The following is a 72,089-nucleotide window of genomic DNA, read 5'->3' as shown; positions in this document are numbered from 1 at the left end:
TGTTTTTCAAGCTACATATGCCTTATTGAATACGTATGCGAGTACCATCCCTAGTGGGATCAGAATTATATACCTGTAACTTTCACATGCACAGTTTTCTCTGTCTTTTGCTTTTTTTCTTTTGTTTGTGAATTCAACAGATTTGCCATTTGAATTTTTCATTTACTTCTTTACCCTAAGTTCATTATTGATTGGTGTCATACTAAAAAGGGTGATTTACTAGGAACTATTTAGTAGATTCTTATTGGTTGTCCAATCTCCTGGAGCATAAATTATATGAGGAAGTGATGTCTAGTGTATCTTGTGATTTGAGCAATTATTTATTAACACAGATTTAGATTCTTTGCCAATTTACAATGAATATCCAATATCAAGTATTTTAATGAAAAGCTGATTCAGTAAAGCTAGAAAGTGCGTTGTAACTTCGCACCAAATTAATATGCTTATACCTTATAGAGTGATTACAAGTCTAATTATGATATGGATTATGATCTGTACTTCTTGCTATTACCTTATCTATATTGTCACGTGCTATTACCTTATCTATATTGTCACGACCATAGATGGCCAAACAAATCAATATATGTTAATCACAGATATTTATGACATCAATTCCTTAAAGATAGTCATGTTGGTTTGGGATAATGAGCCTCATACATAGAGCAGGTAAGAATACTAGGGATTGAAAAATCTAGCTAGATTTTTAACATCAACTTTTGCATTGACCATGACTCGATGATGAGTTCTCGGGCAAACGTCGTTTCAATTTTAAGTAGATGAAGAGCCAGCCTCAGTGAACTGATAATGTAAATGAAAAGTCGTGGGCTTCTTAGGAGATCAAAATCTCAATATATTTCTGGGAAATCTGAGAGTATTAACTTATTTTATGAAAGTCTACAGAGGTATTTGTTTTGAATGAAAGGGAAGCACATAGTCAAATGCTTTCATGTTTCAGGATGATTTTCCTCCTATAAATTCAATTTTTTATCATTGATATTGATCCCCTCCTATTTAGCATCACATATGTTGTATGTAGTACCCAGATGATACTAGGTTTGATATTTCATATATCTTGCTTTTTACAATGATCCTGTGCATCTTCGAAAAGAAATCATTTTGGAATATCTCTCCATACTCGAACCAATTTAGGTGGATTTTCTTTGATGTGTACATCTGAATAAAAGTAAAGTGAAGGACATGATGTTAAGTTATTCAAAAAAAAGCACACAATTAATGCTCAGAGAGCAAGTCAATCGATTGTGTGCTAATACATTATAAAATATTTTGCATTAAGGTACAGGGCAACAAAAAATCCTTTGGCCTGAAGGATATTATTAGTCACTTAAGACATAAGTGTACATAATAGGATGATGAAAAATCTTTCTTTTTCTATCACAAAGTTGCAGTTTAGTTCCCTTGTTACACCTATGCATGTTAGACCACACTTACTATATGATAAGGCAGATGTCAGCATTTGAAATTGAAGAAATTCTTAAAACTTTAAAGTTTAAACCATTTGGGAGCATTTTCAAATTTCAACATATATTGTATACAACCATTTAAAGTGACTTGTCTGCTAGACTACGTTCATCGAGGGCTTAGTAACTTCCACTTGATGTTCCTCCTGACCTTCCATGGATTCTAAACTCTTTTGATGAAACATTGAAAACTCCATTCTCATTCTTGATGTTCCTCCTGACCTTCCATGGTTTCTAAACTCTTTTGATGAAACATTGAAATTCTGTTCTCACCCTACTCTTCCTTTTCAATCCTGAATTCAAGCATTCTGTTAGATGGGCGTGCTTAGATATAATTATTACTCATTCATGAGTTACTGTCCTGCTCAATAATGTTAAAATTTGCTGACTTGCTCCAGCTTTTGAGCTCTGTTAACAACATCCGCTACTTGTTCACACAGGAGTTCCATATGGTACACTTACGAATCAATATGAAGTATCTCAAATAAAAATATGCATTATTCATTTTTTCTCATCTTTCTTTCTTTCCTCATTGTTAAATTCTGGTTAAAATTTATCAGTCCAAAAGGTATCCATATCAAATGACTTGGTCAATTGTGTAATGGCCAAAAACTATTAAATCAATTGTATTTGGGCTGGTTATCTAACATTCATCTATCAGCATGGGTTACTCATTGCACTTGTTTAGGTTGAAATGCGATCCCATGCATTTTGCAATTGGTTTTCACATCTAGGTTTGTGGATTCTTTTTCTTAGCTAGGGATTTCTCTGCTTTTGACCTATAGATGGCATTATATTGTTATTAGTATTTGACACATGGTGCACATGGTTTATTCAAGAGAAGAGAACATTTGGTGGATGTCTTGATCCCACTTATCATTTTTTTTGGGATACTTTTAATAAATATGCTCCCTGTATAATCTCTTATTGCTAGTCTTCTCTCCTTTGCAGTTATTTTATGCTGAATATAAAAGCATATATTTATTCTAAAACTAGTATTTAGCTTGTGCAAGGGGAACAAAATAGATTGCCATGGCCCACAACTCATGACTCTTGGTTCTCAGATGGAGAAAAAAGTTAGTGTCCATAGTCAAACTCAGGGAGTAGAGGTGTTTTTCATATAATACTAGTGAAATATAGAATATTTCTCTAGTAGGGGTGGAGACCCATGGGCCCCATCCCCTGGTGTTTTTCTTATAATACTAGAGAAATATGAATGAAAAACAAAACACTGTCAGTCTTCTACAGTTTGACTTGATGCACAGATCAATGGTTATGTTCTTCTTTAATGACACCTTAGAGAAATCCTTGAAATCATATAGAATATGCTCAAAGTAATTTTTACACATAGGATGAATATATTGCTTGATATAAGGTTAACACAAATAAGTAATCATCAAAATTCAAAAGTATCGTGGAAGGTCCAAGCACATCCTCAGATCACTCCTTAGCAAATTGATCTTCAATGATTTAGATGTGCTTTACTTCTTTGTGTAGATGACCCTTAAAGTTAGCTATCTGTATTGGCTGATTACCAATCATATAGAGAGGGTAATGAGAACAGAAGAGCAGAGAACAAGTTGGATCATCATTTCTTCCCTTAAAGGTCCAATCTCCAAAACAGTTTCCTGAACTCATTAACTTGTTGGAGCCAATCATATCATCTCCAATCCGAGGATGCCCATCTTGGCTTAATTGTAAATAACTTAGAATATTCTCTGCCATTTAAAACCTTCTTAGGGCCTGTTTGGTTGGGGTAATTTAGCATGGGAAAATAAATCCCATGTCAGATTACTATGTTTGGTAAGAAAAGTGGATGAGAGAGATAGCAAGATAAATGGTGAATTCCAAATCTATTTTTTTGAGAGAGAAGGTAAAACAAATACCACCAGGAGGCTGGTATTTGTTTTCCCACGCTGGATTATCGAGTGGAGATAATATGAAAATGTCATTTCTTGATGGAAATGCCTTTACTTATATTATATAATTAATATTAATTATATTAATATATTATAAATATACTAATATATTATTTAATAATATTTATAAATACTAATATATTTAGTGTGTATATATTAATAAATATTAATTATTAAAAATAACTTACAAATATTTATTAATTAACAATAAATCTAACATAGAATTTATGAATAATTAATATATTTATTTATATACCAAAACATACTAAAATTTATTTATAATAAGAAATCTATTTTCTAATATATGTATAATTAATTTAAAAATATTTATTAGGTCATGCAAATATATTTTAATATTCGAAACAGCTAATATTAACAGCATTTCTGTAAGTGGGCCATAAATAGCCAACAAATGGATTGAGAAAATAAATGTTATTACCTGAATTATTTGTTCAAGGGTATTGTTGAGAATTTGGCAATATTCTTATATAAAATTACCTCCAACCGGACATAGTAATCTTTTTTCAATACTGTTTTTCAAAGTAATTTTTCCACCAAGCAAACATGGTAAAATTTATTTTCCCCCGCAATCATTTCTTTAGATAACTAATTTTCAGAAATCGTCATATTACCTATAATCTAATGTACTCCAACCAAACGAACCCTTATAGAAAATCATTTTAAAGGTGTCTTTGGCAAAATCCTACAAGGTCAAGTAGGATAGACGAAGAAAACCTTGCCAGGATGAGAAAATGAAGAAGTCGGAGAACAGAGAGAGGAACCAATGGGGATTGTGGTTGGATCATGGAAGGATGAAGAAGTAAGACCTTTAGAGCTCTTTTTTTTCATCCTACGAGGATCTAGTGCTGCAATCTTGCTGTTCTCTCCTTCCCTCTTTTGCTCTCCCTTTGATGCCTTTCTTTGGTTTATCCTGCCAGATCCGGCGAGATCCATTGGGATTTTCCCAAACTAGCCCCAAGTGACCACTGTATCTTTTTCAGTTTTGTTAGATAGGTCCTATCATAAACATCCTATGGTGGCTCTTTGTGTCTCGCCCATGGGCTTTTTGTCAGTATTTCACTAACATTTTGTGAAAATATTTTTAAAGAGGAAAAGATATATAAAATGCCTTCAATTAAATTAATGATATTTCATCAATGAGATATATTTAACTATTTAAATCACTTGTCTAATTTCTATCATTGGTTAATTGACCAAAAAATGTGCTAGCTATCATTTTCTGGATCTGTTGTTATGTATCAAAACTTCTTCAGTCCAATCTTAACCTTAAAGCATGCTCAATATGGACCTTAAACATGGTCCGATAGATAGAGAACAAGATTGCAATATTATATCAATAACCGTTAGCTTAAAGTATAATCTGCAGAAGTTAAACGTGTATCTATTATATCTATATGCTTGAGTAAATGAGCAAATTTGATTCATATTTTCTAATCGCTAATCTCTATCTCGCAGGCTGTGCACATGCTAGCAACTATATAAAATAGAGATCTATAGTGACCTGCAATATGGTGCTTTGTGACTTAGAGAACTAGTGAAGTAGTTGGTCATCTTCCCATGTTACCAGTAATGGCAATAAAAACTTTTCTGCTGTATGATTAGTAGACCTTGAAGCTTAACTAATACTGACATAACACAAATATTTATTTCTAATTTCATAGAATGGGGAATCCTCATTTTGTCAGGAGACATGCTATAAATTTTCTATCCATCTTGTGCCTGTATGGGTGTTGGCTCCATGCCTCCTTGTGTAGCTAGTCTCCATCCACCCAGGACCTCGAAAAGGTATATTTGTCAGTCATGCATCTTTGTTAGAAATCTGATACAGTTTTATAGAAGTTATTGTTCCTTAATGAAAGAAGAAACAGCATCAATACTCAATGAGCATTTCTGCAGGACTTTCTCAACTATCCTTTAATTCGATTAAAATTTTACTTTATTCTTATTAAAGGTACAATGATTGGATGAAGATATTTCTCGATACTAATATTAAAAAGTAGACAGTTATGCATCGATGGAAAAATTTCTCATTATTTTGTTGTGAATAATAATTGCTGGTAAAAAAAAATTGCAGTCTTCAAGGAATGAATAATGAAAAAGATTTTTTAATTTGTAAAATGTGTGGAGTGAGCATATTGACTGCTGTTGCATATTCATACTCTAACCTACAATGAGAATCATGTTCAGGAATTTTGAAAATCTGGATCTAAGCATGATGTGATTTATCGTGTTATAGTTCTGCATTATGATAAGATACTCTTTTCCTCTCATTTTATTTTAAATTTTCTATGTTGCATTGGAGAGTGATGTAAAAATGATCTTGGTAGAGGAAATCGAATTTGCTGATGACATAGTATTTGTGGTTGGAGAAACTACCTTTGTGATTCAGTAGTGCATATGCATGTCTAATACACGAGGCCCTCAAATGGCACAGCTTGGTAACTCAGAAATGTAACACATGTCGATACATGGACATATAGTGCTGCATCATGATAAGATATTCTTTTCCTCATTTTTTTTAAATGTTCTATGTTGCATTGGAGAGTTATGTAAAAGATCTTGGTAGAGCGCGCCAAATTTGCTGACGGCATAGTATTTGTGGTTGGAAAAATTACCTTTGTCATTTAGTAGTGCGTATGCATGTCTAATACACATGGGTCCCTTAAATGGCACAACTTTGTAACTCAAATGTAACACATGTTATAAGAGTTCATGTCTGTGAATTTGACAGAAAAATACATATTTTTTAAATGGCAAAATGGATTATCAATGACCATAAAGCTGCAATGGTCTGAACTCACCTACCACAAGTTTAAATTAGTAAACCTTTCACTTATAAATAATCAAACAACTCCTTTGCAAAGGAAAATATGATTAAACTCATAGCTTATGATGCATGCTAAATTACAAACTTCCCGATACTTATTTTTCAAGAAATTCACTTCATATTTCTTATGAATCTGCAACATTCATACCTAAGTAGACATACGTGCCTAGATACATGAAGTTGCAAGCATTAATATGGTTACCACTAATCTTATATGAAGAGCTAAAAGTGAGAGTTATACAAAATGTCTTGATATGTTTAACATATAGTCCCCCGAAAATTCCCTTTACAAACACCCTGAGCCCTAATAAATGCATACAAGTCTTAGCAAACAGAACTAAAGGATTAGTGAAAATTCTGTATGTTGAATAAATTGGGACAAAAATCCTAATGACAAAGAATCTTTATTTGTAGTATCTCCATGGTGGTGCTATCTGAGGCACACTTGAAACTGGTTGGTGGTGGCAACCAAAGTGTTGGAGATCTGACCATGGTTGGAGAAAACTTCACTTGAGCAAATTGGACACAACTAACCAAAGTTGTTGGACTGGATGAACCAACAAACTCAGCTGCTTCAGAAAGAGCAAACTGAAGCTTTGAAAACCTAACGAAAAGCAAGCAAACCTGCAAACTGGCTAAATATGTTCTGACCATTTTTATTAGAATATGCTACCTGCTTGCTGTGTTCAATTTCTGCATCGCAAGTTAGTAGATGCTGCTCATAATAGTTTTCTATCTTATTATCATATCCTTTAATCTCTCTTTATACTGAACCGTATTTTATGATTCTAAGGTGATTGTGGAGAAGGCGGACAGAAGTGATATTCCAAATATTGACAAGAAAAAGTAAGCATTGCTAAGTTAATTGCAGCTTGGGTTTTTTCCCTTCATGTCTTTATAGTCTGAACTTGACTTCTTTCTTTGTATAGAAATTGCCGAATTCATTCGTTTTATGGGTTTCCTTATACTTAATTATTTTCTTTTCTAAATTGTTCATCATATGAGAAGAAAAAAGCATCATTGTTTATTTAGTAGCAATTAGCTCTCCTATTCCGTGCATGTATTCAGTGTGTTAAGCCAGACATTTTCTTTCTAGCAAATCGCTATTGGAATTACTCAAGTTATATAGAAATCTCTAAAAGATAAACAGTGTATCCTTTGCTCGCTAGAACTTTGCCTTGTAACTCTGTTCATTTTGATGTAAGTCTTTAGTATCAGTCATCTATATTAAAAAACAAGGAACTTATCCCTCTGTTATTAATCTTGTTAATCATGAAATTGATTGTTTACATGCTCAATAATTGCAAATGCAGGTATTTGGTTCCAGCTGACTTGACTGTTGGGCAGTTTGTCTATGTCATTCGCAAGAGAATTAAATTAAGTGCAGAGAGGGCCATCTTCATATTCGTTGACAATGTGCTTCCGCCTACAGGTAATTCTGCATACACATGAGCAGCATGAAAATCGCTCAGTTCAATATTCACACCGAGCAGTAAAGCTGATGTTTGTTTTGAATGTTTTAGGAGCCATAATGTCTACAATTTATGATGAGAAGAAAGATGAAGATGGGTTTCTCTATGTCACATACAGTGGAGAGAACACATTTGGGCTTGAGATTCTCGTCTAGACTCTAGACATGAATAATGAGAAAAACAAAGAAAATATGAAATGGTGATCTAGACTTCATTCTCGCTATATGCGCCTTCCACTTATTCCCATGATTTCAGCTTTTTTTTTTTTACTTTCTCCATGTAAGCATTCAATGCCCATGAAAGACTCACTTGCCAGTTATAAATTGTACAGTCCATACTGTATTTAGCTTTCATGGGATTAAAACTATTCTAGACATCCGTGCAATGATTTATATAAACTACTCCAATTGAAGTTGTTATTCAAGTTTTCTTTTCTTCTCTTTTGCCTTGAAAAAATTACCTTGTGCTGCTTGAATAATCTTTTGAGAGGGCGTAATTGATGCAACGCTGAATTACAAATTATTTTTGTTGTTTCCCGTTGTCATGGTCAAATGTTTGTTGGAATTGATGGTTAAACTTACAGTAAAAGCAAGGCATGCATTTTTGTGTTTTTGGTGTTAATTAAGTTTGACGAAGTTTAAAAGGTTTTGATGGAGGGGATCGTTTTCTTCCTCTATTCAATTTCTGCTAAATCAATGAACTGGAAGTGTTTTGGACTTTGGAATGCCCGGAGTTGTTTTGTTTTCAGAAATGAGTTTTGTTCTTCAGCTTTGGTTGTGAGACGGGCTGCCTGGGACTTTGGCGTATGTCTTCTTCCTTGATGTCTCCCTCAACTAATGACCCTACCTTCTCTTTGGTACCCCCTCAATCCCTCGAGTAATAACCCTACCTTATTAGATATTTTGAAGGGCGTGTTTGTGGCTGCTTCTGTTTGATACGTGGAGTGATGGTGCTGAAAGGCAGAGTTGCTTGCTGCTTGGGAGGGTATGAATTATGTTATACCTGCCGAGATGATTCTTCGACGGTGATTTCATGGTTCAAGTCGTCAGTTCATGTGGCTTTCTTGTTTGCAGGATGTTTTTTTAAGAATATATCGAGAGGATTCGCAGCTTCATGCATCTTCAGCGGAGCTAATCAACCAACTGGCCGACAGGCTTGCTGGTTGCCCTAACTCCGATAGCAGGATGTTCTGTGGATCTGAGTGTTTCCTCTTGAATTTCTTATGTAGACATGAAGCTTCAGTCACCCTTTTTGTAAGATTGCCCTTTGTAACTACCATTAGAAAAAAATGAACTCGAAATGGTTCTGTTTGTTTGCTTGCTTTTCTAGGATAAATATAAGCTACAATTGTAGAGCTATTGAGAAGAGGATTTACTCTGTCGGCAGCAGCTGAGAACTCTCTCAAGCGTTCTGTGGCTTCGAAAGCAGCTGATGTGACGTGGGCTTGGACTCATCAAGATTGCTCTCTTTGGGTAAAACATCAGTCGCTTGACCCAAGTCAATCAAGAAGCGATTACAGACATAAACATGTCAATTCTAAACTACAGAAGAAAAAGCTCTTCCCAATACAAATAACCTCGCCATTAGCCAGTTACGTATTGCCAAAACATTTACCAACTTTTAGGTTGGTGGTTTCAGTTTTTAAGACTTACGTGAATCAAAAGTTTTATCTTGGTAAAGATATTAAATTGCATATGTTTTGGCAATTCGATTACAAGATACGCACAAAATGCCATTCCTTATTGTCTCTACTGATACATGAAATAGGCCATCTCCTAGTGGTCACACGCTCTTCTTGGTCTACATAAAAATTTGAATCCCTAATGCCACAATAACAGTATTCCCTATGCAAGGTGGCAGCCATTTTTGTTACAGCAGTCTCATTTGTGGATTCACTTCTGGAGTCTCCACAGCATTCCACTTACAAGAGTAGTCACATTTCTGGGTCTATTATGTGTGTCTCCGGCCGGGCGACGCGGACCGGTCCACGCGCCGGGGGCGCAGCGGGTTTTCGAAGATCGCGAACCGAGTCAAAATCCCGAGCGAGCCGACCTCGAGGACAAGGACGCTGCTCCTCTGGCGTATTGGCACCGAGATAAAAGTCGGTCGCTTTCGCGGCGTCGTTGGACCGCCAGAAATCCGTTAAGGTCTCCGGAGGACGCACCCTCGCAATACACGTGGCATGGAGGTCACGTTGATGGGTACCAACAAGTGGGCGCCCATCTCCTGTCTCCGACCGTCACGGAGGCAGGGACGGACGCCGTCACCGTCCAAAAGGGCCAAGGCTCCTGGATGGGCCCCACGTGGCCGCCCTTCTGTCGCCTCCTCGTCGCGTGGGGCCCTTTGCACAGCATCAGGCATTTATTCGTGTTGGTCGGCTTGAATACTCCACCTTTGACTAGAAAATTACATGATATAAAGCAAAAAAGATCTGTCCATGGGCTTGTTTACTTTTTACTCTCATAAATATTTTAGTTTTTCAAATAAAAAATATAAAAGAATGAAGAAAGAATCATGATTGTTAAAAAGATTTTAAAGTTTCTTAATTTCGCAATATAAAATTATATGTAAAATTTTGCTGAATAATTTCATATACTGCACTCTACTTATGATAAGTTCAAAACAAATTTTAACAAAAAGAGGAAAACCTAATTATTCCTTTTAATTTTCTTTTTTTAAAATTTAGTCTATTCAAATTGAGTACGATGAAATTTTTGGTTTAATTGGTGCTCCAGTTTAACCCTTCTTGCTTTGCAAGTTGATATTTAGTTGCTCGATTTCATGTTCAGATGTGTTGTATTTATTGTGTAAAATATAGTCATACATGATCTGATTGATAGCATTTTTTTCCTATGACACTTTATATTTTCTATGATTAATAGATTATAAAATTATAAAATCAATTATCTATTTATATAGATCCACTTTCCTTAATTTTGCAAGGCACGCTCTAGGTGTAGAGCACATCCATCTGGAGGACGACTCGGCCTCGGTGATAGAGGGTATCTGCGGGCGACTTTCAGAGTCGGATGGGCAGTCCATGCTTCTTGACATACGGCGGATGGCAGAGGATTGCGGTTCCTTCAAAGCCACACATGTGTACCGAAAGGCCAACTCAGCTGCTGATTGGGTGGCCTCCTATGCAGCGTATCACTCCGAAGAATTTCATTGGGTGAACCAAGCAGATGTTCCTTTCTCGCTTAGTCTACTTCTGTCGTCTAATTTTCTTGGCTGTACTCGTATACATTCGGTGTGAGAAGTCGGTGTATTAAAAAGAAAGAGAAGAAGACTAGCCATCGTCATGAATAAGTGATGCTCCAATGGTCATGATCCACTTTCACTTGAAGAAGCTTTGTATTTGAATTTTTGGTGGTGCATCTTCATATATTTGGATACTAGTTGTTTATTTTGAGTACGTCTTCCGTCTCTCTTATTTCTCTCTCTCAAGAGAAAAAAAAAAAAGAAGAAAAAGCCGTAGTCATTTTAGTTTTTGATTTATATAGTTCAATTCTTGTCCCTAAAATAATCTTTTATTTGCTTTATATATAATTACCTAACATGGAAACTTGTATAATTAGACTGAAATTTGATCGCAGAGTCAAGCTTTTCTAAAAATTTCCTCAATATGAGGACACCTTAAGATCTAATCGAGGATTTTTCCTCTTAGTAACTCATAATAGTTATAGTTATGATGCTTGATTAAAGGGTTACTATTTGAAATTCACTTTACACAACCATAATTTTTCTTGATCTTCATCTTCTCTCCTATATTGGTTAAATCACTTGATCTAATTGATATCACTTGCATATATGTTAACCTATAAATGAAATTGAGTCGTGTTATGGTACCTATATGGCTATATATAAATTTCTCCGTAAGTTTACTTTCACAACCCCTATCTTTTTCTCTAAATAAAAAAGCAAGATTACTTTGAGTAAGTAACCTACTACATCCAAGTGGGATATTTTAAGATACTTGCATGCATTTTAATTTACATTAAATAACCAAGTAGGGTAAACTTATGCAAGTAATCTTACTTTAATTTGGCAAGTTTATTTTTGGTACATTACTTGATATTAACCGATTGGGCCGCTCTAGCTTGTCAAGAGTCAACATTAAGAGGGTTCCTTGGGTACCAAGTTTGGGCGTCCCGTAGCTCCAGTCTAGCAGCCAAATGTGACACTTTGGGTTCACTCCGGCTTCTTTGTCTCCATTATTCCTCCGTTGGGGTACGTTCCCACTCTCTCTCTCTCTCTCTCTCTCTCTCTCTCTCATCACCTACGCATCCGCATGTTCTCCTATCGAGAATGCACCACCCTTCCACCTCATGAATCCCTGCATTTAATTCCTTTCTTTCTCTACAAATACTCCTGCCCTACAATGAACTCAACCAAGAAAAGTAGTCCTACAAAAATTCCACTATGTCCTTCCCCCACCTCTTCATCCTCCTGCTTCACCTTTCTCTTCGGCCATGCAACGGCCGCCATCTCCTCTTCATGGATTCCAGTAACTTATCTCATCACCCTCGCAAGGTTGGTGCAAGGACCCAAATTTAGTGTAACAAGGTCCTCATTATTATATTATTCTCTTCAAGTCTTTATGTTTCTGGTTTAAACATTGTCATGATGAAGGTTGATCGTGTGGAGCCACCCAAGTCGTCGTTAGGAAGAGACCAATCTTTCAAGTTCTTTCCAGTGAACAGATGCATCGTTCACAAGATTCGGGGTCATGCAACTGTTGCAGAAAGGCCAAAGGATTTACGAGCCACTTCGGAGGATGTCCACTGCAAAAGAGGAACACCATCGGGCCTCGATCAAATCCAATCTCATGACACAGATCCATTGCATGTGCCACACGAGAACCAGGGAGAACATCTGGGGTTTAACATCGACTATGAGCCACCAAGAACACATCCTCCATCTCACAACTGAAGCCAACCATTTCTGTCCTCACTGGTAGCCCTGTCTTCCTCTTTTTTTTTCTCTAGATCTGGTCCTCTATAACTATGTAAAGAGGGGTGAAGTAGTCGTATACTTCACTTCTACAGACATGGAAAATGTCTAGAATGTACCCATATATTATAGGCTTGTATTCAATAATATATATATATATATATATATATATATATATATATATGTCTGTGTGTGCGTGTGTTGCTTGGGGTTTGTTCTCATACTACTGTACATGAGATTATGCTTCGAATGACAGAAAGTAGATATTTTCATTTCTGTCGTCTTTGTCAGTGTTCTATTAGAGACCATATTTCTTCGACAGTGTTCTATTGCAGACTATGTCTTTTCTTCCCACATCATTCTAACGCATATATTTATGATTTATGGAACCATAGCAGAAAAACAAAAGAAGGCAGAACTGTTAATGTGTAATTCTTTTTTCGTTAGTCGTGATCGGATGAGTTAAGAGTTGAGGCTCTAAAGCCACCAAACAAATAACAAATAGATTAGCTATCTTGTTTTCCTTTTGAGAAGGGTGTGTTTGTGTGTGTGTCAAGGAGTTGTGGTAGATATAGAGAATTAATGCCTAGGAAACGGTATAAGCAAGACCACAATTTGTGGCCCCTATTTTACGACATGTCCTCATCGAGGGTGGCAAGAGTAAATGCTCGTTGTATGCTCTCATGCATCCATACCTTCGAGTTCCCATGCAGCAAGTATTGGATTGCGGAGTGCTAGACCTACAAATTATGCACGCAGGAGGCCAAATACCCATATCTTCTAAGACGGTATCCACATTTAGTTCACTCAGTGCCTACGTCTTTAATGTGGAACGTCATGGTTTACTTCATATATTAGGAATGTAAGTTCAGCAAACCTAATGGTGAGCATATATAGATCCATCACTATAGAAAAACTCATTTTTTCGGCACTTTTTATAACCTTTACCGATGCTTATAAGCGTTGGCTAAAGTTTCATCGACGCTAATAAAAGCATCGACGATACCGGAGTGGCAAAAATTTTTGCCGATGCTTTCAAAGCGTCGGCGAATACCAAATGGATACGAACCTCATGGTTTTTGCCGACGCTTTAAAGCGTCGACAAATCTATTTTTGCTGACGTTTTCATGTAGCGTCGGCATAACCCTAGCTTTCATCGACACTTTAGAGCGTCGGCATAGGTCTCCCTATTTTTGCCGACACTTTCATATAGCGTCGGCATAACCCTAACTTTCACCGACGCTTTAAAGCGTCGGTAAAAGCGTACCGGGCATGTGCCACAACGTTTTTTAACGATGCTTCAAAGGGTTGGAATTTATAATTTTTTTTACAAAAATTAAAAATACAAATGCATATCATAAAACACACATTATAACAATATGAATATGTATTACATTTACATTGACACAAATATTCAGATCATTCGAAATATTGATATTGTCATATCTGATTAAATCTATATAAAAAGTTTAGAATTACAATGTACTGTAAAAAATATAAGAAATATATATATATATATATATATATATATATATATATATATATATCAAACTCCATAAAAAACAATCTACAAAGTATCAAAGACGAGATTCAGCTCCATCATCATCATCATCTCTACAAGTGTTTGAAGTATCAAGAATCTAAAAAAAAAGAGAGAAACCTTAAAAGTTAGGAATAATGTGATACATTAACTCATGCATCATAATTGATAATATGTAAAGTATTCAAATATATATAGTTATTTATCTGAGAACGAAGAAATCATTGTAACAAAGATGAAATATTCTCAAGCTGAGACTGCAAATTTTTTTGGTTCTGCTTCAGCTCTTCAATAGTTGCTTGAAGTTGACGAACTTCTACAGTGTTACTACCTTCTCTGGCATTTTTTGTATACATGCCCACTACAAACAACTAAGTGGGGGTAACTCCGATGCCGGAACCCCTCACTCGACCATAACGCTCTAGGCCCATCAATTCAGCGAGCACTTGAGCTTCGATATGACTAGTCGCGTCGGATGATGATGACTCTCCGATGCGCTCTGAAATAAGATTTGTTGCTCTGTCCTATATCTCTCAAAAGAAAAAGTCAAACTAATGTATGCCAATAAGAGAACAAAAAAAAATCGTTGCACAAGTTAAAGATGAATACATACAACTATATCTCTTGGCTCCTCATGAACAAAGCTGCCATCTCGGTAGGTGTGAGTCATCTTAAAAAACTCCACCTTACCAGGCTCTCTCCCATTATCATTTATCTACAACAAAAAGTAAATTTCAAAAGTATACATGCTATATGATAGAACAATTTAAGATAAATTTTAAAAGTTTCAAAAAAACTTACGAATTCAGCTCTACGCCTCGCATAACTCATTGAGCCTGAAGTGTTAGGAATAGTTTGTGATGTTCAAGCAGCTCTACCAATATTGAAATATATCTCCCCAAAAAACAGTAAACAATATAATATATACAATGTATAAATTTATAATCTGTAATAATAGTAAATACAATCTAAGGTATTGAAAAAATATACACAACTTGAGCTTTTTCGAAAAACCAGCAGTGGACAAGCTCCCTCCACTGATGAGAGATTACATCTGGAGGACAAACACGGGCCACCTCCTCTTTAGTCATGCCCTCATGCTTTCAGTCCATCTTTAGCTTCGCCTTATATTCTTTCCATTTGCAGTTGATGGACTTCAGCACCCAATCATGACTATTTGCAGGAAGGACAAACTTTTTCTACACCAAAGTCAAAAATGTTATAACAATGTTAAATCAAAAAATGAAATTGTAATAGTAAGCAAATTCAATTCTTTACCTCAACAACTCTAAGAAGCTCAACCTTATACGAAGGAAGCATTTCTTTTCATTTTGTATAGTTGAGCGGACACAACTGACCCTTCCGCGCAACCGATCCTAGAAAAGTCGATAAAATACTTGCAGCTTTCTTGATGGGTTGCCCCAGTTTGTTGCAATAAATGACGATCTTCTCATCCTCACGTAGGGTCCACACGTCCCATGCTCGAGTGGGCCCTCATGTTCTCCTTACTCTCCCCAGTTCATCTATAAAATAAGAATTCCATTAAAGGCAAATAATTTAAAATAATTAGATTGTAAGAGAAATTAATATATAAACTGTAAATCAAATTATTTTGGATGTTTACATCATCCGTGTCTGAACAATCTGCAGGTGGCGCATGCTCAGACTGGGACTCGTACTGAGTATGGGACTCGTGCTGAGTATGGGTCGTACTGCTAGGGCTCATCGGGCTCCTGGGGCTTGTCGGGCTACTGGGACGGAATGATCAAAAGAAGATCCGAAGGATGTGTGCTGAAACTCAATATCTCTGAAACGTTTTTCTTGTGGCATGTTGTTACCTAATATGCACAAAAAGTAATCAATATTAGTTTAATAATAAAAGTATAGAAATAATTTAAGAATTGCTAATTAATTTAATGTATAGAAGTAATGTTTTTCTTACCATTAAAAAACTATATTGTCTTATTCAACATTCGTCCTAACCAAACTAGTAGAATTCAGTTCATCAATTGGCGCAACATTAAAAGGCATACACTGAGTATAAGTCTTATCATTCTCCTCTTCTAACCCTTTTTCTATATCATATAAGTTCCTAGGTTTAGTCTTAATAACAATAGACCAATCTTTATCTTTCGAGTCTTGTGCAAAGAATACTTGTTAAGCTTGAGATGAAAAAACGAATGGGTCATCTTTCAATGGCACACCAGTGTGTATCAACCTTGAAAAATTTACTAGTGTGAAGCTATTTATATCTTGCCTCAAATCTCTAGATGAGTTTATATCCACCCAATCACATCGAAATAATACTATCTTAAAGTTTCCATAATAATCTAACTCATAAACATCTGTTAGGGCACCATAATAAGTTTTTCCGTCCGTCTCAACCATAACCCACTGTTTTAGATTTTTCTAAATTTCTCATGCTTTTTAGTATGACATTTAAAACCATTTATAACAAACCCATCATATCTATTGATAAAATTTTTCGAACCTCGAGCAAGAACTATTAATTCATTGGAGCAATTTCTCTCCATTATCGTCGGTACCTAAAAAAAATCATAGAAGTAATGATTAATTTTTCAAAGTTCCGATCGTAGAATATACTCAATCACCTAATATATTCAACGTCTAACCTGTTTGAATAGCCATTCAGGAATAACTCAACCAACCATCTTTGCTCAATCCTTGGGGCAGATCGCAACACTATGATACCATCAAACTGATTATTCTGATGTCGAAATGGATGGTTTGCTTCTAACCATTGACGATGACCCATATAACAGAACTTTTCTCCATATTTTAACCAATATGAATGAGTTGGATCTCCATAAGAAGGGCATGCAATATGCCCCATAGTGCTCTAACCAGATAAATTAGCATATGCAGAAAAATCATTGATTGTCCAGATAAGAGCTGCACGCAATTTGAATATTCGGCTAGTGAAAGCATCAAATGCATCAATATCCTGCTATAACCTTTTCACTTTATCTATTAAAGGCTGCAGAAGAATATCTATATCATTACTTGGGCCCTTATCACCAAGAATAACTATTGACAGAATGACTGAAGACTGTTTCATACACATCCATGGTGGCAAATTATGCGGAACCAAAACAACTGGCCAAGTGTTATATGTAGAACTTATCGTTTGAAATGGAATAAATCTATCAGTAGCCAAATCCAACCTAACACTACGAACATCAGAAGCAAATTCGTGATGCCTATCATCAAATGCTTTTCATGCTAAACTATCCGCTGGGTGTCTTAACATTCCATCCCTTGTACGACCTTTATCATGCTATCTCATCGAGTGGTAAAAATATTAACGAAGATTCGTGTCGAACATGTGGATCTTCACGATGAAAAAAATAAAATGAAGACGAGCATGATTTGTCGAATGAAGTGGATGTTGCACAGACTAAAAAAAAATCGGTTAAAGTTTTGAATAATTTTTCTCTCATACCTAGATTGAAATGTTGTCATTTGGATAACTGTGTATCATGTCCAAGTTTCAAATCTTTTATTAGTTTTTTTGCTTCATAAGAAGATGATGGCAAAGTAACACCTTCTGAAAATGCATCCTTTAATAATTGAAGAAGCATAGTAAAAGACTTGTTAGACCATCTATTCAAATATTTCAAATGGAATAAATGCACTAGAAAAGAAATTTTTGTAAAATTCTTACAATCCGGATATAGTTCTTGATCACAATCTTTTAACAAGTTATGATACTGAGTTGTGTTATCTTCAGAGTCTTTAGGTTTCTCAACATGTATAGATTTAGTAGTGGTATGCTCATCACCTATTGCAACTGTTTGTTGCTCTTTACTGAAATCTATTAAATTTCTAATATTATGTTGAAGAGCATCTCTTAGTAAGCCCCTCATATCATCTTCTACAACAAGATTTCTGTCCGTATTACTAGATCCAATACTAGTAGTGTGTTCATAATTAAGGGTTGGTTACATGAAGACGAGGAAATAGACTCTCCATGAAATATCCATTCTTTATAACCTTTCAGAAAATTATTCCACACCAAATGTTCTTCAACAGTTTTTGGATCGACAGCAAAATAATTTACACATTTTTTATATGGACAAAAAATCTTTCCATTCATATCAGATTTCTCAGAAGAAAATTTAACAAAATTCTGAACTCCATTCAAATATTCGGCGCTGACTCTCGACTTATTTATCCAACTTTTGTCCATTCTAGTTTCCACTCTTGAATTACCGTTTCACACAAACATAATTTTTTGAAGGTTGAGCATGTATTGTTGTCAAAAGAACTGGCTTTATATGTAAGGGAATAAATACATGCAATAATGTTACTCAATATATATAGGTTTGCAGGCCCACGGCCTAATTTTATTTTTATTGTTCGGATCAAGTTGTCAGGGCAATCCTCTTCAAAATTTTGGTATCCTTGGGCCAAACCATGCTCATTTTCATTCAAGAAAAAAGGTTGTCTTTTGTGTATGGAGGTCTTTCTATTTCGCTGGAGCTTTAACATCAAATCTTTCCATGCTTGGGCAGACCTACTTGGTACTCTTGCTCTTGAAGCTTCCCACTCCTATTCAACAAAACATCTAATAGAGCAACCACTTATTTTTAAGACAAGCTCTAGTTAAATTATTCCTTGTTTTTTCATTGTGAAAACTGTTTAAGTGCCTTTTTTTTCTTTAAGTAGTTTTGAAGATGTAGTCAAGCACTACATAAACAGAAGTATTATTTTTTATATTGTTTAACTTCATTATACTCAAGCACCTCCACATCCTTTCAAATTATTATTTTCTTGAGGGAATTGCACACCTAATTAAGGCTAATTAAGACAATGATTAACATTGCCAATATCCGGAAGGGCTCTTCATATGGTTTTGAAGCCAATGGCACGAGTCAACAAAAAGCTTCAAGCAACACCCATCCAACCTACAAACAGCAATAGGTGGGGGCTTTTCTTATGGTCAATCAAAGACTACAGAAAAATACTAGGCATCTATTTAATATCCAACACAAAAGTATCCGAATTACACACATCCACCAATATATTATCAAGAAATTTTCTATTCGGTGGGATTATCAAATGATACCTCTCTTTCTCGACCGAAGGAGGATGGAATCAGCTAGTTGGTGCTGTAGAGGAGGGAGAAGGAGAGGAGGTTACAAACACGTGGTCGCTCGGCGCCGGAGAGGAGGGAGGAGGAGAGGAGCTTGGCATCGAACGTCGCTCGGTACTGGAGAGGATAAAGGTAGCTAGGGCATCGACTGAGAGAGGATGACTGAGGAGAGGGGGTCAGGCGAGTGTTAAAAACAAGAAGAAAACAAAGAGGAGGAGGAGGAAGAGGCTTACCTTAGACAAGGGCAAGGTCGACGGCGGCGGGGAAGTGGAATCTTCAATTGCCGATCAAGGCTCGAGATGGAGGTGATCAGAGATTGATGTTGGCAGCTAGGGCATTGATCGAGAGAGGATGAGGAGAGGGGGCCGGGCGAGCGGTTGTGATGGTTTTAGGTCTAGTTTTTTAACGACACTTTTAAGCGTCGTCGTTTCTGAAGATTTACCGACGCTTTTTAGAAGTGTCGGCAAAGTTTGGCGCTGAGCCAAACTTTCCGACGCTTTCCCCTAGTGTCGGAAAAAAATAGTCGGAAAAACTCAAATTTTCTATAGTGCATGATGGATTCATGAGATATGGAAGTCTAGGCTGCAGAGTGTAAAGTCTTGGATGGATATATGAGGTTCTTTGCAATTACCTACTCTTGTGATTTAGACATTTTGTTGAGGAGGAAAGGAAGAAGACTTCTAGTAATATGTGGGGCAGGCTGTGCATGTGGATTGGCAGTTGCTTGCTCATTTATGGAGGTAGTCATCCCTAAGCTTTTATTGCTTTCTATAGTCGTTGTGTTGTTTTCTGTTCTGATGGGATTAGGGTTTCAAGTTGTAGAAACTTTCCACTTCCTATATTATATAGTTCCCCATGGCAAGCTTCGTTGTTGGTAGTGGAAGAGGAGGCTCCATTTTGATTAGTGTGGTCAGCTGACACCATCCTGCACCTTCAACTGGGAGTAGAAATTTTGTCCCCTGAAGTTGTAGCGTCCGAAAATGATAGCGTTCCAATTTGCCCTGAATTTTCGGTATGGGACCGTAAATCATATATTTTTTATTTAAATCTGCTATTTCAATGTAAAGAATGGAGGAAAAAAAAAAATATTGTCGGTCCAGAGTAAACCTGCAGTTGTTTATTTAGACTCATCCTCACTGAATTCATTTAAGGCACCATTTTTGGGCTGACCCAAGTAGTGGTTTGGAATGTGGCTAAGATCGATAATCCATGATAATTTTATTGCTAACATAGTTATTTTATCAAATAGTACTTTTTACGTTTATGTTAAATAATTCAAATACTACTAAAATTTAGTTGTAAAATAAGGACCCGTTTCAGTGCCCACAAAATATATCTAGAATCCCTTGAGATATCAAATATGAGCCAGCGGAATTTTGGGTAATGAAGAATTTAACCAGTTCAACCAGTTATAGAACTGAGAAGGAAATATTTTAGATTTTAAGTTGAGTTGCTCGAACTCTCTATATATATCTTTCTCAATTCCCATTCCCATTCCATTATGTGGGTCCTAATTTGAGTACCCATTTCCTCCCCTCCTTATTTTTCGACCTATCTTCCTATCGCTCAATCTCTTTCCCTTTACCTCCGTCCCTCCATTGGGTGGACCAGATAGCACAAAGCCAACTCGATTCAAGTATAAATGTTATGACTTGTTTCGTTGCCCATAGTTGGGCCTTCGACCCCAGTTGTTTGGTTGACTTGAGGAGGAAAAGGCCCGAAGTGGCCTTGGTCCAGGAGAAGCCCGCCATTTTACTGAAGCGGGCTCCCGCTCGGCCCATCTATAGCCAACCAACGGGCCTTTAAGAGTGGGAGGCGGGGAAGGAAGCTAGGGACAAAGATTGTACTTTTATGGACCTCCTTATCCGCTGCGATCCCTACCCTTGTAACTCCCACTTTTTCTTCCACCCCCTCTTCAATCCCCACAGCCAAACATATACCATCTTTGTAGCAAAAAAAAAAGAAGAAAAGAAAAGAAGAGAAAAAACATATCACTATAAATTTTGCCCCTTCATTTATCGAACTATAAAGATCGGTTGTTGGATTGGTAAATCAATTTCATGTTTCAGCTATTGTTTCCAATGATATCTGTCTTTTGTTTTATTTTTCGTGTACTAGAGACACTTTTTACTAGTATTTCATATTACCACCAAACGAGGGAGTAAATGTAAACGTCCTCTTTAAAAACAATCAGAAAAAACAAACCAAACCAGCACAAAAATCATAATAATACACTATGCACAATATACTAGGCAATTATTTAAAAAAAAAAGCATAGGTAACAAGCTGTGACCTAAGATCCTTTACAGTGTGCGACATGTACCAGAGAGTTGTATAGCCCTCTCTGGATAGCTACTACGTCACTCGATCACGAAGATAGATGGCTATCAAACATGATATAGTAAACGGTGTGCAATGCCCACCTTATTTTATTGTCACCTATCTCAATGATCAGATGATATGGTGGCCAACCACGACTATATAACTCTCTACGGTGAAAAGTGTGCACCGTAGAATATCTGAGCTCAACGGGCTATATGACTTGATATCGTTAGCTTAGGCTCGACCTAACAACAACAGCTCATTCTATCTTTTTTTTTTCTTACAAAAATATTCCTTTTAATGTGAAATTGCAATGTAGTCCAAATATGAGCTAGCATGATGACCATCTAGATATTGGATTGGGTATGGCTTTGCTGACGTGATGTCCATCCCTAGTTCATTAGGCCCAAGTGGGTTGCAAAATATATTTCCAGATTGCCTGATTCCACCATATGTATTACCTAACAATTATCCATACAATATACTCATCCATGCTACCTTAATCATCTCAACTATTTCCAAACATGTACTTACCCAAAATTAGATCTATTTCTATTTATATCATTCTTGGAATTTTTTATAGATTAGTTCTTAAAATAATAAGATCTTTTACATTTGCATGTTAGTCCCTATATTTTTTGTATTTATATTTTAATCCCTAAAATCATTCAACTTATTGTTTATATGTCTATGAGATTACGTTTACTAGATGAGAATAGTGTCTTTTGTTTGTATTTTCTTAATGATGTTAACTTCATATCTTCTAGACATTTTTGTCTCTAGCCTGCACACTTAACCAACCTTATAACTCTTGTCCCTCTACCATTGATCTTTATTAGCTTGAGAGAGCAGAGAGAAAAGTACAAAATAGGAAAATGTGAGCAAGAAAAGGCTGAGCTGGAGCCTTATTATCTATTATGCCAAGGATATTTTGTCTTTCTACTCCTCTAGTTAACCTTAACTAAGATTCGGTCAATGAAAACAAGTAAAAAGATCGATTTACACAAATTTAGAATTATAAAAAAGGATAGAGATTAATATAAAAATATGAAACATATTAAGAACTAATATGCAATTTGTCTGGCTTAGGGAAGGGAAGCCTCTCCAACTGGAATCTCATGTAGACCCATCTACCAATGTCCGCTTTAGCTAGGTGGTTGGCTGAGAAGGGGAAGCTGTGGGCTGTGGCTAGGTGCTTGATAGAGAGAGAAAAATAGTTAAGCCCTTTTACAAACGCATGAAAATTGCAAGTGATGATCGCAAGACAATCAGTAACCTTATTACTCGATCTAAAAAGCGAGAGGTATGGAAGGATTGCAGGTGGGTGATGTTCTAAAGGCTTGGTGATAAAGTTTGCCTTTTGCATTGATCCAATTGATCACAATTGAAGAGTCTCCTCAATGAATAGATTGGGTTTGGCTTGTTAAGTAAAGAAGTTATATTAGCAGAAGACAAGCTTGAAAATAGTTATTCAACATTCTTTACTAAACGAGTTTCCATAAACTTCTTTTCGAGCCCAACTCAAGTTTCTATTTATCTCTGCTCTAAAGATAAATTGTGCACTAAAGATATTTAGCCTTGACTTATTTTCTTATCATACAATGTTGAACCTATTAAGGCTATTATTAAGTTGATCCTTAGTTATTTTTGAACAACTTTTTTTATATAAAATCTCACCTATAGCAAGGATTGACTTCTCTAAGCGCAGCCGATGTTATTATTCAGAAAGATAATTAATTGTTGTTGTTATTGCTATTGCCACAGCCACTTCTCTATGTTGGTACTATTTTTCATTGCACGTGCCAGGAAGTAAATGTATCGCACGTATTATTTTTCTATGTTGGTACTATTCTTCTTCTTCTTCTTCTTCTTCTTCTTCTTCTTCTTCATCATCATCATCACCAGCTTAGACTTTTAAAAACCTACCATGCAAGAACAAGGAGACGCATGATGCAATATTCAACCCCCCTTCTTCTTCATGCTGTCACCCCGGCATATAAACCGTTCCTCGGATCCTTTTGCGGCCAACAGGATCTAATTGCTCCCCGGGTCCAACTTGGACTGTCAAGCGTCAACCTCGACGTGCACATCCACACCCAATCCAAAGTCACCACCTAAGATATTAGCCGGTCCGGTCTGTGGCTGCTGGATCGCTGGAGTTTGGGGATTTTCTTCTTGTTTGCTTTTCGTTTTTGAGAAGCACAACTTCAGATTTTGGCCGGTTTCATCTTTTTTAAAAGCACACCTCCTTATCCACCCTACCATTCTAACTCCCACTTTTTCTTGCAACTCTAAACATATGCTACCTTTGAACAAAAGAAACATTTCACTGTAAATGTTGGCCCTTCATTTGTCCTACTAGAAAAATCAGTTGTGGGATTGGCAAATCCAGATCAAGTTTCAGCTATTGTTGCCCTTGTAGAGGCCCATGATATCTCTCTTTTTATTTTATTTTTTGTGAAAAAAATAATCGGTATCTTTAGTAAGAAAAGCCATTACATTTAAAAAAAACTCTTATGTGGTCTAGTACCTTTTTTTTTTTTTGAGCAGATATGATCCAGTATTTTTGATGTGTACTTCAGGCACTTTCTACTTGTATTCCGTATCACAACAAAATGAGGGTATAAACCTAAATTCCACTTTAATAGCATTCAAAAAGAAAAAAAAGAACCACAAAAATTATAATAATATACTATGCATAATACACTAGGTAATTATTGTAAAAATGCATGAGTAATAGGCTATGATTCAGAATTTTCTGGAACACATGATTTGTACCATAGAAAGCTGTACAGCTCTTGACGACACGCAATGCATATCTTATTTGATTGTTGTCCGTCTTCAAGATCGAATGACATGGTGGGCATCCAAAATTGTGTAGCTTTCTATAAAGTAAGTTGTGCATAGTAGAAGATCTGAATTCAACTAGCTTTCATACGACTTGATATCGCCAGCTTAGGCTTGACCTAACAATAAATCATTCTATTTTTATCCCGTTTGATGTGAAATTGCAACCCAGTCCAAGTATGAGCTGGTACGATGACCATCTAAATATTAGATTGAGCATGGCTTTGCTAATGTAATGTGCATCGATCTCTGGATCACTAGACCCAAATGGCCTTAACCATCCAAATTGCCTGATTCCACCATACATATTACCCAACAATTATGCATGCAATATCCTCTTTCTTGTTACCTTAACCATCTCAACTATTTCCATATATGTACTTACCCAAAAAATGGACCTGTTTCTAATTGTATCATTTTTTTGGATTTTTTATTGATTACTCCTTAAAATATTTTTGGATTCTATTTTTTTGGAGTTGCTGCTGCTGCTGCTGCTGCTCCAGTTGTTGTAGTTATTGTTGCTCTTACTCCTACATCTTTTCATTAGTTGTTGGAGACCCATCATGTCATTCTCTTATGCTCATAAAAAATGAATAAATCAATTAGGAGCAATGACAGTTTTTTATCAATTAAAGACTTGGTACAATTAAAAAGAATAATAATATTATGATTAAAAGATATGTTCTAGCTGACCGGTAACACATTCACTTGTATCTCACATGCCAAGCTTGTAATTTATTTTTAATTTCTCTATGTTTATACTACAGTTTTTTTTTTTTTTTTGGTGGTAACTTATGTTGGTACTCTATTTCATTGCACGTGTCTGTATACAATGAATCATGTAAGCCCCTCTACATTTATTATTTTTCTCTCCTCTTTGAACTACGGTCTATAGCTTAGACCTTTGAAAACCTATCGTGCAAGAAAACAGAGACGTACGAGACATTCAACCCCCTCCATCCCCAACAAGAAACGAGGAAAGGCTCTCGGTGTCACCCGGCGGGTGGTAAACCGGATCCTTTTCCGGCGGCCAACAGAATCCAATCGCTCCCCGGGTCCAACTTGGACTGACCGTCAAGTGTCAACCTCAACGTGCCTTTCCACCTGGCACTTGGGTACACGGGACCGGTTTCGCCGCCTGCGCATCCATACCTAATCCAAAGCCGCCATCTAAGATTTTAGCCGGTTTAGCCGGAAGGGAGGCCACATTCACATAGCTGGGTCGTCGGAGTAGCGGGATTTTCTCCTTGTTTACTTTTTATTATTGAAAAGCACACGTCCTTATCCGTTGCCATCCCAACCATTCTGACTCCCACTTTTAATTCCGCTTTAGACATGCTACCTTTGAACGAAAAAAAAAACATTTCGCTATAAAGGTTGGCCCTTTATTTGTCCTACTGAAAGATCGATAGAGGGATTGGTATATCAATATCATGTTTCAGCTATTGTTGCCCTTGTAGAGGCCCATGATGTCTCTCTATTTACTCTTTTATTAGCATTTCGTATCACCACATAATGAGGGAGTAAACCTAGAGATCCACATTAATAACAGTCAAAAAGAAAAGAAAAAAGACAGCACAAAATTCACAATAATACACTATGCACAATACACTAGGTAATTATTACAAAAAAAACATGAGTAATAGGTTATGACTCAAGCTTCTCTGCGACACATAATTTATACCATAGAGAGCTATACAACTCTGGACAGCACGCAATGCTTGTCTTGTTTGATTGTTGTCCGTCTCAATGATTGGATGACATGGTCGCAATCTAAGAGTGTATGGCTCTCTATGATGTAAATCGTGCACAGCAGGGAATCTGGATTCAATGAGCTATACAACTTGATATTTTCAGTTTAAGCTCTACCTAACAACTACTTATTCTATTTGAGTCGATGGCCGCAAGAACATTCCACACTTTCTTTGGCTCTTGTATATCTTGGATATGGAGATAATTTTCTCCATCATCTGAAACTTGAATAAGCTACATCACCTTTCTTGAATTCATTTTTCACTTCCTTCTCGCAACCTCATTGTTGAGAGTATATGTTGGAATCGACTTTCGCTCATCTAGGATATTCCATAAATCTTGCCTTTTTAAATAAGACTTGACAAATAGCCTTCCAAATTGGATAACATGTGTTGTTCAACTTATGAAGAGAAGTGATAGTACTAAAAGCAGCTCTATTGATGTTGGTAAGGTCAGACATGTTGAACCCGTTGAGAGAGAAGATATCAGCCATGATGATTCACCTCTTGAATCACTAAAATAAGACTCCACAAGCTTGCACTACTACATAGCGAATTACTGAAAGCTCTTCAACCATGCTGAGCTATGAACACACGAACCACCAATAATCAAGTCGCTGTTTCAAAAACTGTGCTTTAAATAAATCTGATCGAAGCTGCAAACTGCTCAACCACTCTCCAATTTCACTCTGATACCATGTTGAACGGCATACTACGTAGTGTAGATTGATCGTGCCTGTCCAAGATCTAGAACAAATACCAAACAGAAAAAATAGAAAAAAGATCCTAGAAGAAAACTAATTAGGAGAGAGAAAAAATATTTAATTAAAACATTAATTCATACAAAAAGTCTCTCTCCCTCTTCATCAAGAAGGAAACTCTCACTCTCTCCTTCCTTCTTTTCTAATGCCACACTAAAGAAGATACCAAAGATCCCTTTAAATAGAGCATATGAGTGGGATGTTTCACTACAAGAAAAGTTAGTTTTACCGACGCTTGTTTGCCGACACTTTTCACAAGCGTTGGCAATGTTTGGTCTAGCACCAAAATTTATCGACGGTTTAAAAAAGCGTCGGCAATAGACGACGCTTCATGGGCTAAGACGATGCTAAAAAGTGTCGTTGAAAAATAAAAAAAGACCGATGCTTTTCAAAACGTCATCGGAGGCCATCTTTGAAATGACGACGCTTTCATAAGCGTCGTGAGAGGCCAAATTCTCCCCCCCCCCCCCCCCCCCAAAAAAAAAAAACCCGCATCCCGCCCACCCCCACCCTTCCCCGAACGACGCTTTACAAAGCGTCGTCGGAGGCCCATTCTTCCTTACAAATCCCTAACCCCCTCCCCTTCTCTCTCCGTCGCTCGCTTTCAAAAGCGATCCCTAACCCCTCCAGCTGCCGCACCCCCCTCCCCTCCTCTCTTCGTTGCTCTTTCTCGATCTCCAGATTCAAGAAGCCATCTCCTTCTCCGACCAAGTCCTCCTCTTCCTCAAATCCCCCTCTTCCCTCTCCATTTCTGACCTCTTCTGCCCTACTACTCTTCCTCTCTCTCCATCACACCAGGCGGCGGTTGGTGGGCTGGCCCCATGGAAAGCGGCCTCATCTTCGGCTCCCCTCCTCTTTTCCTGGCTTCTCTTCGTGGCTTTTTTTGTTAACCAAAAGATTAACTAGTGTTTTTGGTTGTTTTTCTTCTATCGGTGCAGCTTCAAAGAAGAGGCAGAGTTCTATTGTCATACAACAGATTTATCAAGTAAGTAGAAGTCCCAAGTTCGATTTCCTTCTCCATCTCTCTTAGTTATTGATGCTAAGAATTTTATTTTATTTTCTTTTTTTTTTTGGTTATCTTAGGGATGAAATCCAACGCATCAAGGGTGGAAATCCAGACATCACCCACAGAGAGGCTTCACCTCTCTTAGCGAGAGGAAAGAGCAAGGGCCTTTGAGCGGAAGAAAGGGGCGGACGGAGCAGGAGGAGGGAGTGTTCAAAAGGACAGAGTAGGGAGTTTCATTTTTTCAGAGAAAAATGGCATTCGAGGTGTTGAAGGGAGAGGAGATGGAATGTGCCTATTTGGATGAGTACGAGAAGCTGGTCATCCGGATGAATACTTCTAGGTTCGTTCCCTTGCTCTATGTTCTGTTCTGCAAGCTTTTGTTTCCTTCGTTTATTTTCCCCCTTCATTTCAAACTGTTTACAACTCCAGTTGCTTAATCTCTACATCAACGTATCTCTCTTATCGTTGCTGAATAGCGATTCGGCATAGATCCCCCTTCACCTCTGACCTCTAAAACTTGCTAAAAGGAAAAAATTTTTTTAAATAATTTTTTTTCAAAAAAATAGTTATAACGACGCTTTAAAGCGTTGCTAACTTAAAAATACAGTTAAAAGCCGCTAATTGCATGATAGCGACGCTTAAAAGCGTCCTTAAAAAGCGTCGCTAAAAACCCTTTAGCGACACTTTTGAAAAGTGTCGGCAAATATTTTTTCCACTCTTACATAGCCGACGCTTTGGCGACGCTTTGGAAAGCATCGGAAAGATTTATACCGACGCTTATAAGCGTCGGTAAAATTCTTAAAAAGCGTCACCAAAACTTCCTTTTCTTGTAGTGTTTGTTTCCTACTCAATTTCAAAAACCAATACTTACTAAAAAAATAAGACTTGATAACTACTAAAGAATAAGGATAACTATTCTAAAAGGAATAACTAAATAGAATCCTAATAAAATTAGGACTTGGCAATAAATCTCAATAGGTATGGCTGCGAAGTTAATAGACAAGTAGTGTAGCCATTTTACAGACTTGTGAAAATTGCAAATGATACTTGTAAGACAACCAATAATTAACCTTGTTACTAGATAGAAAAAGCAAGAGGTATGGAAAGCTTGGAGGTTGAGATGCACATGGATGATGTTCCAGAGGCTTGGTGATAAAGTTTACCTTCTGCATTGATCACAATTGAAGAATCTCCTTCAACCCAAGTTCATTTTGCTTGGACCTTATTGATGACTAATCAAATACCCTCCCATGCAACGAATATGCTGGGCTAAGCTTGTTAAGCAAAAAAGTTATTTGTGCAAAAGCCAAACTTGAAAATAATTATTCAAAGCAGGCTGCTTTCTTTACTAAACAAGTTTCTATAAACTTGTTTTCAAGCTAAATTGTAGCATCAATTTATTTGTGCAAGTCTTAAATTTTTAAGCCCGACTCATCTATAAGTCGAGCTCTAAGAATACTGAGCCTCGACTTATTTTCTAATCATAGAGCAGTGAGCCCATTTGATCCCTAATTGTTTACTGACAACTTCTTTCAAAAAAATAAATAATATTTATTATTATTATTGCTATTGCTGCTGCTACGTCTTTATGTAAGTTAATGGGACCCATGGGGATGTTTCCTTGTGCAAATGAAAAATGAGCAAATCCATTGGGGGCAGCGCGAGTGTTGTTTTTCACCAATTAATGACTTGGTACAACTAAAAGAATATTATTATCATTAAAAGAAGTGATCCAGCTCACCAGTATCCCGTGCATAATCTCACATTGCCAAACTTGTAACTTTTTTTTTTCCATCAATACTCCCCTAAATATTAAATTTTATATAAGTATGATCTCAAAATTAATATTTATATATATACGCTCACAAAATACTTATTTTACTATTTTTTATTTATTTTTGTATATGTATCTACACTATCTAAGTATCTAACATCGTTAAAAAAAATAACAGTGTCGAATTAAAATGGCTAAAATATTTTTAGTTGATGGATGTGAAAAAAAACAAAGTGATCGGAATAGAGAATAAGAATAGAGGATAAAATAATTTCAAAATTTTATTTTAGTTTTAATTAAAATAAATATGATTTTTTATTAATGGTGTTAGAAGAATCATTATATTAGAGATATTTATAAAAAATAATATTTAATAAAGTTACATATATATATATATATATATATATATATATATATATATATATATATATATATTTGAAGAGAGTATTTATATAAATTTAAATTTTTAGAAAAATATTTATGTAAAAAACTTTATTTTTAATTTCTCCATGTTGGTACTATAATTCATTGCACGCCCTGTTTATAATGACACGTATCTTCCGCTTCAACTGCGGTCTAGAGCGTGGACTTTTAAAAACCTACCACGCGAGAAAAAGGGAGACGCATGATGCATTCAACCCCCTACCATTTTTTTTATTTTTGCTCTAAGATTCAACCCCCTCCCTCCCCAACAAGAAACGAGGAAAGAGTCACCGTCACCCGGCATGTAAACCGGTCGGATCGTTTTCCGGCCAACAGATTTTAATCGCTCCCCGGGTCCAACTTGGACCGTCAAGCGTCACCTTCAACTTAACTGCCCACCTGGTACTTACACATCCATGCCCAATCCAAAGCGACCACCTAAGGTTTAGCCGGAAGGGAGGCCACATCGACATATCTGGATCGTCGGAGTAGTGGATTTTCTCTTGTTTACTTCTTGTTTTTGTAAAGCACACCTCCACCACCAAGATGGTAGCACGGTTGAAATGGTGCTAAAATTTTACCGGAGTGTCCCAAGTTCGAAGCGCATGGAGGTCGATTAAATATGGAGACCGGATACCTCCTGCCTAATTTGTCCGGTGAAGTCGCCATCTGATCCGCCGGTACTGAGATTGTGCTGGAGTGACTTAGTCACATATGGAAGGGGCTGCCACGTTGATGGAGCTCTGCATAGGTCGGGAAGGATATAAGTGTATTGTCTACCCGTATCGGATATTTCCTAATTGAAGGAGGCCCAGTGAAGGCTACTACGCAGGTGGGGTTAATTCCTCTCTCCTCGGTCCTATTTTTTAGCGCAAAAAAAAAAAAAAAAAAACAACACAGAAAGATTGGTGGTGGGATTTATTGTTGCCCTCGTAGAGGACCATGATGTCTCTCTTTTTATTTTATTTTTTGTGAAAAATAATCGGCATCTTTGTTTAAAAAAGTGATTACATTTTAAAGAACTTACAAGTGGTCTTTTTTTTTTTTTGAGCAGATATGGTCCAAGTTTTTTGATGTGTACTTTTGGTAATTTTTTTTTTTTTGTACAACGACAACTCACAACATACGCACGTGAGCACACCCTTCCTATCACCTTAAATTGAGGGAGGAAACCTAGAGATCCTCCTTAATAACATTCAAAAAGAAAAGCAAAAAAAGCCAGCACAAAAATCATAATAATACACTATGCACAGTACACTAGGTAATTGCTAAAAAAAGCATGAGTGATGGGTTATGACTCAAGATTCTCCGCAACACACGATTTGTACCATAGAGAGATGCACGGTAGAGAATCTGGATTCAATAAGCTATACAGCTTGATATTGCCAGTTTAGGCTCGACCGAACAACAACTCATTCTATTTTTCTCCTTTTTAATGCAAAATTGCAACCCAGCCTAAGTATGAGCTAGCAAGATGACCAATTAGATATTGGATTGAGCATGGCTTTGCTGATATGATGTACATCTCTCGCTCATTAGACCCAAATGGCTTACAAAATGTATTTCTAGATTGCCAGATTCCACCATATGTAGTAGGAAACAATTATCCATATAAAATACTCATCCATGTTGCCTTAACCATCTCAACTATTTTCGAATATGTACTATTTTCTAATTATATCATTTTTTTATTTTTGTATAGACTAGTCCATAAAATCTTCTGCATAGATTAGTCCATAAAATCTTCTGCATTTGCATGTTAATCCGTATCTTCTCTATGTTTGTATTTTATTCCCTATAATCATGCAACTTATTTATATATATATATATATATGTCAAGTTAACTAGATGATAATAGAATATTTTGCTTATATGTTCTTAATGATGTTAACTTCATATCTTCTAGACATTTTTTATCTCTGGACCGCACAATTAACCAACCTTATAACCTTTGTCCCTTAATTGTTGATCCTTGTTAGCTTGAGTGAGAACAGAGAAAAGTACATAAATGAAAAATCTGAGCAAGAAAAAGGCTGAAATTGCGCCTTATTATTTATTATGTCCTGGATGTTTTGTCTTTACAGCATCGTTGGTTAAGTTAACTAAGATTTGGTAGATGAAAACTAGTAAAAGGATAGATTTACACAAATTTAGAATGATATGAGGATTTTTGTATAAATATAAATTAGATAGAGATTAATATATAAATATGAAATATGTTAAGAACTAATAGGAAATTTGTCTTGTTTAGCAAAAGGAAACCTCTCCACTCTCATGCGGACCCATCTACCAATATCCATTTTGGTTAGATAGTTTTGCTGAGAAAGGAGAAGTTGTGGCTAGGCGGTTGATTGAGAAGGAGCATGAAAATTCCAAGCGGTAATCACAAAACAATCAGTAACCTTATTACTCGACATACAAAGTAAGAGGTGCAGAAGGCTTGTAGGTTGAGATACATATGGGTAATGTTCCGGAGGCTTGGTGATAAAGTTTGCTCTTGCATTTATCCAATTGATCACAGTTTCAAAGGTTAATTATTATTATTATTACTGCTGCTATTGTTACTACTACATCTTTTCATTAGTTGTTGGAGACCCATCATGCCATTCTCTTATGCTCATAAAAAATGAATAAATCAATTAGGAGCAATGACAGAGTTTTTTATCAATTAACAACCTGGTACAATTAAAAAAATATTATTATGATTAAAAGATATGATCTAGCTCACCGGTAACACATTCACACGTATCTCACATGCGAAGCTTGTAATTTATTTTTAATTTCTCTATGTTTGTACTGCAATTTTTTTTTTTTATTTTGGTGGTAACTCATGTTGGTACTATATTTCATTGCACGTGTCTGTATACAATGAATCATATAAGCCCCTCTACATTTATTATTTTTCTCTCCTTTTTGAACTACGGTCTATAGCTTAGACCTTTGAAAACCTATCGTACAAGAAAGCAGAGAAACGTATGAGACATTCAACCCCCTCCATCCCCAACAAGAAACGAGGAAAGGCTCTCGGTGTCACCCGGCGGGTGGTAAACCACTCGGATCCTTTTCCGGCGGCCAACAGAATCCAATCGCTCCCCGGGTCCAACTTGGACTGACCGTCAAGTGTCAACCTCAACGTGCCTTCCCACCTGGCACTTGGGTACACGGGACCGGTTTCGCCGCCTGCGCATCCATACCTAATCCAAAGCCGCCATCTAAGATTTTAGCCGGTTTAGCCGGAAGGGAGGCCACATTCACATAGCTGGGTCGTCGGAGTAGCGGGATTTTCTCCTTGTTTACTTTTTATTATTGAAAAGCACACGTCCTTATCCGTTGCCATCCCAACCATTCTGACTCCCACTTTTAATCCCGCTTTAGACATATGCTACCTTTGAACGAAAAAAAAAACATTTCGCTATAAAGGTTGGCCCTTTATTTGTCCTACTGAAAGATCGATAGAGGGATTGGTATATCAATATCATGTTTCAGCTATTGTTGCCCTTGTAGAGGCCCATGATGTCTCCCTATTTACTCTTTTATTAGCATTTCGTATCACCACAAAATGAGGGAGTAAACCTAGAGATCCACATTAATAACATTCAAAAAGAAAAGAAAAAAAGCCAGCACAAAATTCACAATAATACACTATGCACGATACACTAGGTAATTATTACAAAAAAAACATGAGTAATAGGTTATGACTCAAGTTTCTCTGCGACACATAATGTATACCATAAAGAGCTATACAACTCTGGACAGCACGCAATGCTTGTCTTGTTTGATTGTTGTCCGTCTCAATGATTGGATGACATGGTCGCAATCTAAGAGTGTATGGCTCTCTATGATGTAAATCGTGCACAACAGGGAATTTGGATTCAATGAGCTATACAACTTGATATTTTCAGCTTAGGCTCTACCTAACAACAACTTATTCTATTTTCTCCTTTTTAATGCAAAATTGCAACCTAGTCCAAGTATGAGCTGGCATGATGACCTTCTAGATAATGGATTGAGCATGGATTTGCTGGCATGATGTACATCTCTCGCTTATTAGACCCAAATGGCTTATAAATTGCATTTCTAAATTGCCTGATTCCGCCATATATTGTAGGCAGCAATTATACATATAATATACTCATCCATATTGCCATAGCCATCTCAACTATGTTCAAATATGTACTTATCCAAAAAATAGACTTATTTCTAATTATATCATTTTTTGATTTTTTTAATAGATTAGTCCATAAAATCTTCTGCATTTGCATGTTAATTCCTATCTTCTCTATATTTGTATTTTTATCCCTATAATCATGCAACTTATTGTTTATATATCTGTCATGTTAACTCGATGATAAAAGAATATTAGCAGTCATTTTTTGTCATATCTTCTAGACATTTTTTATCTCTCCGCACACTTATTCAACCTTATAACCTTTGTCCCTCTATTGTTGATCCTTGTTAGCTTGAGCGAGGAGAGAAAAGTACAGAAAAGAAAAATCTGAGTAAGAAAAAGGCTGAGCTTGTGCCTTATTATCTATTATGGCATGCATGTTTTGTCTTTCTACAGCATCCCTGGTTAATTTAACTAAGATTTGGTGGATAAAAACTAGTAAAAAGATAGATTTACACAAATTTAGAATTATACGAGGATTTTTGTATAAATATAAAATAGATAGAGATATATATAAATACGAAATATGTTAAGAACTAATATGCAATTTGTCTTGTTTAGCGAAGGAAAACCTCTCCAGTCTCATATGGACCTATCTACCAATATCCACTTTGGCTAGGTAGTGTAGAATGGCATGCTATGCAGAGTAGATCGACTGTGCTGGCCCAAGATTTAGAACAAACACCAAACAGAAAAGAGATGCAGGAAGAAAACTAATTAGGAGAGAGAAAAAATATTTAATTAAAAATTGAACCATACAAAAAGGTTCTCTCTCACTCCTCACCAAGAATGACAACTCTTAGTCTCTCATTCTCTCTTTTCTCACGGCACACTAAAAGAGACACCAAAGGTCCCTTTAAAGAGAGTTCATATGGGTGGGATGTTTGACTCCTACCCAAATTCAAAACCCAATATCCACTAAAAGATAAGACTTAATAACTACTAAAGAATAACTATAACTATTCTAGAAGGAATAACTAAATAGAATCCTAATAGGATTAGAACTTGGTAATGAATTTCAACACTCTCCTTCATTGCAAAGTCCATACCAACAACATTGAACTTGTCGATGTCGTGAAACACCATAGAAGCTATTATCAATATTGTTGTAGTAACAACATGTAGTAACTTGTCGAACCAATGACTGAATAGGAGAACTTTTTATTGGCTCGAGTGATAATTCTTTCGTAGGCTCGTCCTTTTTGATGCATATGTCGAAATTGATGATATCTCTAACACTTCTCTTCAGCATTGACTCTACGGTCACGATATTGAGATTTTATAAAACGCGAACATCAAGTTACCAGTTGCAATCAATGTGAGCATCGACCGTCACCTCCACTTGAGCAACTTGAATTATCTGCATATAGCTTGCTCCTATATGCAGAATCAAACCTTTATACATAGTGTCTTCAAACAACTTAAACTTTGGAGTAGCCTTGAAATTAATTGATATACCAAAAATCTTATCGAATACCTAGGCATAACATGAAAAATCTCCATTAAGCATGCCTTCTTTCTACTTGATCTCTAAAACTATTTCAAAATTAGTCAGATATTCAACCTCATGGCCGACTAAATCTCCATAAGAAATATCCATATCTTAGATAGCTTCGACACAAGACTCTTCTGCATTATTTGATTCCTTAGCATGGATCTCTATAGACGGATCAATTGTAGCATCCTTTGACTCTTCATGAGCAACTTCAATCCTAACTCTTCTGAACTTAATATATCATCCATGTGATTAAGCTTCTTCTGCTCCAGATTTTCTTCTAGACTTGATTGTTCTTCGAATTGATTTTTGTACCAATCAATTTTGTCATACTTTGAGTCTTCCAAACTTGAACCTATTTTTAATTGATCAAGTTCTCTCTGATTCAAATCTTCATCTTTGAACCAATTCTACTCTTCTTTCGAATTTTTAGGAAAGCCTAGAACCCAAATCCACTCTTTAAGTAATATTTGTTTAAGATGTCTCACTTTGCTTGAATTTGAGTCGATGGCCGCAAGAACATTCCACACTTTCTTTGGCTCTTGTATATCTTGGATATGGAGATAATTTTCTCTATCATCTGAAACTTGAATAATCCACATCACCTTTCTTGATTTCATTTTTCACTTCCTTCTAACAACCTCATCGTTGAGAGTATCGGTTGGTATCGACTTTCACTCATTTAGGATATCCCATAAATCTTGTATTTGTAAATAAGATTTGACAATAGCCTTCCAAATTAGATAACATATGTTGTTCAACTTACGGAGAGAACTGATAGTAGTAAAAGCAACTATATTGATGTTGGTAAGGTCGGACATGTTGAACCCATCGAGAGAGAAGATAGTAGTATCAGCCATGATAATTCACCTCTTGAATCACTAAAATAAGAGTCCACACGCTTGCAGTACTACATAACGAATTACTGAAAGCTCTTCAACCACGCCGAGCTATGAACGCATGAACCACCAACAATCAAGTCGCTGCTTCAAAAACTGTGCTTTAAATAAATCTGATCGAAGCCGCAAACTGCTCAACCACTCTCCAATTTTGATACCATGTTGAACAGCATATTACGTAAAGTAAATTGATCGTGCCAGTCCAAGATCTAGAACAAATACCAAATAGAAAAAATAGAAAAGAGATCCTAGAAGAAAACTAATTAGGAGAGAGAAAAAATATTTAATTAAAAAATTGATTCATACAAAAAGTCTCTCTCTCACTCTTCATCAAGAAGGAAACTCTTACTCTCTTCTTCTCTCTTTTCTCATGCCACACTAAAGAAGATACTAAAGATCCCTTTAAATAGAGCATATGAGTGGGATGTCTGTTTCCCACTCAAATTCGAAAACCAATACTTACTAAAAATAAGACTTGATAACTACTAAAGGATAAGGATAATTATTCTACAACGAATAACTAAATAGAATCCTAATAGAATTAGGACTTGGCAATGAATCTCAGCAGGTATGGCTGCGAAGTTGATAAACAAGTAGTGTAGCCATTTTAAAGATTTGTGAAAATTGCAAATGATACTCGTAAGACAACCAATAACCTTGTTACTAGATAGAAAAAGCAAGGGGTATGGAAAGCTTGGAGGTTGAGATGCACATGGATGATGTTCCAGAGGCTCGGTGATAAAGTTTACCTTCTGCATTGATCACAATTGAAGAATCTCCTTCAACCCAAGTTCATTTTGCTTGGACCTTATTGATGACTAATCAAATACCCTCCCATGCAACGAATATGCTAGGCTAAGCTTGTTAAGTAAAAAAGTTATTTGTGCGAAAGCCAAAATTGGAATTAATTATTCAAATCAGACTGCTTTCTTTACTAAACAAGCTTCTATAAACTTGTTTTCAAGCTAAATTGTAGCATCAATTTATTTGTGCAAGTCTTAAATTTTTAAGCCCGACTCATCTATAAGCCGAGCTCTAAGTATACCGAGCCTCGACTTATTTTCTAATCATAGAGCAGTGAGCCCATTTGATCCCTAATTGTTTACTGACAACTTCTTTCAAAAAAATAATTAATTATTATTATTATTATTGCTATTGCTGCTGCTGCGTCTTTAGGTAAGTTAATGGGACCCTTGGGGATGTTTCCTTATGCATATGAAAAAAGAGCAAATCCATTGGGGGCATCGCGAGAGTTGTTTTTCACCAATTAATGACTTAGTACAATTAAAAGAATATTATTATCATTAAAAGAAGTGATCCAGCTCACCAGAATCGCGCTCCCATGCATAATCTCACATGCCAAACTTGTAACTTATTTTTAAATTTTTTTTCATCAATACTCTTCTAAATATTAAATTTTATAACTATCCTCTCAAAATTAATATTTATATGTATACGCTTGCAAAATACTTATTTTACTATTTTATTTTTTTATTTTTATTTTTGTATATGTACCTACACTATCTAACGTCGTTAAAATAATTAATAGTGTCAAATTAAAATGACTAAAATATTTTTAATAAATAGATGTGCAAAAAAAAACAAAATGATCGTGATAGAGGACAAAAAATAATTTTAAAATTTTATTTTAGTTTTAATTAAAATAAATATAATTTTTATTAACGGTATTAGAAGACTGTTATATTAGGGATATTTGTGTAAAAATAGTTTTTAATGAGGATACATATATAAATATAAATTTGAAGAGGGTATTTATATAAATTTAAATTTTTAGAAAAATATGCATGCAAAAAAACTCTATTTTAAATTTCTCGACGTTGATACTATAATTCATTGCACGCCCGGTACATAATGACACGTATCTTCCGTTTCAACTGCGGTCTAGAGCGTGGACTTCTAAAAACCTACCACGCGAGAAAAAAAGGAGACGCATGATGCATTCAAGCCCCTACCTTCTTTTTTTTTTCCTGAAGATTCAAACCCCTCCCTCCCCGGCAAGAAACGAGGAAAGAGCCACTGTCACCCGGCATGTAAACCGCTCGGATCCTTTTCCGGCCAACAGATTTTAATCGTTCCCCGGGTCCAACTTGGACCGTTAAGCGTCACCTTCAACGTAACTGCCCACCTGGTACTTACACATCCATGCCCAATCCAAAGCCGCCACCTAAGGTTTAGCCGGTTTAAACGGAAGGGAGGCCACATCCACATATCTGGATCGCCGGAGCAGTGGATTTTATCTTGTTTACTTCTTGTTTTTGAAAAGCCACGGCCTTATCCGTCGCCATCCCTACCATTCTAACTCCCACTTTTAATTCCGCTTTAAGCATATGCTACGTTTGAACAAAAAAAACACATGTAATTAACCATAAACGTTGGCCCTTCATTTGTCGTACTAGAAAGATCAGTGGTGGGATTTATTGTTGCCCTCGTAGAGGACCATGATGTCTCTCTTTTTATTTTATTTTTTGTGAAAAATAATGGGCATCTTCGTTTAAAAAAGTGATTACATTTAAAAGAACGTATAAGTGGTCTAGCCTTTTTTTTTTTTTTTTTTTTTGTATAATGGCAACTCACAACATACGCACGTGAGTACACCCGAAGAACTTCTGGCACTTTTTACTAGCATTTCATGTCACCACAAATTGAGGGAGGAAACCTAGAGATCCTCCTTAATAACATTCAAAAAGAAAAGCAAAAAAAGCCAGCACAAAAATCATAATAATACACTATGGTAATTGCTAAAAAAGCATGAGTGACGAGTTATGACTCAAGATTCTCCACGATGCACGATTTGCATGCACAATAGAGAATCTGGATTCAATAAGCTATACGACTTAATATTGCCAGGCTTGACTGAACAACAACTCATTCTATTTTTCTCCTTTTTAATGCAAAATTGCAACCCAGTCTAAATATGAGCTAGCAAGATGACCAATTAGATATTGGATTGAGCATGGCATCATTGATGTGATGTACATCTCTCGCTCATTAGACCCAAATGGCTTACAAAATGCATTTCTAGATTGCGAGATTCCGCCATACATGGTAGGCAGAAAATTATGCATATAAAATACTCATCCATGTTGCCTTAACCATCTCAACTATTTTCGAATATGTACTATTTTCTAATTATATCATTTTTTTTATTTTTTTATAGATAAGTCCATAAAATCTTCTGCATTTGCATGTTAATCTGTATCTTCTCTGTATTTGTATTTTAATCCCTATAATCATGCAACTTATTTTTTATATATATGTCAAGTTAACTAGATAATAATAGAATAATTTTGGTTATATGTTCTTAATGATGTTAACTTCATATCTTCTAGACAATTTTTTGTCTCTGGACGGCACAATTAACCAAACCTTATAACCTTTGTCCCTCAATTGTTTTTTTTTGTTAGCTTTGAGCGAGAAGAGAGAAAAGTACAAAAAAGAAAAATCTGAGCAAGATAAAAGCTGAAATTGTGCATTATTATCTATTATGGCATGGATGTTTTTTCTTTCTACAGCATCCCTGGTTAAGTTAACTAAGATTTGGTGGATGAAAACTAGTAAAAAGATAGATTTACACAAATTTAGAATGATACAAGGATTTTTGTATAAATATAAATTAGATAGAGATTAATATAAATATGAAATATATTAAGAACTGATATGCAATTTGTCTTGTTTAGCAAAGGGAAACCTGTCCACTCTCATATGGATCCATCTACCAATATCCACTTTGGTTAGATGGTTTTGCTGAGAAGGGGAAGTTGTGGCTAGGTGGTTGATTGAGAAGGAGCATGAAAATTCCAAGTGATAATCACAAGACAATCAGTAACTTTATTACCCTGCATACAAAGTAAGAGGTGTGGAAGGCTTGTAGGTTGAGATGCACATGGGTGATGTTCCAGAGGCTTGGTGATAAAGTTTGCTTCTTGCATTTATCCAATTGATCACAGTTCAAGAGGTTAATTGTTATCTTTATTGCCGCTGCTATTGCTACTATTACATCTTTTCGTTAGTTGTTGGAGACCCAACATGTCATTCTTGTATGCTCATAAAAAATCAATAAATCAATTAGGAGCAACGTCAGAGTTTTTTATCAATTAACAACCTGGGACAATTAAAAAAATATTATTATGATTAAAAGATATGATCTAGCTTACCAAGAATACATTCACATGTATCTCACATTCCAAACTTGTAATTTATTTTTAATTTCTCTATGTTTGTACTACCGTTTTTTTTTTTTTTTTGTAGTAACTTATGTTGGTACTATATTTCATTGCACGTGTCTGTATACAATGAATCATATAAGCCCCTCTACCTTTATTATTTTTCTCTCCTTTTTGAACTACGGTCTATAGCTTAGACTTTTGAAAACCTATCGTGCAAGAAAACAGAGAAACGTGTGAGACATTCAACCCCCTCCGGCTCCGCCCCCCCCAACAAGAAACGAGGAAAGGCTTTCGGCGTCACCCTGCACGTAAACCACTCGGATCCTTTTCCGGCGGCCAACAGATTTCAATCACTTTCCGGGGTCCAATTTTGACTAACCATCAAGCGTCAACCTCAACGTGCCTGCCCGCCTCGTACTTGGGTACAGGGGACCGGTTTCTCCGCCTGCGCATCCATACCAAATCCAAAGCCACCATCTAAGATTTTAGCCGGTTTAGCCAGAAGGGAGGCCACATTCACATAGCTGGGTCGTCGGAGTAGTGGGATTTTCTCCTTGTTTACTTTTTATTTTTGAAAAGCACACGTCCTTATCCGTTGCCATCCCTACCATTCTAAGCATATGCTACATTGCTACCTTTGAACCACCAAAAAAAAAAAAAACATATCACCATAAATGTTGGCCCTTCATTTGTCGTACTAGAAAGATCAGTGGTGGGATTGGCAAATCAATATCACGTTTCAGCTATTGTTGCCCCTGTAGAGGCCCATAATGTCTCTCTTTTTATTTTATTTTTTGTGAAAAATAAACGGCATCTTTGGTAAGCATAGTCATTACATCAATTAGAAGAACTTACAAGTGGTCTGGTTTTTTTTTTTTTTTTGAGCAGATATGGTCCAATATTTTTGAGGTGTACTGTTGGCACTTTTTTTTTTTGGAACGGTTGCTTACATATATCTTACACGATAACTAACAGAATTATAAGAAAGAAGTTGGCGAAGAGAAGGAGAAAGAGACATACAACTCTTCCAAAAAAAATTCTTTCGAGTGTTGAGCAGCAAAGAAGGTGACCCAATATGTGGCCATGTTACTAGCATTTTGTATCACCACACATTGAGGGAGTAAACCTAGAGGTCCTCTTTAATAACAATCAAAAAAAAAAAAAAAAGGCTAGCACAAAAATCATAATAATACACTATGCACAATACACTAGGTAATTTTTACAAAAAAAAAAAAAAAAAGCAGGAGCAATGGGTTAGGACTCAAGATTCTGTGCGCCTGTATAATCTCACATGCCAAGCTTGTAAGCTATTTTTAATTTCTCAATGTTGGTACTATATTTCATTGCACGTGCCTGTATATAACGTATCACACGTATCTTCTGTTTCAACTACGATCTAGAGCTTGGACTTTTAAAAACCTACCATGCAAGAAAAAGGAGACGCATGATGCATTCAACCCCCTTCTCTTCTTGCTGTCACAGGGTCAAACTTGGACCGTCAAGTGTCAACCTCAACGTGCCCGCCCACCCGATACTTCGGTGCACATGGAAGCGGTTTCAGCCGTGATGCCGAATCCAAAGTCACCACCTAAGATTTTAGCCGAGTTTTGCCTGGGCTCCTAGATCGTTCGAGTAATGGGATTTTTTTTTTGTTTACTTTGTGTTTTTGAAAAGTATACCTTCTAGATCTCATTATTTTTGCTCTTTCTTTCACGTTCCTCCTCTTTGTTCCTCTACTGAGTTCTTTCTACAGGGAAAGTTATTGGAAAAAGAGAAGCAGGAGACTTGGTCCTCACGAACATGTGGTCTCCCAAATTCGGTGTATTTAATTACTAATTATCGTTTAAAAAAGTAAAACAAGAACCTTCCTCCTCCCCTTTAAATCGAGAGGGAACTGAGAAGAGAAGCCAAACAAGCAGTGATCACAAATTAGTTAGAACTTGAAGAAAGTTGAGATGAAGAAGGTTTCGTCTTTGTCGGGGCTGGGGCTGGGGGAGGACGTCTCCCGGGCCTTCTTCCTGCCGATCCAGCAGGCGCCGCCGCCGTCCCCGTCGAAGCGCCGCACCAAGATCTCCGTCGTCGGTGTCGGCAACGTCGGCATGGCCATCGCCCAGACTATCCTCACCCAGGACCTCGCCGACGTGCTCGCCCTCGTCGACGCCAAGCCTGACATGCTTCGCGGCGAGATGCTCGACCTCCAGCACGCCGCCGCCTTCCTCCCCCGCACCAAGATCCTCGCCTCCACGGACTACGCCGTCACCGCCGCATCCGACCTCTGCATCATCACCGCCGGTGCCCGCCAGCTCCCCGGCGAGTCCCGCCTCGCTCTCTTGCAGCGGAACCTCGCCATTTTCCGGGACATCGTGGTGCCGCTCGCCCGGCACTCGCCCGACGCGCTCCTCCTCGTGGTGTCGAACCCGGTCGACGTCTTGACCTACATCGCCTGGAAGCTCTCCGGCTTTCCGCCCAACCGGGTTATCGGATCGGGGACGAATCTGGATACCTCCCGGTTTCGGTCCCTCCTCGCCGATCACCTCGAAGTCAACGCCCAGGATGTCCAGGTAAAAAAAAAAAAAAAAAAAGAGAAAAAATAATTAAAAAAATAATAAAGCACTTTATTTTCAAAGTTGAATTCGTATAATATTCTCTTTGGATTAGGGTTTATTCTGGTGAGTGGTCTAAATTTACCTAATCCTCCGTGTTTCTATATAGATCTATCATCTAGCTAATGCAGCTTACTGGTTGATAGCATTGTTACATTATGAACTTTTAGACCTCACTGGTATCATGTAGCATGAGATAATTAATAATATATCAGCTCTCCTCTACACCAAGTCTTTATATTACGATATCTTTTTTCAAAAAAAAACTTTTCTTTTTTTTGTTGTTGTTTTTGTAAATGAGGCTTGTACAATCCTCAAACTTCAAATTCTGAGAAAAACATAAATTTCTCCTCTTTTTGCAAAAAAATCTGATGCTGTATCATTACGGTTGATAAACAAATCTTGGACAAATAAACGTATGGCCACTGCTTGTGGTAAATAAGATTGGCGGCCCTCTCCAATATTATTGATTAATGTTTTCATCTTATATATGCGATCGATGTAGGCATACATGGTGGGAGAGCATGGGGATAGCTCGGTGGCACTATGGTCGAGCATAAGCGTGGGAGGTGTCCCAGTCCTGAGCTCCTTAGAGAAGCACCAAATTTCCTACGAGGAAGAAGTGCTGGAACGCATCCGGAAGGCAGTGGTGGAGAGCGCCTACGAGGTGATCCGCCTCAAGGGATACACCTCTTGGGCCATCGGCTACTCCGTTGCCAGCCTCGCCCGATCCCTTCTCCGCGACCAGCACAGTATCCATCCTGTCTCCCTCCTTGCCAAGGGCTTCTACGGCATCCCCGACGACCGCGAGGTCTTCCTCAGCCTCCCCGCCCGCCTTGGCCGCGGCGGCGTGCTTAGTGTCGCTAAGGTCCACCTCACTGAGGAGGAGTCTCTCCGTCTCACGAGGTCCGCTGATACCCTGTGGGAGATACAGCAGCAGCTTGGCATTTGAGATGGAGCTTCGACTCATTCCCAGGCTTCATCTATTTGTGTGGAATTTTGCTATGTAACTCTTTGCTTCTCTCTTTTTTTTTTTTGAAGTACTGATATTCTGTTTTCCCCCCTTAATGTAATTTCCATGTCTCGCATCACGTCATGATATAATATAAAAGTTGGCCTTTTGAATAAAGGTTGCATATAATGTTGCCAAGTATGTATACATGGGTTGTATATATATAGCGTTGCAAAATAAACATAGCAAGGTACCAGCTAAATGAACTTTCCAAGGATCCCATTTGACCGGTTTTATGTATGACTGACTGATGAATGCGACAGTATAATATTATAAATGATGATAAGTCATATTTGATCGATTTTATACAAGACTATTGGTTGATGATAAATTGTTAAATTTATGAGATTTCAAATTCCAAAATACCATTTGAAATATGTAACTTCAAGTACAAACATCCCAAATTAAATTTTTAAAAGTTCACCATCTATTCAGTAATAAAATCCTTAAGATAAAGCTGCCTGTTATTTTTTTTTTTGAAAATTCCATATGTGAGTGTTTCGAAAAATTATAAAGCTCCAAGTAACTTCGGTTTTGTGTACTGCATAGATTGTTATGGATACAATCAGGACAACTTGGATAAGACACCCATGGGACTATCTAATGATTTAGCCCAGCAAAAGTTACCTTACAAGGCAAAGGAATGCAGGACTTTGTGCAGAAACAGAGAAGGACGTCGAAGCTTTTTTCTTTAAGAAAATTCTTGCATTCTTTTCATTCCAAATATGCCACATGGGAGCCATGCAAAGTTGATTCCATCCATTCCTTAGACAAGCTTGCACATTCCTTACTCGGAGGCCAACCACAGAGATTCAATCACGAAGAGAATGGAGTCCACAAGGCTTGAGCAAAAGGGCACCTGATGAAGATATAGGATGTGGTCTCCAACCTCATCGTCGGACGTGCCTCGGAGCTTAACTATATTCACTTTTAATCAAATTTTGGACCATATCTATTTAAAAATTGACATTTTATATGCCTAAGCCTAGCCCATGATCAGCTCTACTTTTAGCCTATGTTCATAGTATAGAGCTAATATCTCCATGGAAATACTTATATCGTAGGTTTGCCCATGGCATTCAAAAGTGTATGGTTGGAAGGAGACTTCTCAATAGTGATATCTTGATTTCGTAATAGAACAAATATCGATCGATATTATTATCCCATTCTTATTAACATTTGGCAAATGATTGATGAGCTTCAGTCTTCCATGTCACCCATGTTTGCTGTGAAGGAAACCAGCCTGCTACATCATATATATAGAGAAACTAAAAATGTTGCGGGCTAGGTAACAACTTATGTGACCAATCATATGGAAACTACGCTGGGACTGCTTTGGCAGATATTTTTTTCTGAATTTTTGTATATTATCTACTGATTCCCAGCGATGTATTTATACTAGATTGGTTTAATAAATATGGCTTACCAAAAGAAAAAAAATAAAAGAAACCAGCCTGCCAATTGACTTGCAAGATTTGCTTATGAAAACTTTGTCCAGCTGCTGCATTTTAAAATGTGTGACCAATATGGGTCGTTGCAGCTCGTTGGGCTGCAGCATCTGTAGTTGCAGATGGGGCTGAGATGCAGCAAAGGCTAACCATCTGGTACAGACACGAGTTGAATCATTTGATCGCTGAGTCACGTATCACGAGTCAAACGACGGTTGAACCAATTCATCCAACTCTCTTCCCCTCACTTTTAATTTTGGAGAATTATGTATTTTAAAGGAGATCAGAAGAACCTACTAGGAATTATAGATGGAAAAGATCAAGTTTTAAGATGCCATAGTTTTGTACGTCATGATTCTTTATGAGCAAACACTTCGAGAGGGAGACTAATTGAGAGCTAAAGGATGACATGATGGTTAAATGCTTTTAAAGTTTGAATCTCAAGTAAGTTAATTTTGAGGACGAAATTATTTTAAAGGGGAAAGATTGTCAAAGCCCATATTAAGATGAGCTTGGCCGGCTTGGTCTAGCCTGGAGTGGTCTGACCAGTCGCTTGGGCCACCCAAAGTGCGCTTTCACGTGCGACAGGGGAGAAGGACTCCCAATGGGAGTTTTCCTCCTCCCCGAGTTCCGCACGGAAGAGGAATCCTGAGGCTCGCTAGACTCTGGTGAAAGTCCTTGGACTCGACCTATAAATCCCCTCCTCTTTTCCCTCAAAGCTTTTGCCCGTAGATCCCAAACAAGCCCCTCCCCTATTTTTTTTTTATTTTGATGATACCAATAGACATCAAAAAATTTGTAATTAAGCTAGTTGATGATATAATGTTAGTGGATTGATTTAATTATAATTCTTGGTATTATGTGAATTTTGTTTCTCTTAGACCTAGCATATTCTCTAGGGCTCTTTCTTAGGTAGTGTGCAACCGTGTTACATGCCCAGACACGGGTGTTGGGTTTAGGGAGTGGCATATTCTTACTTCTATTGGTCTTAGACTTAAGTATAGCAAACATTGATCTAGCCCTTGATTTATGAACCTAGGGGCAAGGTGTCCTGTTCAACACCTTTCTGCCTAACCGATTGCTCACTTACAGGGTCAGATCTCATCATCAAATAATTATACATCTATGGATTATGTTAGATGATCATAGCAAGGCCAACCAGAACCTCCTCGTAGGGCCGCAAAATGTTGACCCAGAACCCTCCTAGCGTCATATAACGCCAACCTGCAACTCTCCTGGGGCCACCTAATATAGATCTAGGGGTCCTAGGACCCCTCCAAGGGTCAAGGGTCATCCAAGCAGTCAAGACGTTTGGACCTCCACAGGTCCTTAGGGTTTTTAGAGAGAGAGTGGAGAAGAGAGAGAAAGAGTAAAGAGGAGAGGGAAAAGTGAACAGCGAGGAGAGAGAAAGAGAGAACTTTCTCCTTCCTCTAATCAAAGGAAAGTTCTCTCTCTTTCTCAACATGCAGCAAGAGAAGGCCAGCAGAGAGGGCTTGCAGTGGCCAGTGGGTGGCGACCCACGGTAGCAAGGCAATGGTGGCAGCGGCATGGAAGATAACATAAAAGTAAAATAGAGGATCGGTAGCTCGGTTCTCTTACCAGCAATCGGATCCTTTTGAGTGGTCACAAGGAACCACCAAGAGATCTCGATCTTTGGGGAATGCCACGACGACAACTACGACCATGGTGGCTGGCATAGATGAAGGCAAAATAGAGGAGGGACAAATACAAAAATAGGGGATTCCCGATTTCATGGATTCCGACAACAATCCGACACTTATTCGACTGGTGTCAACAATCTTAAGGTTGCGGAAGGTGAGGAAAAGGAATTAAAAATATAAGATGGGAGTATTACTTTGGCTCCAACAAGGTTTAGGCGGTGGCTCGCCTGCACACTTAACGGAAATCAAGGAGCTTCAAGAGTTTTTATCGGTGGTGGATCGGGGATGAGAGTTGAGATGGCTAGAGGGCCTTTTGTAGCTTGTGTCCTAGGGCTTTTATTGGAGCCCGATGAGGCCTAGGGCTCCTCCTCCTTGATGGAATCGGGGAGGAAGATGACTCCCATCAGGAGTCTTCCTCCTCCGCGTTGCACATGCTAGGTGTTCGTTGAAAGACCCAAAGGGCCGGCTCAGGCCAGACCAGGCCCGCAGGCCATCTAAGGTTTGCTTCTTAAGGATGGGCCCATGTCATCTAGATTGTACTTTATGTCAATAAACAAAGGCTTAACTTGAATCTTGATCGAGATGAGAAAATATAAATCCATATCCAACCCTCTCAATTTTGAGTTCGTTCAAATCAACTTAGCTAGAATAAAAAAAATAAAAATAAAAATTAATAATACAAAATCTATTTATGAAATAAGACATGTTATAAGTAGCATGCAACAAATAGCAAGCCAGCATTAAAAGAAAAGAAAATGTTCTAAATGAAGAAAACCTGTCCAACAAGAGTAAAGCCTAATTCTCATTTTTACAAAATTAGGGACAGCTGGTTCTTGCTTCACCTTGAGGAGATTGGTGTAACTTATACAGGAATTGTTGCTCTAATTTTTCGTATGCACTGATCAGCTGGCACCTCAAAACATTTTTCTCTTTTTTTTTTCTGTTTAGATCCACTAATTTATTCACGTCATCCGATCCACATGCCAATTCCAAAACCCCAGTCCAAAACTTGGTTAGTTTGGTTTCCATCGACTCAAATTTTGTTATACCATATCAAAAGGCTAAATCTAAGCTAGTATTTTGCAAGCGGGTTTCAGTTGCGTCACCGGGTTCGTGTGAAGTTTTGCTGCCATCTGCTCCTTTGCACAGAACCGCTTTTAACTCTACAGTCGACCGATTCTACAAGATCCCCACAAACCAATAAGTTATACATACAGTCTCAAACACTAGTCTTACAACCTCAAGCACTTCCTAATAAGCTCAACTTTTTAAAAATCATAGCAGACCAATTTGAAGGGATCCAAACCAAAATGAATCCAACAGCAGGAGGAAGGAACACACAAAAAAAAAATTCTGAAAGAAAAAAAAAAAAACAAAACGGCTTGAAAAGAGAGTGATTCAATAACTTCTCATATTTAAAAACTTACAACACCACACCCATATATATAACACGTTCTATATAAGACGTCTCTTTCACACACAGTTTAAAAAAAAAAAAACTTACTGATAAGAAAGAAAACTGAACCAAAAACATAAACTGATTCCTAACCGCTATAACCCATTACACGAAACCAACTTCGGTGTTTTCTTTGACACGATTTAAACATCCGAAAAATCTAGAATACCTGAAACTTGAGTTTGAATCATTCTTCCAACAGAGGCCCATCCTTGTTTAGACAAAATCACGTAAACTAAATATATATCAATGTAACTCAACAATATCATGACATGGAAGCATGGGCTAATTAACCAGGTAGATGTTCTCTTTGCTGATCCAAATAATGCGATTTTATTATAAGAAATGTTCGGGAGATCGTCAGACAACAATTGTTCCATCCAACTACATGCAGTCATGAAGAGAACTTTTTCTTGTATAAGTCTGATTTTTTCTTAAATTTCACATCTACTATAGGATGTTGGCTGTTGCCATTTACGTTGACAAATAACGACGTGTTATACCAAACGAAAGAACATTTGGATTTATCCAGAATTCTAAAGCAAATGTCAAGACTGACAAATAAAATGTGTCCCCATGATATAGTTTGAGGCTTAATCTCTCCAAAAGGCCGTTAGGTATAAGAAGCTCCACCCCATCAAAATCCCATGATGTGACATCTGAAAACTGATCCCAACGTAAGTATAGACATCATTACTCATGAAAGCACATGAAATTTTAAATGGATGATCATGCATGCTGCAATTTTATCTCCAACCTATGTTTGTTTTGAAGTATAGAAATCAGTTGATTTCTTATGTATGGGCTCAAAGGACAAAACTTATCAACAATGAGATGGCTTTAATGTTCTCTGGGCATAAGTAATTAGCTGTGCCTTATGTCAAAGGAAATTGTAAGCTGCTCAGGCAATTATTCAAAACCGTGTAAATATTTTTGTAAATTTAAATCATGATCATGAACGATGTGAATCATCAACATGAATGACCTATCATGCATATAATTACAATGACAACGCATCACTAACGATATACATCCTGACAACCTTAGATATATATATACATCACTAAAAATTAGCAAGGACTTCCGATTTGCCTGTCACGCCTGTATGTCTTCGATCACATAAATCAAGTAACACCATGTCATAACCGCAGTAGGTTCTCTTTTATAACAACAAGCACTGAATGGCAATCCACGCACTATTCAAACCTATGTTACATCATTACATGCATGAAAGATACAACCCGAGTTTATTAGATGTATAAAAGTTTACAGCCTTAAGCGCATATATAGCTTATGATCCCAAACCACCCACCAGTTCCTATATAACAAAAGACACCATCAATCTTGCAACAATACGCAGGCTATTGTAGAGATCTGGGATAACAACAAACCACAGAGAGACATGACAATAAGAGAAAGTGTTAAAATCACTACTTGTCCCAAAAGCTTAAGCTGATAGGATAAGATAGTTTTATTTATATATTTTATATTTTCTTACACTCTTCATCATATGTGAGTCGGACTTTTCTTCAATGGGTAAGTCCAACATTGAAATTTTATGTAATAAGAAGATGAGGTAGATTTATTTATATATTTTATATTTTCTTACAGAAAGCAACGAGAACGTAGAAAAAAAATAAGAAGCCTAAGCGCATTGGAAGCCAGATGGCACCTTCTTGCCACAATAGTTAGCAAGAAGGCTAAGGTCGACCGGAATGTTGAGGATTTCGCCGAGGATGTTAGCCTTGATAGCGGTGCAGAGGCACACGGCGACCTCGAGGTCGGCGAGTCCTGATAACAAAGAGCAGCATGGCTCCTTTGGCGGTGTGCCAATCGTGATGTTGAGGAGGCCACCGAGGACATCGGCGCACACACCGAGCTTAAGGGCATCCATCGGGCACTTGTCAGAGCTCGGGCAGGCACTAGCAAAGGTGAAAAGGAGGAAGTTAAAGATGAGGAAGAGAGCAAAAGCTGAGGTCTTGGAGGCCATGGGTGGTGTAATTGAAACCAAGAAATCTGAGTGGATACAGTGCTTGTTTGGCAGACGTTTGTGATGGGCTGTGTTGTTGGAGGGTGCATGTATTTATAGAGTGAGAAGAGGTGTACGTCTCCTTTCTACTAGTCTAAGCTTTATTAATTAGAAAATAAATAATAGTTTAGAATTCTAACTAAAGTTACTTTCTTAAGCTCGTGCGCGCGGTGGCATTTGTCCCGTATGCTGGCGAGAGGAGTTTTTTTTTTTTTTTAGAGCAGCTTTTATGATCATATTTATTTATGGATGCAAGCCATAAGTTCAATCATTTAATCTTTTTCTGCTTTTTGTTTTATGGTTATTTAGTGTTTTTTTAAAAAAAAATTCTTTCAAAATCCTAATTTCTAGTATTTGTTATAGCATAACCTATGCACACGTAACAGAGAAATACATGAGTTCTGCATGAACTAAGCTTTTCCTTCTTTTAGTCATCACCCATTCTCAAGTGAACATGGATAATCCCCTCAAAATTAGTAAGGTGAATATCAATGACTACTGTTCACCATCGCAGCTAAATCAATACATCAAGGATTTCAACTTTTTTAAAATGCAAGTTTTAAACATCTTTAGCCTGGTGCCAAACATCCTGACCTCAGCTTAAGCTAGACTTGTGTCAAAGAAATTAGGTTGCTGGCATCCTGACTTTAGAAGGTGCCATTCATAATGTATCTGTGGCTAAAATTGTTAGAAAACCAGGTATATACCAGACAATAGTCGTTCTTTTCATGGCTTTGTCCTTGGAGAACACCTTTTTTTTGTGTGTTGCTAAAGCGGGCGTTTGATACAGTTCGAGATTAGAGAACACCTTGGTGTTCCGTAAATAGTTTTCTATCACAAGCTAGATCAATACATCAAAGAAGTCATATTATTGTTTTTTAATTCAATTTTAAGCATCTTTAATTAGGCTAGTGCCAAATAGCCTGACTTTATGTCAAAGAAGTTAGGTTGTTGCCATCCTTGGTATAGAAGTAAAGGTGGAGCCCAGACAATAGTTTAGATGGTGCAATTCATACCGTACTTAAGACTAAAATTGTGATAAAACTAGATATACCTCAATTTCATTTTTCTTTTTTCTTCATTGCACTAGAGCTTCGTCTAAGTTGAATTGATCCTTAACAGCTGCTGCTGGGCTGATCACTTCCAGATAGGTCCAATCAGGGATCAATTAGTTAGTTAGCTATTTTTTTTTATTTTGCTGACACCGGTAGACATCAAAAAATTTGTAATTGAACTAGTTGATGATATAATGTTAGTGGATTGATTTAATTATAATTGTTGGTATTATATGAGTTTTATTCCTCTCAGACCTAGCATATTCTCTAGGGCTCTACCTCAGGGAGTGCAACCATGTTACGTGCCCAGACCTGGGTGTTGGGTTTGGGGCGTGACAACTCCATCACTCAAACTCCATGCTCGACCCATCAAGATTGTCACACCCCAGATCCGGACATAATTTTTTGCACCCCAGATCCGAGCCATGACACGGCCGTGCTACTGTAGGGTGTTGCCCACAATAACATGAAGCCTGTGATAACTATAATTCTTTCGTGTAACAAGATAAAATTTCATCAATTTTATTTTCAATTTAATAGGAAGCAGGTACAGAGCATCTAAATCAAATATTTGAGTTTGCAAGATTACAACCCAAACTTAATTATTAATATAGCTACATCTATGAAATCTTATATCTATGCTTCAAGTCCCATTTTCTTTTTGCTCTTCCCCGCTCCTAGCAATCATACTTAATTGAAATAAATAAATAAAAATAGAAAGAGGGTATGAGCTTGCGGCTTAGTAAGTAACCAAGCACAATCTTACCAGATCAAGCATAATGTACTTCATGCAAATGCATTAATTTAAGAAATTAGCAATTGTGACAAAGTAAACATTTCATATAACATATATTCAAACCATACATAAAACAATGGATGCCCAATCATATAAGTTCATAGAGATGAATATGCATCATAAAACATTGTCAGTATTCCATACTTTGAAATCCGTACTCTTAGATGGTAGTGCAGCTATGATCACTATTATTACTCGTGACAGAGTCGTAGTCTTTACCAACTACTATTACCCATTGGCAAGGCCATATGCCGAGCTCTATTATAACCCGCTGGCGAGGGCCGTAATCTTTGCCAACTATTATTCCCCATTGGCAGGGTCTACACCAAGCTATTATAACCTGCTAGCGAGGGTCGTATGCCAAGCTATTATAACTCGCTGGCGAGGGCCGTACATAGCAATCTGAGAGTTCATAATTTATTATTTTTTTTCATAAATCATAATTTCATAATAGGTTGAAAAATGACAAATGGCATCATAATTTATAAAATTCATGATCATGCTACAAATCTTATTTCCATGCAATCTATTATAATCATAATTCATACCCAATCATATATTGGTGAAGGAATTCTATTTTATCAAATTCATGAACTATATGCAATCATATGCTTGATCCTAATTTTAAGAAAATACATCATATCAAATACAATTTCACAATTTCATAATTACAATTAAATAGTGATTAGAAATCAATAAGATTTGTGTAGGGTTACTTACCTCGGTTCGCTCCCGGAATCCTAATATCAGTCAACAAATGCTCCATACCTATCAAATGATCAAAAGTGAATTATTCATTGTTCTTTAACTATTTCTAACTTAAAACCTCGAAATGGGGAATAATAGTTGGCAATGATTTAATTATCAACCTTTTTCTTATTCTTTTGATAACTTAAAACCTCTTATCTCCTCTCCCTTTTTATTATTCTTCCTTTCTTTCTTTCTTTCTTCCTTCCTTTCTTTTTCTTTTTTAATTTATCTATCCTCCCAAGTGGATCAGGAGGAGGAAGGGCAGGAAAAAATGAAAAACAAGGTGGTCGGGAGGCTTACCTAGCTTCGGGGATGAACTGCGACGACCCTCTCCGGCGACATCGATGTGGGCTCACTATTTCTAAGGGAGGATGTTCTGGGCTTTTATAGCCCCCAGAGAGCTAGGGGCTACAATGGCCAATGGGCCTGGCCCACTGGCCCAACTGTGTGCAGACCGGTCAATGAACCAGCCCTCACATTCTTCTCTCCTTAAAAAAATTTCGTCCTCGAAATTAACTTACTTGGAGCTTCAAACTTTGAAAATATGCAATCATCGTATCATTCTCAATCTCCTAAATAGTCTCTCTCTCTTAGAGTGCTTATTCACAAGATTTTTGGCAAAATCATGGCATCTTAAAACTTGACCCTTTCCATCTATGACACATAAGAGTTCTTTTGATCTCTTCCAAAAGAAAGACTAATCTTCCAGCCTTCGATTTTAAATGCCATAATTCTTTGCCCAAGAAATTAATTGTTCATGATTAATTCCACACAGAAATCATAATCGACTTAATGCAAATAGGTTAGAGCATTAACATCAAATGCTTTTCATAATCTATAATCCTTTTTTACCTCTTAACTTTGCCCATGATTTAATTATCAACCTTTATCCTAGGAAAAACCTCAAACCCTTTCGAATAGAGAGATTGACGATGTCATAACTAGGAGTAGGGAACCAATGTTAAAGCATTCCAGGTCTAAGCCCAAGGAATCATCAATCCGTTAACAATATATTTAAGATTTCCAAGATTCTCTCAAGAATAGTCAACTATAAAAAAAATCTATTGGTGAAAATTACATAGCTACCTCCAGATTATCTATAGAATCAACAACATTCTTCTCCACTAGAAAACTAACTTAATCCTTCCAATAATTCTACTTATCAATACAACTTCATCATTAGATCTCATCAAAAGAATAAGGTCCGATACTTCCACATTTGATTCTTTTGGTAGGTGATTTAAATCAAACTTTTCTCTTATAAACGAAAATCAACGTCTTAATTCTGAATAAGAATATCAAGTTTCTTTGTCAAAATATCAACTTCTCTCAATTAACCGATCTATCACAAGATTAGATTATAAACAACTCTAATCCACCCTTGATAGATATTCATCAAAGTCGATTGACAACCTCAATTTCTTTCAATCAGATAGATGGTTGATATTAATTGAAGAAATTCAAGCTTCAGATTTAGGAGGAAGGAGGTCTATACCAACATATTCCAGATCCAAGATCAAAATCGATGATCCATTAATTCTAATCAAAAGATGCTAAGAATTTCTTAGCACAACATAAAATTGAAGAACCTAAGATAGGACAGCGAGAAACAAAAATCAGAACATTTTTTTTTGTTTATCAAGAAAATCCTACTACATAAGAAAACAGATTAAATCTTTTATTATTAAAACTTTCCGAATCAAAGAGATAATACTTCTGACCAACTTAGATAAATAATTCAGACCATTATGTTTTGCTGTGCACTCTGATTCAAAACACCAAAATCCTTTGGATTCACTAATAACTTTTGATCAAAAAACTACTTGTTTACGAACAGAACTATTCAATACCTCATTTTTCTACCTTTTGCATATCATTTTGATGAACTTGTTTCTCTTCTTCGATTTCTTCCTTGATAATAGCATAAACCTTTTTTTTTTTCGAGCTACTAAGGGATTAAGCATCCTACCACTTTTTTTTTTTTTGATACTTACTAAGTTCATTCATACAGTTTGGAGAAGCAGTTGATGGATCCTGATTGAGTTGAGAGCTACAACAAGCAGTTCTAAAGTTGATGACTTTTCTCCTTTAACTTATATAAGCCTCTAATGAAAATACCACAATTCTCTTCTTCACTCTTTGTAACTCCATAGAAAAATTGCTTAGCCTGTCAAACTATGATTTATGTGGTTTGTTAACAAAATCATCATAAATATTTCTACCACATGTGTATTTGCACTTCAAATCTTTCCTTCATCTTGATCAAATTTACTTAGCTAGAACTTCTTTTTACTTTTCCATGAGCGAGTAAAGAAAGGGTATCCCAACATAAGATCTCTTTAACTAAGTGACAAATGCTTTAACAAATTTTACATTTTCAGCAACTTCGTCCATAGAAAATTAATGAGCCTCCTTTCCTAATAAGATAGGAACTTTCAAGTCATCTTGGAACATTTTAAGCTTGAAATGTGTAAACTTCTTGAAATTGTTTCTCAATATCATAATCTGTTATGTTAGGTATCCTTAAGTTGCATGAACAATAATCTACCCTATTTTAGCATTGCTAGAAGGTGATTCTGGATTTCACATATCCGTTAAGAGAAAGGGATGCATACTTTTGTAGTAAGTTCTCTAATTGAAAATCTTCTTCTCTTGTGCTCCTTCCACTAGACGATGATATGTGGAATTATCATCCTTAACTTTCACCTTCCTCATGAAACAATTTAAACTTGCTTCTTAGTGATAAACAAAGGCATTTGATAATTGCCCATCTATTAGCGATGAAATAATTTATTTCAAATCTCAGAAGCAGGGATCACTAAATACAAACTCCTAAAACATCATGTGCTATTGGACATGTTCCCATATCAAACTCTATTGCTGATTCCACTCGCATTTCCTAATGACACCATATCATCATCATTCATTTTTTTTATAATATCCATGCAAAAATATTTATTCTTACTTTCCATGCATACTGATTAAGATTAACCCTCTTGATAATTGCCATATTTGCACCACTGTATGATCAAATAATCATATACTAGATCCAATTCAAGATAAAACAACTCTAGATTCTCTTGACAATTCCATTATACAATTTGCTGTTGATCTCTCTTTTAAGAATGTCAATTCTATGTTCCGATGAATTAAAATATTCCAGATTCGCCTACTCATGATCACATTCAACCACCTCGAATCTTTTCTTTTAAACTTATTTAGGCCTCTCATGAAATCCTACTAGCATACCTATGGTGATACAAAATCCATGATTAAATCTAAAGAGATCAATTTACCTTAACATGGAGGATCTTCTCAAAACATCATAAATTTATTAAGGATTTCATCATTTTAGTAATAGTCTCCCTTTTTTTTCTTCTCCAAACAACTAAAAATTGATGAAACATTCTCTCGTTCCTTTAAGTTGCCTTAGATTCTCTTGTAACTCATTCCCTGTAAGCAGCAACATAAGATCTTCTAATTGGGTTATGTTGTCGAGTTCTGGAATTATTGTACCAACAACGGCCCAGATCTCCTTAGCATCAGAGCATTTCAACAAGATATGCTCGACATCCTCTGTACGTTTCATGACAAAAATCCCAACCATCATCAACATGCTTAGAAGACCTCTGGATTTAACCACCTATTTGCACGGAATTCCTTTACACAAAATTCTGACTCGAGGTGTGACAGGAAAGAGTCCAAATCCAGGTGTAATTCCAGTCCGATACACTGGTTGTTTCCCCAAGGCCAATAGGCATCTTTAGTAATTCACTCTTAGACCAATGTTCAGACCCCAGCATAAGTGATCCTGTACTTTACATGGCATTTAGGCAAAGGCAGCCCACAAATTCTCTCGACCATATTGTCACGCTCCGACCCTACAATCACAATTCGAGGAAAGTTATGGATACAATGAGGACAACTTGGATAAGACACCCTTGTGGCAATCTAATGATTTAGCCGAACAAAAGTTACCTTACAAGGCAAAGATCTCCGAACAAATCCGCAAAAGGGACATCCGACGCTAACTCTCTAACCTTTCCTTGCCAGATCCGCAAGAGGGCACCTTTCCTTGTAATATTGACAAAGAATCCCTCCACCATAGATGAACCTGTAATAAGAAGCTACACTGAAAAATCCATCACTACGATTCTCTACACTGGCACGTCTGCAGAATTAAAAGGTCGTACTGATGAAAAAAGATCCAACAGTTCTCAGCCAACTCGGAGGAGGAAAGTGCTCCTTAAACTCTAATCTTCCAATTTCTCTCTCTCCCAAGCCAACAGGAAGCAACGGAAGCGTTACGTTTCACCACCTTAAGGTGTAAGTCCTGAAAGATGGAAGCAAGGGGAGCAGGGCATAGTATCTTCCAGAATTTAATGGTTCTGCCACTTCCAAAAGAACCTCAAGATCCGAACAAATTTCTTTCCCAATGGGGGAGGCTTCGGAAGGCTTCCTTCTGGCTTGCATGCCAAACCTGCTTCATGAGTAATAAGCTGTATTAATTTGTCTCTTCCATAGAGCACCTTCTCCACTCATACCACCAGAGTCTTTAAGAAGTTCACAAGCCTATTTGGCAAGAAGAGAGAGATTTATATTTTGTAGATTCTTGATACCCAAACCACCTTCTTCTTTTGCATGGCACACTAAGTCTCAATTGGCCAAGCAAAGGGAACCACCAGTATACTCTTTGCCCTTCCAGAGGAATGCTCTTCTTATCTGATCAATCCTATTCAGCATCCACTTTGAGAATTTGAAGACAGACAATGGTACTTTTCTCCATTGGTAGAATCAAGAGGTTTACAAGCAAAGATGAAGCATAGAATGAAGCTTTGGGAATCATTGACCAGGTTGGAGGCTAGTGTTTGCATATAAATCAACAATAACCGCAATCTCATTGTTGACTTTTCTAATACTAATTTAAATAGGAAACTCATATCCATTTTCGCATGCATCAGAAAGGTGGCGGCTTGTGGGATATTTGTAGGAAGTGGAACTTGTTACGATCTGATGAAATATTTCTTAACATGAACTTAATTAGGTTCTCCATTTTTTTATTTTGTAATCTTGTTTCTATTATATATTCTAAAACTATGTGATGTCTTTGAGAACTTTGCGTTGTAACACTATATGTTTCTGTATCAATAAGGAAGCCTGTGAGGACAGTTAGAAATTCTTTTCTTTTCTTCTTCTTCTTCTTCTTTTTTGTGGGGATTGGCCGGGGTGGGGCGGGGGCGGGGGTGGTGTTGGGCTTTGACATGTCATTTTAAGCTGAAAATGTGAATCTTTTCAAAGAAAGTGAAACATGCAGCCCCTAAGCTGAATATACGAACATGACAGTGGCAACAATATGATTTTTTCTTTGCATATTCACTTGCAACTCTCGCCTGTTACTTAACAGTTCTTGTTCCTGGTGTTCTATTAGCAGACCTTTTAAAGTTCTTCCAACATACAAATTTGCCCTTAAGGTATAAAATGATCGGGAGGGAAATTTTGCTCTTATCACCAGTCCATCATTTCTCACCAAAGATGCATAACTACAGGGACTTTGACATGAAAACTTTGCTGTCATGTTATGTAATAATACCTAGGCCTTTTAAAGACTAATACTGAACCGGGTTAGGTCCATTTGACTGCCCATAAGCATGCTTCGGCCCAAAGGAAAAGAAAGAAGAAAGAAAAAAAAGACTACATGTGCTCGGCACGCGCGACGAAGGAAGAAGACTCTTGATGGAAGTCTCCTACCTTCCATCTTCACCATTAGAACCCAACGCCATTTAGAACTCGGAAACTTGATCCTGATTCAATTTAGACCGTTGAAGACCCCTTGACCTCCCAATCGAAAGTATTGGCAAAGAATTGGAGCTCACTGCCGATTGGTTCAAGCTTTCGCATGGCATCCGACACTCCCCAGCCAGACATCATCGGAAACTGGTATGATCCAAAAGATCTGTTAAGAAATCCTACTCCACCTCTTCCTTAGTATGTGGTGCTTGGTTTCTGGCCGGCTATCGCCAGATTTTTATCGAGATAAAGATGCTCTATTTCTCTACTTTGATCCGATTTCTTCTTCTTTCCATTTGCCCTCGTTATCCGTGTTTATCACGTCTCCCTCGGCTTCTCCCTCTCCTCTTCCTTCCGAACCTTTTAAAACATTGATTCCGGCCGGTGATCACCAAAATTTGGCCGAAAAGGGCAACGCCATGTTTTTCTCTATTTTCGGAATCATACCTTATTTTCTTCCAATTTTGGTTGTTACAGTCGCTGGGCCGGAGGGTTTTCTTGATACCTCGCAGTGGATGGAAGTTGTGGCCGGAGCTCTAGCCGCTAAGATGCATTGGATAGGGTCGGAATCCATGTATTGATCCATTTTGGCGCTGTCGGCTGCTTGTTGGCTGGTCACGGGTCCCCTAACCTCAGGCACCATTATAATCACCCTTTCTCTCTCCTTTCTTCTTCCTTAACTAGAGAGAGACTCTATTCTCTCTTTCTTTCTCCTTTCTCTCTATTTTCTATCCTTTGTCTCTCTTATTTCTCTCTCTACTTTCTGTAGAGATGATAGATCCAGTAAGATACTTTTCTTAATAATTTTGAATCAATCTTAGTGAAAAGCTCTGATCCATGGTCGTCGGGCAGTATATTAGCCCCCACCTTAGCTCTTCCTAGACATTATTAGACTTGGTCACCCCTGATCTCTATTGAACCGCTTATACCCTAGTTTGAGCATGATCAGATGAAATCAGCTTTGATCGGACTGCCCGGGGTGTCGGACACTTTCTATTAATTAGCCCTATGAGGGTATCGAGACTTAAAATTTTTATTCTTAAATTAATCATGATTAAATTCTAATAAAATAATAACATAATTTTGGATATTAGGTTTTGAAGGAGGATTTTAGGATTAGTTGGATTGTCTGCTCGTTGTTTGTGCAAAATAAATAATGATCTACCTTTTCTAGATTTTTTAATTTATAAAATATTATTTTTACATAAAAAAAATTATTAATCAATTTATATGTAATTTATGAATTTCATGAGATGGTATTTAGAATGAGAAAAATAGATATATAATTTGGAGTAATATTTTCTAGACTATTATTTTATTGATTGGATTAGGATATATAAGTTATTTTGTAAAAAAAGAATTGATATATATTTGATTTGAATTCTCCGCCTGACTATGTTCTTGACCCTTCCAATTACGAGTTATGCATTAGCACTTTGATCATTATCGAACTAATTGATTTTGTTTCTAGTTGCTACCATAGGATATAAATGTGGTATGGATTTTATGAATTTGTATTTTGAAACGAAATTGATTATGTCTTTATATAGATTCATTATAATTTATATTTATATTTATATTTATATTATTATATGAATTGTTTAGTTAAGGTCTTCATTGCTTATTGGACTGTTTAGCTCATTATACGCTTTATTACTATTTTTATAGATATGAAGAATTAGCATGACCGGGGTTTAAATTGGGAGAGCGACTAGTAGACACATATTATCTTCGATTAAAATACTACTTTAGAATATTATTAGAATTGTGAGACATTTAAATTTTGAGTTAATTATTAAAAAAAAGTTGTATATTATTATTTACCATTTTCCGTTGTATATTTACAAAATTGTGATGAGATGCCTTACATATTTGTGGAGAGAGAATTCTCTATCAATACACGACGGCTGCCACGGTTTTTGGCTCTTGATCTCAGGTCGGGGGCGTGACATGTTACCCGCCTTATCTCTTGAGCCAAATGCTATAAAATTATTCAATTATATATATTATATCAACCTACATTAAGGTACGTTACCAACTTTAATGAGCTCCATTAATCCCCTTAGAGATAACCTCTTGTCATTGGCTTCGTTGCCCGAATTCTCGTTCCCGCCAGCCAGTTAGCAACTTCATGGCCTTCCTGTCCGACACCCCAACCATTATTGCGACACGCAATATGGGGTCCATGTAATCAACCTACTGCCAAAGCCTAGCTTCTTTGTTTTGTAGCAAAAAATTCTCCACTTGGTGTAGTTAAAAGCTTATTTTACAGTCGAATATCTCTTCTATCTAGAGTTCCAAGTAACTTCAAGAGCTTTTGCTTGTGGATATCTGCAAAAGATGCATCCTCCGTATGTATTTAAAACTTGGTGTTACTGTTCTTTTCTCTCACCACTACAGGCAAAAGAAGCCATAGGCCGCATGGATTACTGGCTAATTTTCGGCCGAAGAACGTCAAGTCATATCTAAAGCTTTCAGTTGTCAAACTAGACTGTTATTAAAAAGGGGAAAAAATCAAACTAGTCTTTTTTTTTTGGGTAAAATCAAACTAGTCTTTATAAAATTGGCTAGAATTAGTCAAAGAAATGTGTCAAGCCTCACCAAGTCTCCATAATGAATGTAAGGTGGATGGATTAGGTGATAATCTTGAGTGTGGGAACCATATTAAATCAGAGCAGATCTTCTTCATGTACCCTAATTTGCATTGACTAATTCCATGAAGTAGACTATTGAATTCTTGCAGTTGTTCTCCACCAAAGTTTTGCATGTTTTGGCACGATGGCAAGAACCTACACGATTTGTGGACCAATCTTTTAGTGGATTGTGACGAGGGGTAGAGCTTGTTCACCTCTAGAAGCAACAGATAATGCAATTTAATCACAATTTTATGTCGGCAAATGATATCACTATCATGCTATGGAGTCTAATGTCTTTTCCGGATTTTTAATTCCTCTTACGTCTAATATATGGTTTTCCAATTGAGATTCTTGCAGCACGATGAGCTGTAAAGTTCAAAAGCTTTTTCAAAGTAACGAGAGGTGGAACTCTTGGTTTACGTTGTCGAAAGCTTTTCCAAAGTAATGATCCGCTAGGTCCGTAAGGGCTCGGGCAGTGACGGAGGAGTTCATCTTCTGCTTCACGACATTTGGATGATGGTGAGAGAGGGCGTTACATTTCAAGCTATGCATATATATCGTGTGGCTAATGGGATGGTGGACTGGGTGACAGTTTATGTAGCGAGCCACTCAGGATACACCCTATGGATTGGAGAGAGAGAAATGTCCGGAGCACGTTGAGATCTTTTGTTTTTTGATTCTATTAGGTGTATTCGTACCCGTAATGTATGAAATGCTCGCTTTAATAATAATAAGTAGAGTTTGAAACTGATTCCTTTTCTTTTGGCCTTGAAGTTGCTTGAAATGATTTCAGCCGCCGTGAGAATACCATTATTACTTTGTCTGCCTCGAGTGAGCTCGGAATGTGAATCTGAGGCCTGTTTATATGCTTTTCCAACCTAATACTAAGCATTTTCGCGAAGATTTTGAGGACTACCCATTAATTAGGCTTATTGGCCTATAATCCCAGACCGAAAAACATTCCTCCTCCTTTGGAAATACAGGCTTATTAGTCTGACTTACAGCTCCAAAGAGCTCGGCATAATAGCTGTCAACGAAGGCCTCTCTGATTCCTTCCGACTTGTCTAGATCTTCTGGTGTTTGATGCAGGAAATATGGTTTTTTTTCCTCCTAAAGTATTATTTGAATAATTCTCACATCATTCTTTGAAATGAGTGATGGTTCTTTAATTTTTGTTCTAAAAAGATAATTAAAATACGTGTATGTTTTAATGACTAAGCATAAAATATACAGAGCATACACTAGAAAATCTTTTGGCGTATGCTATCAATGGAGACCTGATATGTTCTGCAAATAGTTATTACTGGAGTGGAACAGCCCACGGTTTTACATGGGTAAGTTGTCTGTATATAATCCATATGGTTTCTGAAACCATTATGATAATAACAATCAGCTAATTAAAACTTGGTTTTAAATTGTTTTGTTGTTTTGTTATGATAGCTTTTGGTAGTTGTTGTGGCATGTCAGGAGTTATATCAACAAAGTTAGGTCTAATGGGTCGCAAGTAATATTACAATTGAATAATAATTTTTTATATTCCAATAGAATAAGAAAATATAATTCAAAAATCCCCGTGCAAAAATGGCATCATGAATAGGTGAGTGTTAAGTAGAGGTTGGTGAGGTTATTCTCGAAAAAAAGTCATCATAAGCTACCAAGATGGTAGCACGATACGACGGGGCTTTGATTCCACCAGAGTGACCCAAATTCCAAATGCGCATGCGTCGATTAAATACGGAGACCGAATGCCCTTTGCCTGATTTATCCGGTGAAACCGCTATCTGATCCACCGGTACTGAGGTGGCGTTGGAATGACGTACTCACACATGGATGATGAACCAGTGGAGGAGCCCATGGGTCGGAAAGGGTACGCGAAAACATACAGCCTACATCGAATATTTCCTGATGGAAGAGGGACCAATGGGGACTGCTACGTGGGTAAGATTTTCCTCTCCCCCCTTCTATTTTTGACCAAGAAGAAAAGTCATCATAACAATCAAATGATTGTATAGGGAGTTCTTGGAGTGCTTCTTGGTTGGATCAGGTCTACTGCTTTACTGGTGGACCAGTCCAATCGCGGAGTAACATATACAAAGATGGCCAAATTAAAAAACAGTGCAATACATACTTTTCCGAGCATGCTACTTCGCAATTGGACTGATCCACCAACTCAATGCAATACATACTTTGAATTGGTAAAGTTTTTGGTGTTGATTCAGAGGCCCGGGTCAGTTTCACCATTTGCTCCTTTGCTAGGCCAGGCTTCAACCTGCTCTAATTTTAAAATAAAATAAAAAAGTCTTAATAGAATGTATAAACATGATCTGTAAACTAAATATAATATGCTTATAATGCAAAGGAAGTACTGAAAGTTATTGTCATTTATCAAGGTTATTATCTAAGCCACTTGCCCAGATTCTTAACTCCAGTATTATTAGTTACTTAATTGGTACTAATTCAGCCCACAGCGAGAAGGAAACAACAATGACGAATGCTACCAATAGTCCCTTAAACAGTGGCTGTTCACGGATTCGCTCAAGATGATGATTCTTGATTCCATTGCTTACGCTCAAACTTCATTTCGTATGCTTGATTAGATGGACATCTAAAAAAGCCTTGATTATTACCAAAAAAATTACTATTCTTTTTCTAGTGCATCATAATGGTATTTAGATCTAATGGAAATTTGGATGCCTGAGAATGCTATCAAGGAAATGTGGCGTGCCAGATACATAATTTTGTTAGCATGGAGAAGCCCGACAAGTTTGGATGAACTTGTCCTACTTTAATGTATAGGAAATCCTAATCATTTAAAAGAATGATTTTTCAAACAAACAGGATATTTTTAGCAGGATCTTTCTGATTCTTTTATCTTTTATTACTCTTAATCCCAAGCCAACTAGTTTCTTTTCAGAGCATAATGTGCCGAGCACCTAAACAGCTCCAATAAGTGCGAATCAAAACTCCTACTAAACAAGGCCATGGTACTTTCAGCCACATTCCACCACCACCCCTCCTTTCCTTGGCTAAACCTTCTTGTTTATGAAGCCAACATCCCAAACAGGAGGGATTGGAGATGTGAACTACCTGAGCTGATATAGTCTTTTGTCTAAATGTGAGATAGCTAGGTTAAATTTTGCCCGATATTTCACTGGGCTTTTACTTATCCTAGTGCCCCCCACCTCTAAATTGTAAAAACCTGTGTGGACGTGTGTTTAATCCCACATTGGTTATTCACCGAGGAGATTTTGGGTACTTATATGGGACTAAGGAGCCAAAAAAAAAAAAAAAAACTTTTAGCTAGTCTTTTTGGATGAGATCTTGGGTTGTTATAAATGATATCAGAGAAGATTCGGCCCATAACTTATATAGATTAGAGATCACTGTAACACGAGTTTATGAAGGCTAACCACGGGCCTATCGTAATACTTGTGATTAGATTTAAATGGATTTGAACACTTAGCCTGACGAGGACGTCTGGGTTTAAATAGAGGAAGTATATGACTTGAATACTTAAACATGACTAAGGAACTCAAAAAATACCTTCCAGTTAACTTTTTTGGGTGTGATACTGGGTTGTTACAAATGATATCAGAGCGGATCTGACCTATAACCTATGTGGATTGGAAAATACTGCAGCATAGATTCATTGGGGTTGACCATGGGCCGATTGTGATATTTGTGATTAGATTTGAATGGATTTAAATCCTTAGCCTAACTGCAGTTATTTATTAGGTAGATCTTGAGTATTTATACAAGATCAAAAAACCTAAATGATACCTTCTCACTAGCCATTTTGGACGAGGTCCTAAATTGTTAAAAATAATAATAATAATAATGGAATAGAGCATCATGTTAAAGTTACCCTTTATCCTTTCTCACAACCCTTTTTTTTTTTTTTTTTGCCCTTTTATTTTGCTTGACAACAAGGGGTCGTTATTTCATGAACATTTTCTATTAGATTTCTTATTCCATGCAGACGAGGACATATACACATATTATAGTCCCTCCGATCTCAAGTTGACAGATGAAAACAAATCAAGTCCAGATCACAACCCTGAATTCTATGTCCAACCAGCTCTTTCCAGCTAAATGCTGGCCTACGTCCCCACATGGCCACCCCCACTAAGATCCAAAAACCCCTTCCTATAAAACCCTAAACCCCGGTCTCCACTCCCACCACTTCTCTGACAATCAAAACCCTCGACTATCTCTGCCTTCTTCGAGCTCCTATCTAACTTCTTTTGGAAAATGGCTTCCAAACCCTTGGCTGCCACAGCTCTTCTCCTCACTCTCAACCTCCTTCTCTTCACCTTGGTCTCTTCCAAAAGTGTCCCATGCCCACCCCCTCCTTCTAAGCCTACGCCAACTCCCTCACCTTCTTCTGGAAAATGCCCCATGAACGCACTCAAGCTCGGCGTGTGTGCCAACGTTCTTAACGGCCTGATCAACGTATCTCTCGGCAAGCCACCAAAGAAGCCTTGCTGCACCCTTCTTGAGGGCCTTGTTGACCTCGAGGCTGCCGTATGCCTTTGCACTGCCCTCAAGGCCAACATTTTGGGCATCAAGCTCAACCTCCCTGTCGACCTTAGCTTGCTTCTGAACTACTGTGGCAAGAAGGTCCCAGCAGGATGGAAGTGCGCTTAAGGCGGCTTGACATCCTTCTGAAATCCATCTTCACTTGTTTGTTCCTTGTGTTAATGGTCCTTCGTGGTTGAATGAGTTTTGGTTCTATGGGTGTATGTCGTGTCTTTGTTCAGTCTATTGGCTTGGAGTGGAAGATCATGAAGAGCCTTCCATTTCCGGTGCAAATAAGGATTTAAGGTCTGTTGTCAGTAATGCATGCATGGTTTGGGAGAAGAATTATGTCTGTGACTTTATAAGACTTTGCGCGTTTGTAATCTGCCACATCAACTGCAATTCCTCTAGGGACGGAAATTTCCCCTTGTATCTACTTCATGACCTTAATGAAGTAGGTGGGACATTATTCCTCCTTTTTTTTATCAGAAGAAAATGTAGCTTCTTCGGGAACTAATACTTCTTTTTATCGTAACTTTTGGAATTGTTTTCCAGACTTCTTTCATGTGCTTTACTATTCTGCATCCTGCTTTCTTTTACTTTAAACTAGACTGGCATACGGTGTGCGCTATGTACAAGATATCCACGGTCTACTCAATTTGTTCCATATTTCAGTAATATAAAATCGTATCTTATGAAGGCTCCATCTGTATCATTTGAACGAAATGAAGGTGTCGTCTAATATTAGTCAAGTTGAATCAGATCTGATCATCAAATCATATCATCTTCTAGTTTGGGTGTATCTCCCTTGATCTATTGTATAATAAATGTGCTGATCCTGCATTGACTGGATACAATATTCTTCCACCGCTTTTGGTGGGTCACAATATTGTATTATTTGTATCATGAGCTTTCTCATATTACCACACTATAATTCGTTGATGCTGAATCAAAAGATACAGGAAATATCAAACCAAATTTTTAAAGAAAAGATCAAAAACTCCTTGCGAAAAGCATACCTCACGCTACAACAAAATCAAATACAAAACCTCAAGCCACACTTAAAAAAAAAACACAACCAAAAACCATGGCAAAAGTATTTTTATATGTTTATCACTTGCATATATGCTTCTATTTAAGCTTTTTGGTAATTTAATTTTTGGGATAGACGTTGGACTGTAGTAAGACAGCTTGATATTGTAGAATATTTTTAGAAGGATTTTATTATCGTGATGAAGAGTCTGGGTATATATTGGGCTGGCTATAAGCGAAATAAACTGCAAATATCAAACATGAGAAAAGACGGTTGCAAAGTAACAAGCTGAACCTTCTTAACTAGAAGTTACTCAAACATAATCGATCTACGGACACCATCCTGCGTCTTTCCATTCACCAACAGGAATGAGGTATACCAGACTTACCAGTTGGCGATCCTCTTCTTAATGCATGCACTTGGGAGAGGTTCCAGAGTTGGATCAGGGTGTCATTCCAATCATTCTTCTTAAGAAAAAAAAGAAGTTTCCTTTTTATTTTTATATTATTCTTACACATGCAGAGATTCAGCCATGGAGTCTCATCATGGACTGATGCTAGTTCACGTGTTTCGATCCATTAAATCATTCTCTTATTGTCCTATATCTAGTTTATTAATAATTAATCATGTTAATGGTATGGACAGCAACAACTTATTTGTAAATCTTTACTCTTTAATAAATTGGTAGCAGAATGATATAAAAGATTATAAAAATCGCACAAACGAGGAGCAGGCCAAAATTGTTCACGGGAACTGAATTCTGAGTCAACCTATTCACACCGCTACAGCTTAGCTGATGACTATGCCATGCCTGAGTTAGTTTTCTAATTATATTCTATATATGTTTATATTATTGGATTCATGACTTGTCTGTAAGGTAGTGTTCGGAACTTAACAGCATTTGTCTCGGCTAAGTTAAGTTGGACTTTTCACTACATGGAGGTTGCTGACTCGCCAAAATTATGGGGTTCACTTTTTAATTCTTTGGAACATAGTTAAGGTGGAAGGGAGGAGATGGAATAGGTTGTTTTCCAATGTGAGGGTTTTTAACTGCTGCTTAAGATAAGATGTTTTTGTTTTAATTATTATTGTTTATTTATTTTTGTTTTGTCCCTCACTGCTTATTGCGAAAATTGCAGCATATCATCATGGTTTTCTCTGAAAGTTCGTTGAAGAGAGCAGTAAACTTCTGGCCAAAAGGAATCCACCCTCCCTTCTCCTGTTCGCTATGGACCTTTGGTATGGGAATATGCTGTAAATGGAGGTTTCAAGATGAGACCTCAAACTAATTATGGCGGAGGAGGTGATCCTGTTTCCCATTTTGTGTCAGGCCCAGGTAACTTGTTCCTACAGACTGATTAAAATAATAAAAACATTAAAATATAATGAGTACTAGATAATTATTTTTTTAAAAACAAATCCATATCTTTGTTGTTCTAATGAAAATAACATGGCCTTGATTTGATGATCTGTATCTATGCACTGCTCTTTTGGTAATCATGCATACTCTCTTCTTTTATAAAAATATATTTTAAATATATTTTGGTAATTTATTTCCTTCTAAAGAAATAACATGAGTGTACTGGATATATTTACCAAACAAGATAAACAATATAAATTTTAAAGAACACACCTATTCTTATTTCCTCATTTGTGCATCCCGCATGTTTAACACAATTTAACTGATAAGATACATTTTAGTTAGAATGGATCTTAGAGCCATCAGTCCTTCTTCTCAGATGCATCACTTGAGCGCAGTTCTAGGATCATCAATAATCCTTAGAAGGATAAGAAGTTGATGGTTAGTGACAATGGACAAACCATTACGGCTGAACTGTTTTGTATGTTAAGAGTAATCAAGGTCTATGCTTATTGTCTCGTCAAAGACACATTATAATCATTTCTGTGAAGCAAAGAATTTTGGAAGGAAATTCAGGGTTGCAGATTAATTGGATGAGCCAGGCAGGCTTGTCACCTTGTATCCTCTTGGTCAGAGATCAGCCACACTCGTTTCGAGTCCAAGACAGGTGATAATATATCATGCTCTTTCACGATGGTAATTATGGAAGTTTAGTCGACTTGGATGACCAATCCACCTAAAAGCTCCATTGAATTATAAAGTTGGGCAACCAAATTTTATGTTTGAATCGTTCAGATCAAGAATCCTATTAACTTGATTCATACTTAGCAACCACTGAGCTGGATCATCAAGTTTAGAACAACAAACCCGAAGCTTGAGTAACAAATGAGTCAACCTGAAGAATAGCCAACTTGCAAAAAAACAACAAAGGAATAAAAGCTTAGCAAACCTTTTAACATATATTTTTTAAAAATCTTACACTATCTCAACAGAAATGCAAGATATTTGTAGCAAACCTTTTTAGCTGGCTTAAGTGCAGACCCGAGGTAACCGGACCCACACAGCCATGCCAAAATCAAGCATAACATATAGTTATTCTTTTGATGAATAATATTTTTGAAACATAAGAGCAGTGGTGTCATATCTAAATGATGATTTCTTTTCCTTCTTTCTCTACATTCCCATTCTACGAACGTCCAAGAGGAACCAGACCTCTCATGATCATGATAGACCAACTCCCACGTTATAGAAGTGGAAAATTATTTACTGAAAACCAAGTTGTTCTCTAAGGACAAAACCATGAAAAGAACGACCAACCAATTGATCTCTGATTGGACCTATCTGGAAGTGATCAGCCCAGCAACAGCTGTTTAGGATCAATTCAACTTAGACCAAGCTTTAGTGCTATGAAGAAAAATGAAAAATGAAATTGAGGTATATCTAGTTTTTATAACAATTTTAGTCTTAAATACAGTATGAATTGCGCCTTCAAAACTATAGTCTGGGCTCCAATATCTCCAAGGATGCCAACAACCTAACTTCTTTGATATAAAGTCAGGCTATTTGGTACTAGTCTAAAGATGCTTAAAATTGCATTAAAAAAAATAATATGACTTCTTTGATGTATTGATCTAGCTGTCATAGAAAACTATTTACTGAACAGCAAAGTGTTCTCTAAGGACAAAACCATGAAAAGAACGACTAACTAATTGATTTCTGATTGGACCTATGGGGAATGGGCCAAGGATCATTGCAACATAGACCCAGCAGTTCCAGTGCTATGAAGGAAAAATAAAAATGAAATCGAGGTATATATGTGGTTTTCTAACAATTTTAGCCTCAGATACATGATGAATGGCACCTTCTAGACTATTGTCTGGTCTCCACCTGCACTTCTGTATCTCCGAGCTTGGATGCTAGCAACCTAATTTCTGTGACACAAGTCTAGTTTCAGCTAAAGTCAGGATGTTTGGCACCAGGCTAAAGATGTTTAAAACTTGCATTAAAAAAAATTGACTTCTTTGATGTATTGATTTAGCTGCGTCGGTGAACAGTAGTCATTGATTCTCACCTAACTAATTTTGAGGGGATTATCGATATTCACTTGAGAATGGGTGAGAACAAACTGGAGGAAAAACTTAAAGAGTTCGTTTAGAACTCATGTGTCTCTCTGGTACGTTTGCATAGGTTATGCTATAACAAATAATACTAGAAATTAGGATTTTGAGGGGATTTTTTTTTATAAAAAAAACACTAAATAAGCATCAGGCAAAAAGCAGAAAGAGATTAAATGATTGAACTCATAGCTTGCATCCATAAATAAATATGATCATAAAAGCTGCTCTAAAGAGTACAACATATATGTGCTGAATCTGCTGATATAGTCACTAGTCTTACAACCTCAGGAAGCGCATCCCAATAAGCTCAAACTTTTTAAAAATCATAGCAGAGGCCTATCCTTGTTTAGACAAAATCACTTCAACTAATATGCATCAATCTAACTCAACAATATCATGACATGGAAGCATGGGCTCTCCAGGTAGATGTTCTCTTTCCTGATCCAAATAATGCGATATTATTATAATAAATGTTCTGGAGATCGTCAGACAACAATTGTTCCATCCAACTACATGTAGTCATGGAGAGAACTTTTCCTTGTACAACTCTGATTTTCTTATTAAATTTCACATCTACCATAGGATGTTTACTGTTGCCATTTACGTTAACAAATAACGGCGTGTCATACGGACATAAGAACATTTGGATATATCAAGAATTCTAAAGCAAATGTCAAGACTGACAAATAAAATGTGTCCCCATGATATAGTTTGAGGCTTAATCACTCCAAAAGACCGTTAGGTAAGAAGCTCCACCCCATCAAAATCCCATGATGTGGCATCATTACGGGAAGGCTGCACCTCTGCAATCTGAAAACTAATCCCATCATAAGTATAGACATCATTATTCATGAAAGTATATGAAATTT

At 37.0% G+C, this 72,089-nt stretch overlaps 4 protein-coding genes across 11 annotated transcripts in view; 3 read left to right on the top strand and 1 right to left on the bottom strand.

Annotated features, from left to right (window-relative positions):
• LOC103720683 (autophagy-related protein 8f) overlaps positions 1–8,154 on the top strand; it is a 9,613-nt gene extending 1,459 nt beyond the window's left edge. For all 8 annotated transcript variants that reach the window (XM_008810512.4, XM_026809834.2, XM_017846070.3 and 5 more), the window contains exons 4-6: positions 7,039–7,091; positions 7,559–7,677; positions 7,769–8,154. In XM_008810512.4, the coding sequence (XP_008808734.1) occupies positions 7,039–7,091; positions 7,559–7,677; positions 7,769–7,872 (276 nt within the window). In that variant the 3' untranslated portion in view covers positions 7,873–8,154. The remainder of the gene's footprint in view (positions 1–7,038; positions 7,092–7,558; positions 7,678–7,768) is intronic.
• Positions 8,155–42,740: 34,586 nt separating this feature from the next.
• Positions 42,741–44,690, top strand: LOC103720685 (L-lactate dehydrogenase B). Its single transcript, XM_039114836.1, has 2 exons — positions 42,741–43,520; positions 44,068–44,690. Exons 1-2 carry the CDS (start codon positions 42,915–42,917, stop codon positions 44,512–44,514), a joined length of 1,053 nt encoding a protein of 350 aa, XP_038970764.1. The 5' UTR covers positions 42,741–42,914; the 3' UTR covers positions 44,515–44,690.
• A 6,094-nt stretch (positions 44,691–50,784) lies between these two features.
• Positions 50,785–51,157, bottom strand: LOC108511777 (14 kDa proline-rich protein DC2.15-like). The gene has a single exon (XM_017846067.2). The coding sequence runs from the start codon at positions 51,127–51,129 to the stop codon at positions 50,785–50,787; it is 345 nt and encodes a 114-aa protein (XP_017701556.2). The 5' UTR covers positions 51,130–51,157.
• Positions 51,158–66,368: 15,211 nt separating this feature from the next.
• LOC103720686 (14 kDa proline-rich protein DC2.15-like) lies at positions 66,369–67,264 on the top strand. The gene has a single exon (XM_008810516.3). It carries the CDS (start codon positions 66,444–66,446, stop codon positions 66,837–66,839), a length of 396 nt encoding a protein of 131 aa, XP_008808738.2. The 5' UTR covers positions 66,369–66,443; the 3' UTR covers positions 66,840–67,264.
• Positions 67,265–72,089: the final 4,825 nt, after the last annotated feature.

The sequence above is a fragment of the Phoenix dactylifera genome, chromosome 17 (genome assembly GCF_009389715.1).
Source record: "Phoenix dactylifera cultivar Barhee BC4 chromosome 17, palm_55x_up_171113_PBpolish2nd_filt_p, whole genome shotgun sequence".
Classification (NCBI taxonomy): domain Eukaryota; kingdom Viridiplantae; phylum Streptophyta; class Magnoliopsida; order Arecales; family Arecaceae; genus Phoenix; species Phoenix dactylifera.
The sequence above is the reverse complement of the archived record's forward strand: the minus strand, read 5'-3'. Positions and strand labels throughout refer to the sequence as shown.

Bases quoted from the DNA above. Each gene is read 5' to 3' on its own strand.
- LOC103720685 (XM_039114836.1), top strand. From the start codon at position 42,915: ATGAAGAAGGTTTCGTCTTTGTCGGGGCTGGGGCTGGGGGAGGACGTC. The intron at 43,521-44,067 runs GTAAAAAAAAAA...CGATCGATGTAG, and splicing joins TCAACGCCCAGGATGTCCAG to GCATACATGGTGGGAGAGCA.
- LOC108511777 (XM_017846067.2), bottom strand. From the start codon at position 51,129: ATGGCCTCCAAGACCTCAGCTTTTGCTCTCTTCCTCATCTTTAACTTC.
- LOC103720686 (XM_008810516.3), top strand. From the start codon at position 66,444: ATGGCTTCCAAACCCTTGGCTGCCACAGCTCTTCTCCTCACTCTCAAC.